The sequence below is a fragment of the Gossypium arboreum genome, chromosome 4 (assembly GCF_025698485.1).
Source record: "Gossypium arboreum isolate Shixiya-1 chromosome 4, ASM2569848v2, whole genome shotgun sequence".
Lineage (NCBI taxonomy): Eukaryota > Viridiplantae > Streptophyta > Magnoliopsida > Malvales > Malvaceae > Gossypium > Gossypium arboreum.
The window spans coordinates 116116775-116177722 of NC_069073.1; the positions used below are offsets into that span (position 1 = coordinate 116116775).

The 60948-nt window shown below is 31.3% G+C and overlaps 2 protein-coding genes and 2 long non-coding RNA genes across 4 annotated transcripts; 3 read left to right on the forward strand and 1 right to left on the reverse strand.

Moving 5' to 3' along the window:
- Positions 1-1519: 1519 nt before the first annotated feature.
- On the reverse strand, positions 1520-2731 carry LOC128291839 (uncharacterized). The gene is made up of 2 exons (XR_008281774.1): positions 2612-2731; positions 1520-2052 (listed from the first exon to the last, which is right to left on the reverse strand). It is a non-coding gene; the product is annotated as an uncharacterized LOC128291839 (long non-coding RNA).
- Positions 2732-6290: 3559 nt separating this feature from the next.
- On the forward strand, positions 6291-11486 carry LOC108460960 (serine carboxypeptidase-like 35). The gene is made up of 8 exons (XM_017760684.2): positions 6291-6636; positions 9368-9475; positions 9561-9749; positions 9836-9924; positions 10016-10303; positions 10377-10513; positions 10836-10928; positions 11014-11486. The coding sequence occupies exons 1-8, from the start codon at positions 6372-6374 to the stop codon at positions 11270-11272; spliced, it is 1428 nt and encodes a 475-aa protein (XP_017616173.1). The 5' UTR covers positions 6291-6371; the 3' UTR covers positions 11273-11486.
- Positions 11487-27337: 15851 nt separating this feature from the next.
- On the forward strand, positions 27338-29306 carry LOC128291656 (uncharacterized). The gene is made up of 3 exons (XR_008281466.1): positions 27338-27433; positions 28450-28523; positions 29122-29306. It is a non-coding gene; the product is annotated as an uncharacterized LOC128291656 (long non-coding RNA).
- Positions 29307-51177: 21871 nt separating this feature from the next.
- On the forward strand, positions 51178-60690 carry LOC108459552 (serine carboxypeptidase-like 34). The gene is made up of 10 exons (XM_017758940.2): positions 51178-51683; positions 55795-55902; positions 55982-56077; positions 56189-56281; positions 56545-56633; positions 58887-59180; positions 59268-59404; positions 59870-59962; positions 60062-60170; positions 60374-60690. The coding sequence occupies exons 1-10, from the start codon at positions 51401-51403 to the stop codon at positions 60521-60523; spliced, it is 1452 nt and encodes a 483-aa protein (XP_017614429.1). The 5' UTR covers positions 51178-51400; the 3' UTR covers positions 60524-60690.
- Positions 60691-60948: the final 258 nt, after the last annotated feature.

Here is a 60948-nt window from a genome sequence, read left to right on the forward strand (position 1 = left end):
TGCATTCTGCTTTAATATGCTTTATGTTTTCTACGTTTTAACCTTTTTTAAGGTCAACTTTATTAGCTTTTTCTTTATGTTATATACTAGCAGGTTAGGGCCCAATACCAAGGTAGGTTATAGCTCAATAAAGCTAAAGCCCACAAGGTCACAAGCATTACAAAGAATAATTTACTTGGTAGGAAGGATGTGCCATGCTATTGGTTCAGTGCTAAATTTGTATGGATTTCAAGTTAATCGGTATGAAATTTTAGACTTGATTTTCGTGTTTATAAATCTTTTTTATTTTCTTACCTACATTAAAAAAAATCAACTATTGTTTATAAAGTACCCTAAACAAAAGGTTATAGGGCAAACAAATTGGCCACCGGTCAAACTAGCACGCCAACAAAGCTAGTCCACTACCCCAATGAGCATTGATTGGGTCTAAGGAAAAATATCTTTCTCTTTGAACTTTAAATTCTTTGTTTTCTTCTCTACCTCATTTGGGTTGATTTTAGATTTGTTTGGAGTTTGAATTTAAGGTTTAAGATTTTGAATTTGGATCTGGGGTAAAAGGTTTATTAAAATTATATATCATTAACATGAAAAAAATTATTGAAATGTTATTAATTGTTTGAAAATTTTGTAATTTTTTGTAACTTTGAGACATATTTTCAATTAGTAAATGTAGAGAGTTAAATCATAAAATTATGGTTTTATATTCTACTCCACGAGACATTTATAACGTATATCATATGCTCAAGATGGTTGAGTGATGAATGAGAAATTAATACTCAAAGTAAGCTACTTGGAAATATTTGTTGAGGAAAATGAAAGCTTAGATCCCACATTGATTAAATACCAAGTGTGAGATGTGTATATATATGAGATCCAAACTTGTCAAAGTTGGGGTGCATTTGTATGATGTGAGTGACTCAAAATATTATGCTTAAAATAGGCTTGTGGATATTTTAGCCCAACACGAAAATTATTTTTTCTTCAGCTAGACATACAAAATCTATTTTTAAAAGGACATTTATCTTGTCCTATTTAATGGCTCCTTTAAGGGTAGATGTTGTGAAAATTTCTAGAATTCCTCTGTATTGAATGCCTATAAAAGGCTAAAGAATTCTTGACACTTATACTCTCGCACACTGAGTTTATTTTGCTCTCAAATTTCTTCTTTTCCTCTCCATATTTTTCAATGTTCTGGTGATAGAAAAAGATATCATTTGTTTGTTTGTTCTAGTGATTTTATCTCATCCATATTCCTTTCTAATAGAAAAATGATAAATCAGATGAATTTTTTTAGAAAAGAAAAAATTAAAAACCAGTAGGAAAAATCTAATTTATTATTTTCTATTGAAAAGGGATAGGAATAAAGCGAAATTGTAATCTTATGCAATCTCCTCTCTTTGTTAAACTGCTCAAATTTGAATGAGAAAATTAATATTGATTAATTTTATTGATGTGACATTCATAACAATTAATTAAAATTTTGTAAAAATTTAAAAATATATATTAAAAATAATAAAACTTATACTAATCATTTTCATTTTTTCCATTAATATACGAACTAAATAAAATTTTAAAAATGGGCAAAAACTTATATTAATAATTTTCATTTTCTTCTTTTTTGTTTAAAAATTGAGCAAAAACAAAAAAGTCTCCGTCAAGCTTTCCTCAGGCGGTCGCTGTTCACTTCTATTGCCCGTCTCCGATTAGTACCACCACCAAAATGAAGCTCTCCTCACCCTCTATACATCCAGCGATTGAGGTTTCTCCTAGGAAAAATCAAAATCTTTGAAACCCCAAGCACGATTTCGACTCCAAAGCCTCAATTTGTTGCCATCCGTCGTCATATTTACTCGGTTTCGTATTATATGTCTCCTCTTGTCGTCAGCCACCTTCTCATCGTCTAGATTTGCAGAAGGATACCTGGAACTCTGCTTTTCTTTTCAATTTCCGCTTCTTTGTTCTTCCATTTTTATTTTTCGATTTCTACCTTCTGATTTCTGTTTGGGTTGTTGCAGAGGCTATGCTGGGTGGCTAGCAGTGGCATTGGCCTCCCTAAAAATGAAAATTTTCAATTCAATCCCTCTAGAAATAATAAAATAACAAATTAATTATAGTAAAATTTCACTTTGATCTCTGAAATATGAAAAAAAATCTATTCAATCCCTTCTAAAGTAATGAAATTATATAATTACATTATGATCTTTCAAAAAAATTGTAATTTAATACCGGCCCCCTAAAATAATTCTTGGCTTTGCCCCATAGTTGTTAGGATCATGATTTAAGGGCTCGGGTATGGTAAAATGTTAGATTATTGGTAAAGGGTTATTGCAGTCGTAGATGGTGATGAGGGGTGCTAGCCGTCAGACTTGTTCATAATAAATACCCAGAGAGGCAAGAACAAAGTCACTTCAAAAATCAATTTTTTAAGTGAAAAAATAAATTCCCAGAGAGCCAAAAGAAACACATTTCAATTATAATCTAAAATAAACCCATTAATCTTAGGGACCAAATAAATCAACCGAGATCATGAAATTTGAAGCTAAAAGAAGAAAAAGTGTTGAGAAATTTTTCTAGCTTGAAGCTTCTTGTGAAGCTTGTTGATTTCCAGCACCTCTTCTTGTTCTTTGTTTAACTGATCGTCGATCGAGTTCACTTGAGTTCTTCAAGTTCGAAGCTTGGATTTTCTTTTTCTTTCTTTTTTTACTTTAATGAATCAACCCTTAATTTGATCAAAAGTTAATAATCAAGCTTATAATTTATAAATAATTTAATCGGTGAATAATTAAAAAAACTTTATAATTTATTTGAATTTTTTTATATATTTTAATTTTTAAAATTTTAAAGTTTTACAAAATTTTAAGGGTAATCTATAAAATAGTCACTTTTATTTGCTTCAGGTTACATTTTAGTCCACTTATGTTTGAAATGTTATATTTTAGTCACTTATGTTATTATCTTGTTACGAAGTGATTACTTTACCGTTAAGTTCTATTATCTCTCTAACGGTAATCTTACGTAGTAGTCCAACTAGATTTTAGGTGCCAACTTGAATTACTAAATGGGATAAAAATAGATTTTTAATTAAAAATTTTAATTAATTAAAATTTTTAAACTTAAACCTTAACTAAAAAAACTATTCATCTCCTCTTTTAATTTTTCTTCCATCTCTTCTCTTGTTCAATGAGTTTTTTTTTTCCATTTGACTGGAAAAACTATTATTAAGATTAAAATAGTTGAAATCAAATTGATTGCTTCATAAAGATTCAATGGAGGGTTCAAATATGTCTTATTTGCATTTCTCTATCTCTTTTATTCAATACTGAAAAATAAAAGATTAGATTTTTTATTGTTTAATGAAAACCCTAAATTAAAATTTTTGATATTTTATTCTACTTTTTGAAATTGTTTGTGAACATGAATTTTATGAACTTGAGGAAACAATTCAATGATATGAAATATCTACTTGACCATGATGGATTTACTTGGGATGAGAAGCAACAGATGATAATTACTGATGACCATCTCTGGGCTATTTATCTGAAGGTGCTACTTGACCAAATTTTCTTCCGCACAAAATTTGCAATGTCGCTAATCTTAGCTTACATTTGTCTTCTGCAGGAACACCCTGATGCTCGATCATAGCGGACCAAAAGATATACCTGAACCCTCCATTGAATCCATCTTTATGAAGTGGTCAATTTGATTTCAACTATTTTGATCTTAATAATAGTTTTTCTAGTCAAATGAAAAAAAAACCATTGAACAAAAGAAGAGACGGAAGAAAAATAAAGAAGAGGAGATAACAATTCTTTTAGTTAAGGTTTAGGTTTAAAAATTTTAATTAATTATTCACCAAAAAAATTTTAATTAATTAATTTTTTTAATTAAGAATCTATTTTCATCCCATTTAAAATCCAAGTTGGCACTTAAAATCTAGTTGGACTGCGACGTAGAATTACCGTTAGAGAGATAACGAAACTTAACGGTAGAGTGATCATTTCGTAACAAAAAAATAACATAAGTGACTAAAATGTAACATGAAGCAAACAAAAGTGACTATTTTTGTAGATTACCCAAATTTTAATTAATTGCTGAGGTGGCGTACATGTTGTAGTGTGAATGCAACAAATTTTTCATCCAAATTTGAATAATTTGATAGAAAAAACACAAATTCAAAAATTAAGAAACGAAGAAAAAAGAAAAAGGTTAAAATGATTTTCTTTTGTATAGTTGAAAGGAAAAAAAAATAAAAAACCAATATCTTAAGGAAAATCAAAGGTAAACTAAAAGAAAACCCCAACTCTCAATGATATTAAGAGTTTGTTAGTTACTTTTGGCTGAAATTTTTTATTTTTCAAAAACAATTTTAAAAAAATATTTCTGAAAAGGAGAAGCTAAAATTTTTAATTTTTCCTCTCCTAAAAGAACTTTTGATGCTTAATTACTTTTTCACCTCTCCAATAACATTGTACTTTCCCTTCTTTTTTCGTATTAATGCTTAATTGCAAATATGTTAAAATCATTAATTAAGAATAAAAAATTAAAATAATACAAATGTGTTAATATCTAATTACAAATATTTAATGGTTATATTTAAATATTTAAAATATAGTTTATATATTCTAATTAAATTTTATAAATAGTTAATATTTATTGCTTAAAATATTTAAAATTTATATTTTATATATTAAAATATTATCAAGTTATAATATTCTTTTTATATTCTTACTAAAATATAATAATATTAACTAATTTAAACATTATTTAAGGGCATATTTGTTACTTGATAATAACATGTTTAAAATGGATATTTTATTTTCAAAAGCACTTTTTAACAACAATACTAAATATTCAAATCTTAAACTAAACTTTTCAAATATATTTTTCCACGGCACTTTTCAAAAACATTTCTAAATTAGCCCTAAGATGATGTTAAAACTTTGAAATGAAAGGTGTTTAAGTCTTTTTGAGGAAGATGGGTTGAAGATAGTTATGGGGTTGATAAAGGTCTTAAGCCTATAAGATAAAGAAAGATTATGAGAGCGCGTAAATTAGTACTTTGAAAAGCTCTCTAATAGTTCAGTTAATAAAAAGAAAGTGATTATAGATTGAGAGAATAACTTTGTAGAGTCACAAGAATCATACCTTAGTTCACTATACCTAACTCTCCTTACATCTTGAAGATTATCATTGCTTAAAAGTGTGTTCAAAGTGCTCCTTGTAAACTTATGACAAATACTATTTATTAGTTTCATAATGACTCCCTATTTGTACATTATACCATAAAGGCAAACAAATAACTAGTGAGTGAGTTAAAAGGTCAAATTCTCTCATTTTAATCTTAGATTTTATCTATTTTACCATTAATTATTAAACTTTTACCCTAGTTGTAATAATAATTGTAACAAAAAAGCTAATTGCATGTTACTCAATGATTTAAAATAGAAAAAAAAAGGCCAATGTCTTTCACAAAAGAAAGGTCACAATGTTGAAATATATAAATATAGTAATATTAGCTTCAACCTTTAATGAAATACTAATTGAAGTCTATGTAATGATTTTATGGTAAAAATTTTCACCCTTCTAAATGTAGCATATGTTTGAGTTGAACTAATCATATTAGTTATTTGGGTTTTATTCTATTATTATAATTCACTAAAAAAATTAAATAGTAATTAAAGTTTTAATAGAGATGAAATTAACTATGCTCATGCTCATGCTCGTGAACCATTTAATGGTTATTTAATTTTAAGTTCAATTTTTATACTGAAATCGAAAAGAAAAATTAAAGTTAAAAAGACAAAAGAAGAAATAAAGACAAAAGTATAGTATTATTGTACCAAACCGAAGATAAAATAGCAAGTACGAGTCTCACGAGACTTTGGGCACCGCCATGGGCTTTTAATTTTCGTTTTTATCTTTTATTAATGGTTGATTAAAGGGAAGGTTTTTTTTTTTTTCAAAAAATTTCAATGAAATTGTGATAATTAGCTTGATTGAGGGTGGATGGATTTCGAATTTTCAATAAAGATATTATTCTCGAGGGTATGTATGCTTAGTTTTTAAATTTTTTTATCTCTCTTAATTCCACGAAGAGATATAGATGGATTGATAGAGATTTAGTCTACGTTAATTCAAGTGGTAGAATATTAAAAATATTTTTTTAAGAAATCATATTGCTATTTATCTAATTTTATAATAAAATTTAATTAAAGAAAACTCGATAAATAAAAATAAAAAATAAAAATAAAAATAAAAAATAATTGGACTCTTTGGATACTCCCATTATATATAAAACAGAACCCCACTCCTCTGTTTTCTACGGCCTCTCCCACTTCTTCATTACCCCCTTGGAGCTGTTGCCAATTTCAATGGCAAAGTTAAGCCCCTGTTTTCTCCTCTGCTGTTTTCTCTTCATTCATATCCCCACCTTCACTCAAAGCAGACAACCCTCCTACGCCGAACAGCAAGAGACCGACAGGGTGACTAACTTGCCTGGACAGCCGCCGGTGAAGTTCCGGCACTATGCTGGGTACGTCAAGCTCCGACCTCAAGACTCCAAAGCCTTGTTCTACTGGTTTTTCGAAGCCCAAGATGGAGTTTCCAACAAGCCCCTAGTTCTTTGGCTTAATGGAGGTTGGCATCTTCTTTACATAGTCTCTCTTTTCATAGCTTTACATACTTAATGCTTAAAGAAAACTTAAAATGAGAAAGAGTCAAAGATGAAACAGGTTTTCAAACATTTGTCCCTAAAGGACTTTGATTGGAGCAGAGCAGCTGATGAGTGCTGTGATTTATTATTATTTTCCCACAGTAAAAGAGGAGAATATTTGTTGTCATAACAAAATATTTTAGAGGTTGTAAGAAATTAAATTTTCAACTTTAGGGAAATTTAAAGGTTAACTATTATAAGTTTAATTTTTAATATTTATTTTTAATTTATTTTTAATTTAAATTTAAGTTTGATAATTTAAAAATTAAATGTTTAAAAATAAGTATTTAAAAGTTAAGTTATAAAATTATTACTTAAAATTAATTACATAAATATATATTTTAAGTTATAAAAATATATTCTACATTCTATCTTTAATTTTTAAACATTTTATCTTATTCTAAACAAAAACTAAAATTTAAATCTTAAAAATTTTGTAGGATAATATAATATTAAAATAAATAAAATTATATTAAAATAAATAAAATTAAATTAAAATTTCTCATTAACTGATAAATAGCTCTTATCTACTTATAATTTTCTATTTTTTATAAAAATATTTATTGAATTTTTTATTTTAAATTATCAAATATTATAAAAATATTAATTTTAGTTAATTTAATTTTTCAATGGTCAATCAAACAAGACAAATAACTTTTATGGGAATAACTTTTCTAAATTTTTAAAATAAATTATAAAATTGCATAAAAATATTTTAAATTTATTTGTGTGGTTTTTTTTTTGAGTTAATATTTTGATACAATTACCCTGTGTAATTTTATGATGTATAAAATTAAATGTAGTAAATGCATTAAACTTAATTTTTTATTTTTTATGTGCAAAATCAAATTCGTTTTTATCACATTAACCATCATCAAATATTTTTAATCTAAAATTAAATTAAAACTTAGAAAAGTTAATTTTCAATCTCAAAAACTAAATGTTTTGCTCTTCGCAAGAGACAAAAATCATCAACTAACCAGAAAAAAGCTGAGTTTTGGCCAAATGAGTTTTAGATATACGAAGAAAAAAAAGTATTTTTTAATTAGGTTTTCATATCTCTATTCCTTTTCACAAATTTAAAATTTAGTTACAATACTTTTATTTAAGAATTTAATATTTATTTTAAAATTTTAAAATTTAAATTTAATTGTTAACACTATTAAAAATGATTGTTATAATTAACCTAAATTTAAAAAATAATTTTAACAAAATTAACAAATTAACATGAATTTTAAAACTAATTGACTATGAATACATGAATTTATAATATATTTGAACTTTTAATTATAAAAACCTGTTTTCATAATTAAAAATGAATACTCTCGAAAACACAATAATTGTACAGTGTGCAGCAGCAGTGTTTCTTCCAAGAATAATCATTCATTCATTTGTCGGCCTATGAACTTGAAATTTTAAGTTTTCAACTATTTTTGGATTTTTTATCTTTTCTCTAATTTTTATGATTCTGATTGTATATATATTTTTAATACAATATGTAGAATTATTGGTAATTTTTAAATTTATAATTAAGAGAATGATGCATTATAACACGCTCGAACTCATATATTTTATGTTAATAATAATATTTATACTAATCGAATTAAGAATCAATTTATTTTTATATTTATTATTTAATTGTTTACGATAATGAATAACTTAGCTAATAAAAATCATATTGTCCTATCAGTCGCGGCACGAAAGTCAAATTTTGGAGTTCCTAAATTAATGCTAGTATATGAAAGTGTGAATCATTTTTCAAAATTGGCATGGCCATTGGACACATCCATCACTTACTTTGACCCTACCTGTTGGGTGGCCATTACCTTTGGGACTTTGACTCAATGTGTCCATCTCCTACAAAATTAATATCTTTTTTCTATCAATAAACATGAGCCGTCCGATCAATGCCCAACTTGTTCTATATTTTACTATATACTTTTATTGATTTTTTAAAAAATATTACTTCTTGTCTTTTATGGAATGGTGTAATTAATTATTATTGACTGTAATAATAAATTCGTTGGATTTTAGTAATATTAGAAAAGATTGGAGTTGAATTATATTTTATTTCTTCTATTAAAAATAGATAAATTTATTTATATATATTAGATTAAAGAGTTAATTAATTATTTTATTAAAAATTTTATTTATTTTTACTGTTTAAAATTGATCTATATACGTTAGAATAAAATATATGTGGCACATAACATATTATTATCTGGCTATTCCATTTGAAGTTTTTAAAAAAATTAACTTATTTTTTAATCTAATTTAAAAGGATTGATTTGCTTTTTTTTTTTAATAAAAAAATCAAAATACAATCTGATTTAATTATACAAAAGAAATAGTTGTGGGTCGAATGCTTGTGGCTACATGTGACTGACAAATTCTCATGTGTCGATATTTTGGGTTTGAGACCCAGCTGCTCCCCCAATTCTAGTGAATTAGTAGAATAGTTTCCCCTTTCTTGTCAAAACCATATATCTCTTTCTCCTTTTTTGGTTGGTAAGAAGCTTCTCTTTGTCTTTATACAAATTGTATTTTATTTTAAATTAATTAGGTTCAATTTGAACGATTAAATTTATGTTAAGACAGAATAACAAGAAAAAGAGATGAATTATGATGGCATTGACTGAAATGGCAATGTTTTAGGACCTGGTTGCTCATCAGTGGCCTACGGAGCAGCACAAGAACTTGGTCCTTTCCTTATTCGTAGCAATGGCACTCGCCTTACTTTTAACAAATTCTCTTGGAATAAAGGTACCCCCCCATTACTTCCATTCAAGTATATATACATATATCTTTCTTGATTTCCAATACTAACTTGTTATATATACATATGTAGTTGCAAATATACTGTTTTTGGAGGCACCAGTTGGAGTGGGGTTTTCATACACCAACAATTCCCAAGATTTACATAAACTGGGTGATCAAGTTACAGCAGCCGACTCTTATACTTTCTTAATTAATTGGTTCAAAAGGTTCCCTAACTTCAAATCCCATGACTTTTACATTGCTGGAGAGAGCTATGCTGGTATATGGTTACCCATCCATTATTATATATTAAATATATATGAACCATCATTCATGTTTTCCTTTTATTGCTTTTGTCTCCGTCAGGTCATTATGTTCCCCAGCTGGCTCAACTCATTTATGACAAAAACCAAGGGTCAAGTCCAGATTCCTACATTAATTTCAAGGGATTCATGGTATGTGTTGAGTCGAGTTGGAGCTGAATTGGAAAGTTGAGATAAACAATAGATACTTATGCTTGTTTGGGTGTTTTTGTAATGTATTCAGATCGGAAATGCTGCGATCAACGAACCGACAGACACGTTGGGGCTGTTCGATTATGCATGGAGCCACGCCATCATTTCGGACCAACTCTACGACAAAATAAACAAGGAATGTGACTTTAAACAAACTAATAATCTAACGGTTCAATGCGCCGATCATATGAAAGGTTTCATGGATGCTTATGCTAACATCGATATGTACAGCATCTACACTCCTGTTTGCATTAAAGCTCTTGGAACAAGACGAACCTTTCCCAAACTCCCTGTAGCTCCTCGTCTCCTCTCCCAACATGTAATTCCCCAAATAAACCCTATATGTATGTATGTGTATGCACTGGTTTGCTAAAATGCTTGATTTGGAATAGGGTATTTGGCATATGCTACCAAGGGGCTATGATCCATGCACAGAAGAGTATGTTGAGAAGTACTTCAACAGAGAAGATGTTCAAAGTGCATTGCATGCTAATCTCACAAAGCTTTCATATCCCTACACTACATGCAGGTATAAAAAAGCTTTCTAATTAATCTATGCTATGATTATGGTACGTAGGCAGAGGGCATCCTGGAGCTTTCGAGTATTTAATGACAGCATGTGTTTAATCATCGAAGTAGAGCTTTCTTTCTGTTTACATAACACATAAAATTTAATGAATGAATGAGACAAGAAGTGCCACTTTATTTGACCTTTCCTTTTCACTTCACTATGGCATCCAAACTGTTAAATACCCAACAACTATAGAAACAAGCTATCGTTCAAGCTTTTCTTTCTGTTTATCTCTTGATTTGAATGTTATTGACTTACTCGTCAACATAAATATTGGCAGTGGTGAAATCCAAGGTTGGAATGACTCGCCTGACTCTGTTTTGCCCATCATTCAAAAACACCTCAATGCTGGCCTACGTATTTGGATTTACAGGTACATACATACATACATACATACATACATACATACATTTACAAAACATTTTGATTTAATTGAATGAATGTTGTTGTTATGGCAGTGGGGATACAGATGGGAGGGTGCCAGTGACATCAACGAGGTACAGCATAAAGAAAATGGGACTAAAAGTAAAAGAAGAATGGAGGGCATGGTTCCACCAGAGCCAAGTGGGTGGATGGGTAGAGGTGTATGAAGGGGGACTGACGTTTGCCACCGTGCGTGGTGCTGGCCATCAAGTCCCCGTCTTTGCTCCTCGCCAGTCCCTTTCTCTCTTCACCCATTTTCTCTCTGCCAACACCTTGCCTTCTTCACGTTTCTAGCCGCTAGCTAGCTACTTGCTAATGCTATCCATTATGTTTCACCAACCAGAATTTGGACGTTTCCTTCATTACATTTTGCTATTTTAGTCTTTTTAGCTACCAATCACCTCCAAGTTCCTCATTGAATTTTTTTACCTCGTGATTTTGATACGCTTGTGTTTGTCATTATTGCATTGTTGCTATAATCATTTTTCGTTTATGATTTTTGAAATAATTGATTATTGAAGTTATATACTCCAAAATATATTTATTAAAATTTATATAAAATTCAATTATATTCAAATTTCACAATGGATAGATTTTAACTTTTTATTATAGTTTTTAAAATTAGTATTACAGTAACTTTAATTTTCAACATTTATATATTGTATTAATTTAATCTTACTTTAAAAAAATTAATACTCAACATTTACACATTGTATAATTTAGTCATTTTTGCAGTTTCTTTGTGATTTTTCATTTAAAAGCTAAAAAAAATTATCAACTAAATTTGATAGAAAATGTACAAAAGATTTAAGATAATAGATTTTATATTTTCTTATTCTTTTAAAATTAACTCTCAATGTCACAAAAAATTAATTTACACAATGCGTAAATGTTGAGTGTTAATTTTTTAAAAAAGTTAAGACTAAATTAACACAATGTATAAATATTGAATGTTAAAATTACTATTATATCTATTTTAAAAGTTTCTAAATAATCTTTTAACAATTAATGATAAAAATTCGATAATTAAATAATTATTTTGTAACTTTTATAATTAAATAATAAAAATATTAATAATTAAATAACTATATAATTTATCCAAATTCTTTGTAGAATCGAAATACGATTCGAGCTGACCTAATTCACTCGACCATTTTGATTGGACCAATAAAATTAAAAAATAAATATTTTTGGAAGTATAAACTATTTACTTTAATTTGCCATAAAGGATGGGTTTAGCAAGTAGTAGTGAAGCAATGATTAAAATTGAGAAATGTGTAACCTTATCCACCACATAACGAGAATGCTTCCTCAAAAGCCTAACTTTTATGACACAAATGGATGTATAATATTGTCACCATGCCTCCTATGCCTAAGCATACATCAATCTGTTTCTAGTCGTTATCAATTCCAAAGCAACGCGCTTATATACCTTATATTATATGTATTGGGAAAAATCACCGAAGACAGTTACGTTACTCGGCTGCAACCGTCGACCACGTTAGCTATTGGCCATCGGGTAGGGTTGAGTTAATAGTTCTTTTGTCTTCTTTTTTAACTTTTATGCATTTATTACGGACAAAAGTTTTATGAAACTAAAGTCCAACAACAATAAACTATTTGTATATATATTTTTTCTTTATCAAATAAGAAAATAATTTCTTCTTTTGTATCCCGATTATTTACTGATAGTTTATTAAATTGTATTATCGAAGCTTGGAAAATCAGTTAATCTATGATGATTTTTTGGATGCGATCTAGACATCTTTAGGTTGATATGTCTCATGGGGTTCAAAGACATATCTCTTAGCTTCGAAATGCACTTTGAATCACTTAATTTCGAGTTCAGGAGTTCAAGTTATGATCACTTTAGTTAAAATTGCGCCGAGCAGGATTTCTGGAGATGATTATTACGGAAATTACAAATTTTGGGCTTTTAATTTGAATTTAAATCATATTGGGCTAGATTTTTAGGCTTAATTTTTATTATATATAATCTCAATATTGTGTTTATTATTTATTTATTTCGAATTTTGCATATTTTTTTAAAGTATTTTAAGTCGTTAGGATTTTTATGTTTCTTAGTCAAATAAGGAAATTTAGTTTAAAACTACTCTTATTTAGATAAATCACAAGAAAGAAATCTTGCACAAAGAAATTAACTCCCAAAGTTGAAAACTTTATTAATGAAAACAGTTGTTTGCTTAATTAGCAATGAAGAAACCTTTATATAGGCTAGCTAAGTACATCTAAATGAAACTCTAATTTATCTAAATAAAAAGTAGTTTAAAACTAAACTTCCTTATTTGACTAAAAAACATAAATCTCCTAGACAACATTAAATACTTAAAAAAAATCCAAGATTCAGAATAAATAAATAAGAAAACCTAATAAATACAATATTGAGCTCCTATATAATAAAAATTAAGCCCTAAAAATCGAACCCAATATGATTTAAACTCGAATTAAAAGCCTGAAACTCATAATTTCTATAATAGTCCTGTCAAGAAATTCTGCTCATGCAATTTTCACTAAAGCGATCATAACTTGAGCTCTTGAACTCATAATTAAGTGATTCAAAGTGCGTTTCGAAGCTAAGAGATAGCTATTCAAATGCTATGCGACCTCTCAACCCAAAAATACCTAGATCCCATCCAAAATGTTGTCGTAAGTTGATTGATTTTCTAAACTTGAAAATTGGCAGCTTCGATGAAAGCAATCCGTGTATGTATTATTCCCCATTTCCTTGAAAAAATTCGTCCTCGAATCTTGTCTTTGGTGGAACAAGAAAGAATCTTTATCACAAGTGGAATGATTTAATAGAGCTTGTCATGCCCCAAAATATAGGGGGTTAATTGTAATGGATAAACCAAAATTTGAATAGCTAGGCTTGATGGTTAAGTGCTACTATGCTATCCTAGAGGTCCTAGGTTTGAGCTTCCTTTCTCACATTTCTTTTCATTTTATTTTCAGCAACCTAAAATAAAAACCACTCTAAAATATACTTAGTCAGAGATAAAACTTAATAAGTAATGGATGATAACCTAATGGTTAAACGTTATTTTATTCCCTTAAGTGACTTAGGTTCGAGCCACTCTATCCCTACATCCATTTTATTTTTTCGACAGCAATGCGAAAATTGCTATGCCGCCCCTAGGGTTCCTCAAACCCTAGGTATTTAACCCAACTTTTCCTAATTAAACTTGACTTCTTGTTTTATTTTCAATCCTTATTAGAAATTTTCTTTCATCTCTCTATTTCTTCCCTTTTACTTCTCTTTCTTCTTCTTTGTATCAAATTTTACATCTTTTTGCTGTTGAATATTTTGCTTTCCCAGATTAAAACATCCTTCAATCAATCGTTTTACAATTGATTTCGTAATTGCCATAAATAGTATCTCGATCTTTTCCAAGTAATGGTAAGTACACCTCATTCCAAAGTTTAGATCCTAAATTTCTGTAATTTTTTTATCTGGCACTAGTCCTACGTTCGATTAAACAATCCTTTTTCAATTCTTGCCAAATATATAGATAATCTTGATAAATCTTGAAATCAATCATTATCTCGTGTGTAAATATCGTTTGAAGGACCTAATTTAGGTGAATCAAACCAGAACCGAGCATAAGAAACATCGATCGGACCCTCGATGAAAGGTGTGTGTCTTTCCTAAGCAATCAGTGGTGATTATGTGTAGGATTAGGGCCACACAGTCTTTCACATGGGCATGTGGACCACACAGGTGGACCACATGGCCTTCCACACGATCATGTGCCTTGAAAGCCTTAGGCTAGTTTGTGAACCACACGACCACAACCCTTCTACACGACCATATCTCTCCTGTAGGTTAATTTTTACATTTGCCACATGACCACAATCTATTACATGGCTTGGCGACGTGGCCGTGTAACCCTTCCACACGGCCTGGACACATGATTGTGTGTTCCCTGTCTTACATTTTTGCCCTAAAATTTATGTTATGTGCAATTTAGTCCTTGTATATTCCCTGAATTATTTTTAGGGTTTTAGTTCACTCAATTGGGTCCTTGATAATATGAGTATTTTGGAATTCTTGATCTAATTGATTGCTTTATTACTGTTATATGCACGATATGTGAATAATAAACTAATAATGTTATTCATACCACTTTATTACTGATTACATGTTTAGCATGCCTACTACTACTGTTTAATGATTGCATGTTAAACATGTCTATTGCTAGTGATGAATTGAGTGTATGTTAAATATGTCTATTGCTAGTGATGAATTGAGTACATGTTAAATATGTCTATTTCTAGTGTTGAATTGTTCTATTACAAAGCATTACATATTGGATTGCATGGGGTGAGACGATATGTACGGAGAAGATGGAACGAGTAAACTGATGGACATGATTGATAGATTGATAAGTGTCAAATGAACCCTTTGAGATATAAATCCCAACAAAATCAATTAATGATTCTAATTAACCTTCCAAGAAATAATCATTGGCAAATTGAAGGATGAATAACAAATTTCCACGGCTCTTTGAAGAAAATCGAGAAGAAAACTATTTCTAAAAACCATAAGAAAGAAATCTTGCACAAAGAAACTAACTCCTAGAGTTGAAAAATTTATTAATGAATGTAATAGGCCCAATTCGCCCGGCCCATTATAAACCAAAAATAATAAATGGCCCAAAATTAGTCAAAGTCTAAGGTTTTTTTTTACAAATAATAAAATAACTCAATTAACCCAAATAAATCCTCAAACCCAATAAAAATATATAACCCAATTAGCCCAAATAACCCATTACCCCAAGCCCAAAACACTAAGGATTTTTTCGGCAGAAACCCTAGAAGTTTCAGCCACTGCAACCTCTAGTCGATTCTTCCACTCGTGCCATGCTCCACTAACGACTCCTCCACGCCATACACACTGCAACTGAAAATAACCACAAGCAATAGACAACAAATGACAGTGATGAAATTTATATTTTTTATTTTATTTATTTATTTTTGTTTTTCGGCTATAAAACCGAAGAAAAACGATGTAAATGGGGGTTTTTTTTTTCTTTTTTCTTTTGGTCACAAAGAGAATAGCAGAGATACTAAAAATCCATTCGAAATTAGCTTTAAGGTGATTTTAGATTGTATTCTTCTTGGATTTTCATTTCTGTTTCGTCATTCCTTATCTATTGCATGAAAATAAATTTATAAGAAAGAAAAGAAAGAAAGAAGACTTATTTGTTGTTGGAGGAGGCGTTGAACTCCTTGTTTGCTTCGTCGAAACTGAAATCAAGGCGAAGATTTTGAAGCCTATGAGCAAGGCTTTCAGATTTGTGGTTGAACGAGACTAAACTTGGCCCTTGCTTCATGGCCGTTGGCCGAATATGGAGGCAAAGCAACAGTGGAAAGGTCTCTTAGGTTCGGCCAAGTAAATAGGGAATAGGTTTTAGGGTTTTTCTTTTTTTTTTAATTGGCATTTAAATGGCTGCATATTGGATTTTAGTTTTTTAGAATTGATTATATGCAGAATTCAAAACGGTGCCATAAGCTGGATCCACGCTTTGGCGCTTCAGATGGTTAATTTGCGCATATAGTCCTTTTCTTTCGCACTGACTTTTTAATTAGTCCTTATTCACATTTTATTTGTTTTAAATTTCTCGTTAGAATTTGTGTGATATTTCAGTTCAGCCCGGATTTAAACATTGTGCTTTGAGACTCGGTATATTTCCAGTTTCGATCCCTGCACATTCTCGCACATTGCATTTTAGTTCTTTTTTGATTTCAATAGTTTAATTTATTAATTGTCCCTTTCATTTTAACTTTATTTTAATTGAGTTTCTTTATTTCTATGTAATTCATCATTATTTTTAAAAAAATTCACTTAGTATTCATTTTTAATTCTTATTTATTTATTTTTTTAACTACTTTGATAATTTTATTTTATTTTTAAAATCATTATTGTAAAATTTTTATATCATATCACTTAACATTTTGTATAATATTTTTCTTAATGTTTGTTTTATATTATTATATATATATATATATATATGATTCATGATAGAATGCTATGTATATTATTAATTTTATATTACTTTATACATGTGATTTCTTTTAAACTTACCCTTATATTTTGTTATATATATTTCTTTTATTATTTCAAGGAAAAATCCACATATTTTATGTATCATTTAAACGATTATTATTCACATAATTGGTGCATATATTTGATCATATTATTTTAAATATATATATATATATTTTAAAAAAAGGAAATCCATTTGTATATGTAATAATGTTGTTAAAATATATTACGTATATAGCTTATGATAAAGCTAATTCAATCTTATAGTTTATATTTTAATTCCATGATATTTTATATAATTTCTACTTGTATTTCTTTCCAAATTTATTATATGCATAATTTATTCTTTAAATATATATATATATATTAATATTTCTCTGTTAGTTAAGATTTTTCATGTACATATAATTTTATTATATATTGGTCTGTTCATCTTTCATGTATATTGTTCATTCCTTATTTTTATTGTATCTTCATTATATATTGTTTACATCAATTTTTTTATTATTGTATGTATATTATCACCTTTAAATAGATATGTATTGTTTTTATAATATTTTTGTATGATATTTGCTCAATTTCTTCTTTCACAATATTTTTATTTTAATACCCATTTACATATTTTTAAGTTTATTTTATATATGTAAACCATTGTCAAACCCTAGCATGCATTATTTATTTGTAAGTTTTTCATATAGTTTTTAAATTGTTGTGTATTATATTGTCTCTTAGTGTCCATATTGCTCTGTATATTATGTGTTGTGTTTTATTTTTCATGTCATTTTATATATTATTATTGTATATTGTCAATCAGTCTTTTGTACTATTACTTCAATTTCTGTTCATCTATGTTCAAAACTTGTTATATTTTATTCTAATTTATTTTTTGGATGTGAGCTCATTGCTATTGTGTGTATGTTAATTTGTTCTTTTTTGTCCACTTGTATAATATTTCATATATGTATATTGATTCATGTTTGTAACTTTGATTTTTTTTTATATTATTGCACTGTGGTTCAAGTTTCAATGTTTTGATTGATAATAATCGTTTTTTATTTTCAAGTCGAATAAAAGCGTTTTGAGCAAATTCTTAATTTTCTTTATCATTTAAAAATTCTGAAATAAGGCCATATCCAATATTTGGGGAGTTCGAAAAATCGTGCTCAATCGTATTGGGTATGATTTTTCCGGTGAACTAAATATTTGGATAACCTTTTTACGAGTTTTCAAAAGTCGAAAATCAATCGCATTTTAAATGTATAAGGGATCATATTCAATCGTACTGGGTATGAAACTACATATATTTAAAACGAGAGAATTTTGACTAGTAATTTAAACTATTCAAACATTTTAAAAAGGGTCATACTTTGGAAAATCTTTTATTTAAAAAATGTCTTTTGACATAAGGATAGCATCAAATCAAATTGGTACCAATTTTTGGGCGTAGTGAGGATGCTAATCCTTCCTCATGCGTAATTGACTCCCGAACCCGTTTTTTATTTTACAAGAACTAAATTTATTTGTCATTGAATAAAAACGTTTTAATAGGTGGTCCAATCACACCTAAATCAAGAGATTGGTGGCGACTCCACATTTTCGTTTTCAAAAGTCGATCCCCATTGTTTTCCGAATAAAAAGGGTTTCGACAGCTTGGTGACTCCATTGGGGATTGAATAAAGAGAGTCAGGCCATAAAATTGATTATTTGCTATCCTTTTGTCAAAGAATTGAAAATTTGTTTTGAAAATCATGATTCTTTTAATTGCATTTGTTTGCATGATTGTTGTGGTTCGAGTATTGTAGAATAATATAGCATTGCATTGCATGACCGCTGTGGTTATACCTGTTAAGTGAGAGTAAGAAACTATGCTTTCGTAAGGTTTTCACCTCCGTATGGGCTAGTGAATTGCTTCCGGGATACATCTGTACCTATGATTTCGGGAGATTTTCATCTCCGCATGGTCATAGGGAAATGTATTCCCCTGAACTGAACTCGATTCATATGAGCCTATAATGGGTGAGAATTGAGGAATCTGCTAGTTCAGGTACCCTTTCTTTAGAGGCGAACCACATATAGTGAATCTTGAGAAGCCACTTTACGTAGAACCTTGCCCAAATGTAGTGGTCACCTGAATAGGTACTTTATTTGATATTTATTTCACTTGTACTAACGTGTTTTGTTTTTTTTTTGTTTATAATTACATTGCATTACATCATCATAGAAAGGAGGTGTTGATTCATATTTGATTGCTAAATAGAACAGTTTGTCATAAGAAAACGAATTTCCTGATGAAGTGGATTATAATACGGTTGTCTGAATTGACGGAAGAAGGCTGACAGTTCATGGAGAAAAACAAGTCTTTACTTGAAGATTTAAGCCGATAAAGATTGTTTGAGAACCGTCGCGTCTCGATTTTCTTAACAGAGCTAATTAATGTCGTGAAGATAATGAGTCATGGCCTGGATCAAGTAAAGAAGGGCTAGTGGAGGCATTTATTGGAGGCTTGCGAGATCTGGATTTCACAAAGAAAAGGGATTGGTGTCTTCGCCTGGAATATGAAAGCAAGGCCGTATATGTAATCCGTTTTATGTAAAGGAATTTGTTTTCTAGAAAAGTTGTTCTAATGGAATTAAATTCAAAATCAACACCTCTTTCTTTTGCATTCATCCCATGCATTTGCATTGCATTGCATCATTTCATCATTTGCATTAAATTTTCATAAAAGGGGTCCCTAATTAGTTGAAATCATTTCAGTTAATCTGGGAACCAATAAAAACTTACCAACCAAACGTCGTTACGGTACCCGTGTTAAGACAAAAGATATGGATCAAAGATTGGAAAGACTTGAACAACTTCAAAGAGAGATGCAAGACCAGTTACAAATACAGATGCAAAAGCAACTGGCGAAGATTAGGCAAGATATGAGGGATCTGGTGCTAGAGTCTCAAAGGAATATGTTGAACCAGTTGTCTCAATTGCTGACAAAGGGGCTTGAAGAAAAGAAAAGTTTCATGATCAATACTTGGAAGGAGAATGAGGAGCCTCTCTACCCTCCGGGTTTCACCCCAACAAATGCTCAGCCACAAGGTGTACCTATTGTGAGAATTCAGCAATATCAGGCCGGTACCTCTGCACCGGTAGATTACCCGACAGGCTCAGGCTCTAAGCCGGGGGCCAACCCAACAAATATTGAAGTTCCTGATCTAGATGAAATGGAAAAAGCAGAGAGGGAATTGCCAAGACAACTTGAGGATCGGTATAGGTGGTTGGAGGAAAAATTGAAAGCAATGGAGAGTGTTGATTTCTACTCTGGGATTAACGCAAAGGATCTAAATTTGGTCCTCGATCTAGTACTTCCGCCAAAATTTAAGATTCCAGAATTTGAAAAATACAATGGGACTAATTATCCTGAAGCTCACATCACAATGTTCTGTCGAAGGATGATAGGGTATGTTAACAACGACCAATTATTAATTCATTGCTTCCTGGACAGTCTGATCGGGTCAGCAGCTAAATGGTACAATCAATTGAGTCGTGCTAAAATCCATTCATGGAAGGACTTAGCATAGGCTTTCATGAAGTAGTATAGCCATGTAACGACATGGAATCTGACAGAATTACCTTGCAAAGTATGGAAAAAAAACAAAATGAGAGCTTCAGGCAATATGCCCAAAGATGGAGAGAGGTAGCAACACAAGTCAAACCGCCTCTTTTAGAGAAGGAGACTGCGATACTTTTCATCAATACTCTAAAAGCCCCGTTCATTAATCATATGTTGGAAAGCGCTACTCTGAGCTTTTCAGATATAGTAATGTCTGGTGAGATGATTGAAGATGCGATAAAAAATGGGAAAATAGATATGGGAGAAAGTGCCAAAAGGTCAACCTCGGGAAACAAGGCAAATGAAGCGAACATCGTGAGCATGCCTTTCAAATTGGTCAACATAGGCCAGCCAAGGGTTATAACCACTAATCATCAAAGAGAATTTGAATGACATATCCAAAGAAAGGTCCAGGGAATAAAAGTTTCCAAACCCTTATGTACTTGGGGTGTTTTAAGTAATGGGATTGTGGAAGAAATCCTTGTATTTTTAGAGCTGATTTACAATAATATTCAAAACACGCTTGTTGTCTTAAGCCTAGGGGCAATAAGAATTCTTTTGTGAAATAGGCTTGTGTCTAAAAATTTTTATTTCAATAAAATGCATTCTTTTTGAATAAATATTCTTTCATTCTTTATATATTCTTTTGTTCTTTGGACTATTTTTTTTTTAAAAAAATAAGCTTTCATTCTTCATTCACGATTATACCATACAAATAACTATCCTTGGAATTTGCCTTTGTACCTACTATAGGTCCCCAGATATTAATGACATGAGCAACGCTGTAACTAACTCCCTTTTGGGGTGAGATAGGTGTTTAAGTGGATCTCAGGACTTTGAAGATGACAGAGATTGTGACTTATTTCCTGATTTGTCAAGGACGTTAGAACAAGATGAAAAAAGATCCTACTTTATGAAGGGTCAATGGACATTGTGATCAAGGGGCAAAGATTGAAACCTGAGTCACTATAAGGACAAAATGAATTGTCTTTGAGTTACTTCAAGAAATTCAAAGATGTTTTCACATGATCATGTCGAGATATATTTGAGATATTAAGATCTGTGGATGATACAAAATGTCTATACAGTGCCAGAAGGGCACATGTTAAAGGTTTCATGGTAGCCACGCTAATCATGAGGTTTGGGTATTGTTGATCCACCATGGAAGGGGATTGCATTGGTTAAAGCCATATTCATTTCTTCACAGATTTTCTCTATGTGGGATAAGGATGTTATTAGGCCATTCTCATCGATTCATCTTAGCAATCATTGGTTACTTCACGAAGGGGGTGAAGGTCGCTTCATATGTCAATATTACAAGATTGATAGTCATCAAATTCTATAAAAAAAAAAAAAGAAAAAAAAGGTTGCTGACGAAATAATGTCAGAAAGGATCACTTTCAAATACAACTACACAATGTCAAAAGTTTGCAGTCTATTCAAAGATCAAACACTATATCACAGTGCAGCAAAGGCATTCAAAAAGAAAAACAAAAGTACAAAAATAGAAAAAAGAAAAGGAAAAACAAACAACAGAACAAGGGTCATAGTGAAAAATGACTGAGTCTTGTAAGGATTGGCATAAAGAAGTTATCATTTACCCTCTATATTTGTCGAACATGGGCCTGGATCTTCACCGGGGTAACACATTGATTTAGAGGATTGAAACAGTTTTTGAGAACGAGATGTTTTGTTCTTTTTCTTCGAGTCTTGGCAGAACTAAAGTTGGATGAATCAGAATGGGTCAAATCCTGATATGATTAATCAAATTTAAAAGATATCCGTCGCAGTCAGATGATGCGAGCTTATGACAGAAAGGTCTATCCTCGAATTCCATGAGGGGAGCTTGAAATTGAAGAAGATCCTTCTTATACAAAAGGACTTCAAAAGAAGAAATATGCCGAACCAGGAGGGACCTTAGGTAGTAAAGAAGGCCTATTCTGGAGGAATATTGATATTGACCGGAAGGATTTGCCCAGTCCAGAAAATTCAAAATACAGTCAAAGAGTATTTTACCTAAAATGGGAGAGGCCAAGGTGAAAACCCGCAAAGGGCGCCTTGAGACCTTAAAAAAAATAAAAATCAAAAAAGAGAAATAAAAAGAAAAATAAAAATTTAAAAATGAAAATAAAAATAAATAAAAATAAAAAATAAGAAAGAAAAGAAGAGGCCAGGGCGAAAACCCGCAAAAGGCGCTTTGAGACCAAAGGGGATTTGAGTTGAAAACCCGAAAAGGGCAGCTCAAATTTTGAACAAAGCGGGGCGTACAATAGTCTTGCCGTGCCTGAATTAACAATGAAAGAAGTATGTTACGTCTTGGGGCATTGACAAAGTACTTCGGATCCCCTAAACACAGATTAAGCTCAAAATGGTCCTCAAGAAGTTGGTACAGAGAAGCTCAAGCTGCGATATTTGGGGCACCTAGTTTTCCATTTTTACCCATTTTTTGTTTGTTATCTTTGATTACCTTGTTATTTTCAGGTCACGTCCTAGTAGATTTCTTTCTTGGTTGCATTTGCTTGTTTATTTTGAGCTATGTTCTCAATTAATTCCTTTCTTGTCCACGGTTATGATCTCTTTCAAGCATTTTGATTAAAATAATAATTTTTGGGCTAATAATACTTTCATAAAGGGGGGTTTCGCATATTACTTTGGGAAGTTTTTAAATAATACAGGAACCTGAAACAGGACTATTGTTTAAAACTTACCAAGCTTAAGGATTTGAAATGTTTAAACCCAAATTGAGATTATCTCTTTGGATTTTCTGTCAAAGATATTAATTGGTGTTATAATCCCGGCAAAGAACAAGTAATGGGGTTATTCTTGAGAAAAAAATGGTATTCTATATTCATGCAGATATCATGCATATACATTTGTTCACTATACCCAGGGAATGGTATAACAGATCAAATTGATTGAAAATCCTATACTTCTGAGTTGTCACGGGATAGATTGAGGAAATCAAATGATTATTCCCCTGAGGTTGCAGTGGGAAGTTCAAACTTTATGTCCTAGGAGTTACAATGTAAGGGACTTTGAAATTACAGCGGGGCAAGCTTGTTGAGCAGAATGTGATTGTTTCTTTGAGTTTTCTGTCAAGAATACCAGTCGAACAAGATGGCAGCATAACAAATCAGTGATAGTACCCTGGTGAATAACGAGCGATGATCTTTTTAAAAAAAATCATTTAAAAAGACCATTCTCATTTTTGCATTCATTCATAACACATCTAGTTAGGAGCATTTGATTCATTTCGATCATAGCATCCTAATTATTTGACATCAGCATCACATCTAGTTAGGAGCATTCGATTCATTTTGATCCTAGCATCCTAATTATTTGACATCACTCATATCTCATTTAGTTAGGAGCGTTGGATTCATTTCAATCATAGCATCCTAATTATTTGGCACAAACACGCGCATATAACATCAAGTCTACAGGACATGTTCCCTAGAGGATAGTGTAGCGACATTGGTGAAGTCAGATCTTGTCTTCCTGAAGTTGCAGCAGAAAAGATCGAAGACTACAAACCTTACCTCCCTGAGGTTGCAGTGGAGCAGGTGGAAGTAACGGGTCCTATATCCCTGAAGTTACAGTGGAGCAGACCACAGATGGTGAATCTTATCTCCATGTATCGGCAATGGAGCGGATTTAAGCAACGAGCCTTATCTTCCTGAGGTTGCAGTGGGGCAGGCTCAATATACAGGTCTTATCTCCCTGAGGTTGCAGTGGAGCAGACAGAAGATTGAAGATAGGAAGAGGCAAATCTTATCTCCATGTATCGGTAATGGAGCGGATTTAAGCCCCAAGCCTTATCTCTCTAAGGTAGCAAGAGAGCAGGTTGAAGATGATAGTCTTATCTTCCTGAGGTAGCAAGGAAGCAGACTGAAGATTGAAGATCTTATCTTCCTAAGCAGTAGTGGAGCAGATCGAGGATGGCGAATATTATCTCCATGTATCGACAATGGGGTAGATTTTAGCTATTGACCTTATGTCTCTGAGGTAGCAAGAGAGCAGGTTGGTGACTGTAGTCTTATCTTCCTGAGGTAGCTAGGAAGCAGACTAAAGATTGAAGATCTTATTTCTCTAAATATAAGCGGAGTAGATTGAAAGAGGTGAATCTTATCTTCATGTATCGGCAATGGAGCAGATTTAAGCCCTAGATTTATTTCCTTGAAGTTGCAGCAGAACAAATTATAGATGGTGAATCTTATCTCCATGTATCAGCAATGGAGCAGATTTAAACCATTAGCCTTATCTCTATGTAGTAACAAGAGAGCATGTTGATGATTGAGTCTTATCTTTCTAAGGTAGCAAGAAAGTAGACTGAAGATTTAAGATCCTATCTCCCTAGACAGTAGTGGAGCAGATCGAAGATGACGAATTTTATCTCCATGTATCGGCAATGGAGCAGATTATAGTCATTGACCTTATCTCTCTGAGGTAGCAAGAGAGCAAGTTGAAGATGATAGTCTTATCTTCCTGAGGTAGCAAGGAAGCAGACTGAAGATTAAAGATCTTATCTCCCAAAGCAGTAGCAGAGCAGATCGAAGATGGTGAATCTTATCTCCATGTATCGGCAATGGAGCAGATTTAATCCACCAGCCTTATCTCTCTGAGGTAGTAGGAGAGCCGGTTGGTGATTGTTGTCTTATCTTCCTAAGGTAGCACGGAAGCAGAACAAAGATTGAAGATCTTATCTCCCAAAGCAGTAATGGGACAGATCAAAAGATGGCGAATCTTATATCCATGTATCAGCAATGGAGCAGATTTTAGCTACTGGCCTTATTTCTCTGAGGTAGCAAGAGAGTAGGTTGAAGATGATAGTCTTATCTTCCTGAAGTAGCAAGGAAGCAAACTGAAGATTGAAGATCTATTTCCCTAAAGTAGTTGCAGAGCAGATTGAGGACGACGAATCTTATCTCCATGTAATGGCAATGGAGCAGATTTAAGTCACCAGTCCTATTTTCCTAGAGTTACAATCAAGATTTAGCAAAACCGGGCAAACTTGGCCCTATTTTAGGTCTTTGCTTCATTTCGTTACACGACAATGAGCAAAGAGGGGCAGCTGTAATAGGCCCAATTCGCCCAGCCCATTATAAACCAAAAATAATAAATGGCCCAAAATTAGTCAAAGTCCAGGGTTTTTTTTTTACAAATAATAAAATAACCCAATTAACCCAAATAAATCCTCAAACCCAATAAAAATATATAACCCAATTAGCCCAAATAACCCATTACCCCAAGCCCAAAACACTAAGGATTTTTTCGGCAGAAACCCTAGAAGTTTCAGCCACTGCAGCCTCTAGTCGATTCTTCCACTCGTGCCATGCTCCACGAATGAGTCCTCCACGCTATACACACCTGCAACAGAAAATAACCACAAGCAATAGACAGCAAATGACAGTGATGAAATTTGTATTTTTTATTTTATTTATTTACTTTCGTTTTTCAGTTATAAAACCGAAGAAAAACGATGTAAATGGGTTTTTTTTTCTTTTTTCTTCTGGTCACAAAGAGAATAGCGGAGAAATATATGCAGATACTAAAAATCCATTTGAAATTAGCTTCGAAATGCACTTTGAATCACTTGATTTCGAGTTCAGGAGCTCAAGTTATGATCACTTTAGTTAAAATTGCGCGAGCAGGATTTCTGGAGATGATTATTACGGAAATTACAAATTTTGGGCTTTTAATTTGAATTTAAATCATATTGGGCTAGATTTTTAGGCTTAGTTTTTATTATATATAATCTCAATATTGTGTTTATTATTTATTTATTTGAATTTTGCATATTTTTTAAAGTATTTTAAGTCGTTAGGATTTTTATGTTTCTTAGTCAAATAAGGAAATTTAGTTTAAAACTACTCTTATTTAGATAAATCACAAGAAAGAAATCTTGCACAAAGAAATTAACTCCCAAAGTTGAAAACTTTATTAATGAAAACAGTTGTTTGCTTAATTAGCAATGAAGAAACCTTTATATAGGCTAGCTAAGTACATCTAAATGAAACTCTAATTTATCTAAATAAAAAGTAGTTTAAAACTAAACTTCCTTATTTGACTAAAAACATAAATCTCTAGACAACATTAAATACTTAAAAAATCCAAGATTCAGAATAAATAAATAAGAAAACCTAATAAATACAATATTGAGCTCCTATATAATAAAAATTAAGCCCTAAAAATCGAACCCAATATGATTTAAACTCAATTAAAAGCCTGAAACTTATAATTTCTATAATAGTCCTGTCAAGAAATTCTACTCATGCAATTTTCACTAAAGCGATCATAACTTGAGCTCTTGTGTAACGACCCAAAATCCGTGGGCACCAGAAAAGTGTGTTATCGGGCCTCCGTCTTAGTGAAATAAGTTCGAAAATAATTATTAAAAATATTTATAAGTCTAGTAGTGTGTTTAATTAGGTTTTAATTAAGTAAATTTAGCTTAATTTAGAGTAATTAGTAAAAAGGATTAAATTGAATAAGGGTAAAAGTTTAATTATAGATTAAAGAAAAATTAGAAGGACTTAAGAGGAAATTAAACCATTTCCTATAGCTGAGGTGGTTTAACGTGGAAAATATCAAAGATTTTATTGATTAAAAAAATATATATATTTATTTAATAATTAAGTATATTATATTATATTATATTATATTATTACATATATAAAAGAAACAAATAAGTTAAAAGAAAAGGAAATGAAAACGAAAACAGAGAAGAAACAGGGGAGAAAGAAGAAAGAAAAGGGGAAATAGGGTTTATGAAGCTTGGAGTTAATTGGTAAGCTCAATCAAGTCCTTTTCTCATAATTTTGATATTTTAGAAGTCTCAAAACTAGTTTTTGATGAAATTAAATTGTTAGTTTGGAAGTTCTTAGGTTTTTAAACAAAGTTCTTGTTGAATAAAATGATGAAATAGGGGTTTAATTGAATGAAATTCAAGTTAGAATAGATATAAGGATTGAATTGCAAAGTAAGCTATAAGTTTTGTGTTTTAGGGACTAAATTGAGGAAAATTCGGAATTAAGAAAATATGTTGAAAATTTAATAGTTAAATTTGAGTTTAAATGAAATTTGAATAGGAATAAGGTGTGAATTGGTGTTATAAATTTGGTTATTAACATTTTACATCAAAACAGTTTTGGGAAGTAGCAATGGTCTGACTTTGAAAATTCACTAAAAATTTTATAAATTGAACTAGAGGATGAAAAAAATATGGAATTAAAGCTTATTGAGTCTAGTTTCTTATAGTAGAAACAGTGTAAGCAATTAATTGATGAATCAAGAGATATTTGAAATTTTGTAATACTGGTTCGGGGTGATTTCGAGATGCCCTGTTTTAACTTTGGAAAATCATTAAAAATTGTACAAAAATTATTGTGGAGTGTAGTTTATATATGTGAACTCCTTAATGAATCTAGTTTCAAAATAAATAAACAAGAACCTTATTCGAATTCTGTACAATGAGATAATTTATTTTTAGTAGAGAGAGGTCAGAACTGTCAAATGAAATAACAGGGGAGTATTTAACGAATAAACTGTACTAAATGGCTAGACCAAAAATTCTGGAAATTTTATGGTTAGAATATATATGAGTCTAGTTTTAATGAAAATTTACGGATATTAATTTGGGGTTTCGTAGCTCAAGATATAAATAATTTAGTAACAATGACTCAAGTAGACAGCTTAATGGTGAAATTATATATATACATTAAAAATGGTTAAATTTGCATGTTTAGGCTCATGAATTAAATTGAATCATGTTGTATTGATGATTATAAATTATTATTTTCATAGCCAACAAAGAACCTGAAGCATCAGCATCGAAAGGAAAGGAGAAAGTCATCGAGGACTAAAACGGGAGAATTACGGTGTGTATTACTATAATTAGAATTTTAATTATTATTAATTGCTGAAATTTTAATTGTTATGTATGGTAAATAAGACTTGAGGTAAGTATGTGAAATTGAAATTAGAAAAAGTAAAATAATACCCTATTAACTCGTCGGACTAGATTCGATACAAATGGCATGCCATTGGATTTGTGATGTGATAAAGAGATTGTAGGTCGGCCGAGAAGATGTTTATGTTATTATATACTTCGGTTTATCCGAATAGGCATTTAATGCCTTATTGGTGTGTTTGGGAGGATATATTATATCGGTGTGTTATGGAGGATTTACAATATTCCGGGTGTGTTTGGGTTGGATATTCTGGTGTGTTTGGGTGGAAATCCGCGTATCTGTCATAGTCCGAGCTTTGTTAATAGGGTAAATAATTGAAATGAAATTTTGAAAATGAGATTATTTGTTAATAGGGTAAATAATTGAAATGAAATTTTGAAAATGAGATTATTTGTTAATAGGGTAAATAATTGATGTTTGTAATTTATTAATGTTAAATAGTCTTGGATTATAGTAATACCACTGAGTATATCCATACTCAGCGTACGGTTGTTTCCGTGCGCAGGTTAGTAGAAGTCAAGTGTCCCGGCTCAGTATCCAGAACAATCTCGACTCCAACACAAACTTGGTGATGTATATTTTTCTTTTGGGTAAAGGTGGCATGTACATAGGTGTTATTTAGTCACTTGAATATGTATATTACTTTGGGTAGTGAAGGATGAATTATAAAATTTAGATGGTTAAATGAAATGGTAAGGAAAATACATGATATTTAGATACATGAACATCAAGTTGTTAAATGAATGAAGTTTTTAATCAATTTTGAATGATGCTATAATAGTTATTAAATTAAAATTTTGTTAATAATATAAATATTAGTATATGAATGTGAAATATTGGTGTTGGTTGTTTTGGTTTGAATTTGCAGGAGGTTTAGGTAAAAATAAGCAGAAATGTTGCCGAAATTTTTATAAAAAAATTTGGAATACTCGAACAAGTCCCGTTCTACTTTTAATACGTGTTTGAACTTCGAGAGTTCAAGATAGGGACTTAATTATTATATTATACTATGAAAGTTATATTAATTGTAAATTATTCGTAAGTTGTCTGATATGTCCGGTAATACCTCATAACCTCGTTCCGGTAACGGTTTGGGGTTAGGGGGTGTTACATCTTGAACTCATAATTAAGTGATTCAAAGTGCGTTTACATAACGACCGAATTTTCTTTATTACCGAAAAAGTGTATTTTGGTCTCCGTTTCGAAAATGGATTCTTAAATATTTATTAAAAATATTTACGAAGTCAATTGAGTGGTTAATTAGAGTTTAATTAAGTAAATTTAGTTTAATTAAGAGTAATTAGGAAAAATGACTAAATTGAATAAAGGATGAAAGTTGAATTGTAGATTAAAAGAAAATGAAGAGGACCAAAATGGCAATTATGCTATTTGTCCTAAGTGAGGCAACATAAACATAAAAATCTGAGATTTTTTTATGTGTTAAAATATATATATTAAATTATTATTATATTATAGTATATTATATTATATATTATATTATATAAATAAGTAAAGAAACATAAGAAACAGAATGAAAGCAAACGAAACAGAGAAGAAACAGGGAGAAAGAAAGAAAGAAAAGAAAAAGGAAAATTTGGGTTTCAAGGCTCAAAGTTTAATTTGGTAAGTCAATTAAGTCATTTCTTCTTAAATTTTGATGTTTTAGAAGCTTTGGAACAAGACTTTGATGAAATTAAGTTGATATTTTGAGAGTTTATAGATTTTCAAGTATAGTTCATGTTGAATAAAATAGTGAATTAAGGGTTTAATTGAGTAAATTTCAAGCTAGAATTGATAATAGGATCAAATTGTAAAGTAAGTTATAAGTTTTATGTTGTAGGGACTAAATTGATGAAATTTTGAAATTAGGAAAGTATGCTGGAAATTTAATATTTAAATGAGAGTATGGATGAAATTTGAATAGAAATAAAGTATGAATTAAGATAGAAAAGTAAGTGAATTTAGTTAGAATTAAATTGAAATTAAAGTAAATCAACATTTTGTACTAAGACTATTTTGGACAGCAGCAGTAGTCTAAGTTTGAAAAATCACCAAAAATTGTAGAAATTGAATTATAGGATGAATAAAATATGAAATTAAATATTATTGAGTCTAGTTTCTTATAGAAGAAACGATATAAGCAATTGAATTGTAAATTATGAGATATAATGAATTTTGTGAGACAAGGTCAGAATGAATTCAGGTTCCCTATTCTGACTTTGGAAAATCACCAAAATTGAATAAAAATAATTAGAGGCTTAAACTTATATTTTTAGAATCCCTAATGAGTCTATTTTCATTAGAAATCAATGAGAATGTTATCCGAGTTCTGTACTGTGAGATAATTAATTTTTAGTGAAGAAGGGACGAAACTGTCAGACGGCAGAATAGGGGTGAATTTAAAGAATAAACTGTACTTAATGGCTAAACCAAAAATTCTGAAAATTTTATTGTAAGAAGATTTGTGAGTCTAGTTTCAGGAAAAATTAGCGGATCTTAATTTAGAATTCTATAACTCAAGATATGAATTAGTAATGTATTAATGATTATGAATTGTATTAATTTCGTAGTCAATGTGGTACCAGAAATCTTTGCTAAGAAAGGACAAGACAAAGTCAACGGGAGTTAGCTCGAAAATTACGGTTTGTATTTCTATAATCCGAACCTAATACTTAATTGTTGAATTTATTTCTTAATATGTATATTAAGTGTTTTGAAGTAAGAATTATTGTGTTTTGCAAATGAAATGGATTGATATAGTATGTGATGAAATTATTGAATTTATATTGATTGAATTGGCGTATATATATATAGATATATATATTGAATATTGAATATATATTGATTATTTGAATTGAATTGAAATATAAATTGTTTGAAAATTTTAAATATGAGATTTGTGATATTTGGATATTTGTTATTGAAAAGTGAATTGAATTGTATTGGATTACGAATTTATGTGATTAATTAAAATGTGTATTGATTGAAAAAAATTGAAAGTGAATTGAATACCCTATTAAAAGTATCGGGCTGAGTCGGATATAGTTGGCATGCCATAGGATTGGAAGTGTTTAGGGATTCTTCGACCTCGAGTCGATGAGACCTTTGGGTGTCACTATATTTCTTGGATAGATTCGATGAGGTCTTGGTACCAACTTTACTTGGTGGGCCGATGAGACCTGGGTGTCAAATATTGCTTGAACTATCCGATGAGGCTTTGGGTGCCATATTGGTGTGTTTGGTTGGATCCGTGTATCCGCCAAGGTCCGAGTCTTGTTAATAGGGGTAAATAAGTGAAAAGATAAGTCGAGTGAATTTGATTGATTGAGCTATTGGAATGAAATGAGAAATTGAATTGAGAATTGAAATTGAGATATGAGATTGAAAACATGAACCAAAAGGTTCATGAAATGAGTGAAGTTCAAATGGATGATGATTGATGTTAGAATGAATTAAGATGGTATCTTGTTAAGAAATAAAGTGTGAAAACAAGTGAATTGTGAATATATTGTATAGAATTTATACGGTAAGTAAATGAAAAGAATTGAACAAATATGCTATTGTGTTTGTTATATGACTTGTATAGAATTTATATGGTAAGTAATTGAAAATTTATCTATAAAACAAACAAATGAATACTTATAATTGTTATTGTGATTTTAAGTTTAATTGTTATATTATTAAGTGTTCGGATTATGGAAATACCACTTGAGTATACCATACTCGTGTGACGGTTTGTTTCGTCTTGAGTTTAGTAAAGATAGAACGTTGAATCAGCATCGATTCGATCCGAATTCATTAAGGTAAAGTGTGTTAATTATTGGTAATGGCATGTACCTAGGATGTTTTATGAGAGTCATTTAGGTTGTAGATGTACTCATGAAATGAGTAAATTATGGTTGGCAACGGTATGTAGTATGAATTTTGAAATTTACTAAAAATTCGTAGTGATTCTAAATTAGTCCCGAATTGAATTTACTGTTCATATTGGACCGCGAGGGCCCATTAAAGGGACGACATCTTAAAACTAGGATGTGTGTAAATATTTACTTTAATTAATGACCGAAATTAGACCGTACTGACTGGTAATGTCTCGTAACCCTGTTCCGATGACGGTATAGGGTTAGAGGGCGTTACAGTTTCGAAGCTAAGAGATAGCTATTCAAATGCTATGCGACCTCTCAACCCAAAAATACCTAGATCCCATCCAAAATGTTGTCGTAAGTTGGTTGATTTTCTAAACTTGAAAATTGGCTGCTTCGATGAAAGCAATTTAATAAGTTTTACCTTATCCGTGTATGTATTATTCCCCATTTCCTTGAAAAAATTCGTCCTCAAATCTTGTCTTTGGTGGAACAAGAAAGAATTTTTATCACAAGTGGAATGATTTAATAGAGCTTGTCATGCCCCAAAATATAGGGGGTTAATTGTAATGGATAAACCAAAATTTGAACAGCTAGGCTTGATGGTTAAGTGCTACTATGCTATCCTAGAGGTCCTAGGTTTGAGCTTCCTTTCTCACATTTCTTTTCATTTTATTTTCAGCAACCTAAAATAAAAACCACTCTAAAATATACTTAGTCAGAGATAAAACTTAATAAGAAATGGATGATAACCTAATGGTTAAACGTTATTTTATTCCCTTAAGTGACTTAGGCTCGAGCCACTCTATCCCCACATCCATTTTATTTTTTCGACAGCAATGCGAAAATTGCTATGCCGCCCCTAGGGTTCCTCAAACCCTAGGTATTTAACCCAACTTTTCCTAATTAAACTTGACTTCTTGTTTTATTTTCAATCCTTATTAGAAATTTTCTTTCATCTCTCTATTTCTTCCCTTTTACTTCTCTTTCTTCTTTTTTGTATCAAAATTTACATCTTTTTGCTGTTGAATATTTTGCTTTCCCAGATTAAAACATCCTTCAATCAATCGTTTTACAATTGATTTCGTAATTTCCATAAATAGTATCTCGATCTTTTCCAAGTAATGGTAAGTACACCTCATTCCAAAGTTTAGATCCTAAATTTCTGTAATTTTTTTATCTGGCACTAGTCCTACGTTCGATTAAACAATCCTTTTTCAATTCTTGACAAATATATAGATAATCTTGATAAATCTTGAAATCAATCATTATCTCGTGTGTAAATATCGTTTGAAGAACCTAATTTAGGTGAATCAAACCAGAACTGAGCATAAGAAACATCGATCGGACCCTCGATGAAAGGTGTGTGTCTTTCCTAAGCAATCAGTGGTGATTATGTGTACGATTAGGGCCACACAGTCTTTCACACGGGCATGTGGACCACACAGGTGGACCACATTGCCTTCCACACGATCATGTGCCTTGAAAGCCTTAGGCTAGTTTGTGAACCACACGACCACAACCCTTCTACACGACCATATCTCTCTTGTAGGTTAATTTTTGCATTTGCCACATGACCACAATCTGTTACATGGCTTGGCGACGTGGCCGTGTAACCCTTCCACACGGCCTGGACACATGATTGTGTGTTCCCTGTCTTACATTTTTACCCTAAAATTTATGTTATGTGTAATTTAGTCCTTGTATATTCCCTGAATTATTTTTAGGGTTTTAGTTCACTCAATTGGGTCCTTGATAATATGAGTATTTTGAAATTCTTGATCTAATTGATTGCTTTATTACTGTTATATGCACGATATGTGAATAATAAACTAATAATGTTATTCATACCACTTTATTACTGATTACATGTTCAGCATGTCTACTACTACTGTTTAATGATTACATGTTAAACATGTCTATTGCTAGTGATGAATTGAGTGTATGTTAAATATGTCTATTGCTAGTGATGAATTGAGTACCTGTTAAATATGTCTATTTCTAGTGTTGAATTGTTCTATTACAAAGCATTACATATTGCATTGCATGGGGTGAGACGATATGTACGGAGAAGATGGAACGAGTAAACTGATGGACATGATTGATAGATTGATAAGTGTCAAATGAACCCTTTGAGATATAAATCCCAACAAAATCAATTAATGATTCTAATTAACCTTCCAAGAAATAATCATTGGCAAATTGAAGGATGAAGAACAAATTTCCACGGCTCTTTGAAGAAAATCAAGAAGAAAACTACTTCTAAAAACCATAAGAAAGAAATCTTGCACAAAGAAACTAACTCCTAGAGTTGAAAAATTTATTAATGAATGTAATAGGCCCAATTCGCCCGGCCCATTATAAACCAAAAATAATAAATGGCCCAAAATTAGTCAAAGTCCAAGTTTTTTTTTTACAAATAATAAAATAACTCAATTAACCCAAATAAATCCTCAAACCCAATAAAAATATATAACCCAATTAGCCCAAATAACCCATTACCCCAAGCCCAAAACACTAAGGATTTTTTCGGCAGAAACCCTAGAAGTTTCAGCCACTGCAGCCTCTAGCCGATTCTTCCACTCGTGCCATGCTCCACGAACGACTCCTCCACGCCATACACACCTGCAACTGAAAATAACCACAAGCAATAGACAGCAAATGACAGTGATGAAATTTATATTTTTTATTTTATTTATTTATTTTTGTTTTTCGGCTATAAAACCGAAGAAAAACGATGTAAATGGGGGGTTTTTTTTTCTTTTTTCTTTTAGTCACAAAGAGAATAGCAGAGATACTAAAAATCCATTCGAAATTAGCTTTAAGGTGATTTTAGATTGTAGTCTTCTTGGATTTTCATTTCTGTTTCGTCATTCCTTATCTATTGCATGAAAATAAATTTATAAGAAAGAAAAGAAAGAAAGAAGACTTATTTGTTGTTGGAGGAGGCGTTGAACTCCTTGTTTGCTTCGTCGAAACTGAAATCAAGGCGAAGATTTTGAAGCCTATGAGCAAGGCTTTCAGATTTGTGGTCGAACGGGACTAAACTTGGCCCTTGCTTCATGGCCATTAGCCGAATATGGAGGCAAAGCAGTAGTGGAAAGGTCTCTTAGGTTCGACCAAGTAAATAGGGAATAGGTTTTAGAATTTTTCTTTTTTTTTAATTGGCATTTAAATGGCTGCATATTGGATTTTAGTTTTTTAGAATTGATTGTATGCAGAATTCAAAACGGTGCCATAAGCTGGATCCACACTTTGGCGCTTCAGATGGTTAATTTGCGAATATAGTCATTTTCTTTCGCAATGACTTTTTAATTAGTCGTTATTCACATTTTATTTGTTTTAAATTTCTCGTTAGAATTTGCGCGATATTTCAGTTCAGCCCGGATTTAAACATTGTGCTTTGAGACTCGGTATATTTCCAGTTTCGATCCCTGCACATTCTCGCACATTGCATTCTAGTTCTTTTTTGATTTCAATAGTTTAATTTATTAATTATCCCTTTCATTTTAACTTTATTTTAATTGAGTTTCTTTATTTCTATGTAATTCATCTTTATTTTTTTAAAAAAATTCACTTAGTATTCATTTTTTAATTCTTATTTATTTATTTATTTATTTATTTTAGCTACTTTGATAATTTTATTTTATTTTTAAAATCATTATTGTAAAATTTTATATCATATCAATTAACATTTTGTATAATATTTTTCTTAATGTTTTTAAATTGTTGTGTATTATATTGGCTCTTAGTGTCCATATTGCTCTGTATATTATGTGTTGTGTTTTATTTTTCATGTTATTTTATATATTATTATTGTATATTGTCAATCAGTCTTTTGTACTATTACTTCAATTTCTGTTCATCTATGTTCAAAACTTGTTATATTTTATTCTAATTTATTTTTGGATGTGAGCTCATTGCTATTGTGTGTATGTTAATTTGTTCTTTTTGTCCACTTGTATAATATTTCATTTATGTATATTGATTCATGTTTGTAACTTTGATTTTTTTTTTTATATTATTGCACTGTGGTTCAAGTTTCAATGTTTTGATTGATAATAATCGTTTTTTATTTTCAAGTCGAATAAAGGCGTTTTGAGCGAATTCTTAATTTCCTTTATCATTCAAAAATTCTGAAATAAGGCCATATCCAATATTTGGGGAGTTCGAAAAATCGTGCTCAATCGTATTGGGTATGATTTTTCCGGTGAACTAAATATTTGGATAACCTTTTTACGAGTTTTCAAAAGTCGAAAATCAATCGCATTTTAAAGGTATAAGGGATCATATTCAATCGTACTGGGTATGAAACTGCATATCTTTGAAACGAGAGAATTTTGACTACTAATTTAAACTATTCAAACATTTTAAAAAGGGTTATACTTTGGAAAATCTTTTATTTAAAAAATGTCCTTTGACATAAGGATAGCATCAAATCAATTTGGTACCAATTTTTGGGCGTAGTGAGGATGCTAATCCTTCCTCATGCGTAATTGACTCCCGAACCCGTTTTTTATTTTACAAGAACTAAATTTATTTGTCATTGAATAAAAACGTTTTAATAGGTGGTCCAATCACACCTAAATCAAGAGATTGGTGGCGACTCCACATTTTCGTTTTCAAAAGTCGATCCCCATTGTTTTCCAAATAAAAAGGGTTTCGACAGCTTGGCGACTCCATTGGGGATTGAATAAAGAGAGTCAGGCCATAAAATTGATTATTTGCTATCCTTTTGTCAAAGAATTGAAAATTTGTTTTGAAAATCATGATTCTTTTAATTGCATTTGTTTGCATGATTGTTGTGGTTCGAGTATTGTAGAATAATATGGCATTGCATTGCATGACCGCTGTGGTTATACCTGTTAAGTGAGAGTAAGAAACTATGCTTTCGTGAGGTTTTCACCTCCGTATGGGCTAGTGGATTGCTTTCGGGATATATCTGTACCTATGATTTCGGGAGATTTTCATCTCCGCATGGTCATAGGGAAATGTATTCCCCTGAACTGAACTCGATTCATATGAGCCTATAATGGGTGAGAATTGAGGAATCTGCTGGTTCAGGTACCCTTTCTTTAGAGCCGAACCACATATAGTGAATCTTGAGAAGCCACCTTACGTAGAACCTTGCCCAAATGTAGTGGTCACCTGAATAGGTACTTTATTTGATATTTATTTCACTTGTACTAACGTGTTTTGTTTTTGTTTTGTTTATAATTACATTGCATTACATCATCATAGAAAGGAGGTGTTGATTCATATTTGATTGCTAAATAGAACAGTTTGTCATAAGAAAACGAATTTCCTGATGAAGTGGATTATAATACGGTTGTCTGAATTGACGGAAGAAGGCTGACAGTTCGTGGAGAAAATCAAGTCTTTACTTGAAGATTTAAGCCGATAAAGATTGTTTGAGAACCATCGCGTCTCGATTTTCTTAACAGAGCTAATTAATGTCTTGAAGATAATGAGTCATGGCCTGGATCAAGTAAAGAAGGGCTAGTGGAGGCATTTATTGGAGGCTTGCGAGATCTGGATTTCAAGAAGAAAAGGGATTGGTGTCTTCGCCTAGAATATGAAAGCAAGGCCTTATATGTAATCCGTTTTATGTAAAGGAATTTGTTTTCTAGAAAAGTTGTTCTAATGGAATTAAATTCAAAATCAACACCTCTCTTTCTTTTGCATTCATCCCATGCATTTGCATTGCATTGCATCATTTCAACATTTGCATTAAATTTTCATAAAAAGGGTCCCTAATTAGTTGAAATCATTTCAGTTAATCTGGGAACCAATAAAAACTTACCAACCAAACATTGTTACGGTACCCGTGTTAAGACAAAAGATATGGATCAAAGATTGGAAAGACTTGAACAACTTCAAAGAGAGATGCAAGAACAGTTACATATACAGATGCAAGAGCAACTGGCGAAGATTAGGCAAGATATGAGAGATCTGGTGCTAGAGTCTCAAAGGAATATGTTGAACCAGTTGTCTCAATTGCTGACAAAGGGGCTTGAAGAAAAGAAAAGTTTCATGATCAATACTTGGAAGGAGAATGAGGAGCCTCTCTACCCTCCTGGTTTCACCCCAACAAATACTCAGCCACAAGGTGTACCTATTGTGAGAATTCAGCAATATCAGGCCGGTACCTCTGCACCGGTAGATTACCCGACAGGCTCAGGCTCTAAGCCGGGGGCCAACCCAACAAATATTGAAGTTCTTGATCTAGATGAAATGGAAAAAGCAGAGAGGGAATTGCCAAGACAACTTGAGGATCGGTATAGGTGGTTGGAGGAAAAATTGAAAGCAATGGAGAGTGTTGATTTCTACTCTGGGATTGACACAAAGGATCTAAGTTTGGTCCCCGATCTAGTACTCCCGCCAAAATTTAAGATTCCAGAATTTGAAAAATACAATGGGACTAGTTGTCCTGAAGCTCACATCACAATGTTCTGTCGAAGGATGATAGGGTATGTTAACAACGACCAATTATTAATTCATTGCTTCCTGGACAGTCTGATCGGGTCAGCAGCTAAATGGTACAATCAATTGAGTTGTGCTAAAATCCATTCATGGAAGGACTTAGCATAGGCTTTCATGAAGCAGTATAGCCATGTAACGACATGGCATCTGACAGAATTACCTTGCAAAGTATGGAAAAAAAACAAAATGAGAGCTTCAGGCAATATGCCCAAAGATGGAGAGAGGTAGCAACACAAGTCAAACCGCCTCTTTTGGAGAAGGAGACTGCGATGCTTTTCATCAATACTCTAAAAGCCCCGTTCATTAATCATATGTTAGAAAGCGCTACTCTGAGCTTTTCAGATATAGTAATGTCTGGTAAGATGATTGAAGATGCGATAAAAAATGGGAAAATAGATATGGGAGAAAGTGCCAAAAGGTCAACCTCGGGAAACAAGGCAAATGAAGCGAACATCGTGAGCATGCCTTTCAAATTGGTCAACATAGGCCAGCCAAGGGTTATAACCACTAATCATCAAAGAGAATTTGAATGACATATCCAAAGAGAGGTCCAGGGAATAAAAGTTTACAAACTTTTATGTACTTGGGGTGTTTTAAGCAATGGGATTGTGGAAGAAATCCTTATATTTTTAGAGCTGATTTACAGTAATATTCAAAACACGCTTGTTGTCTTAAGCCTAGGGGCAATAAGAATTCTTTTGTGAAATAGGCTTGTGTCCAAAAATTTTTATTTCAATAAAATGCATTCTTTTTGAATAAATATTCTTTCATTCTTTATATATTCTTTTGTTCTTTGGACTATTTTTTTTTTTAAAAATATGCTTTCATTCTTCATTCACGATCATACCATACAAATAACTATCCTTGGAATTTGCCTTTATACCTACTATAGGTCCCCAGATATCAATGACATGAGCAACAGCAGCAGAATCGACTCCTTTTGGGGTGAGAAAGTCATTTAAGTGGATCTCGGGACTTTGAAGATGGCGAGATTGTGACTTATTTCCGATTTGTCAAGGACGTTAGAACAAGATGAAAAAGCAGATCCTACTTTATGAAGGGTCAATGGACATTGTGATCAAGGGGCAAAGATTGAAACCTGAGTCACTATAAGGACAAAATGAATTGTCTTTGAGTTACTTCAAGAAATTCAAAGATGTTTTCACATGATCATGTCGAGATATATTTGAGATATTAAGATCTGTGGATGATACAAAATGTCTATACAGTGCCAAAAGGACACATGTTAAAGGTTTCATGGTAGCCACGCTAATCATGAGGTTTGGGTATTGTTGATCCACCATGGAAGGGGATTGCATTGGTTAAAGCCACATTCATTTCTTCACAGATTTTCTCCATGTGGGATAAGGATGTTATTAGGCCATTCTCATCGATTCATCTTAGTAATCATTGATTACTTCACGAAGGGGGCGAAGGTCGCTTCATATGTCAATATTACAAGATCGATAGTCATCAAATTCTAAAAAAAAAAAGAAAAAAAAGGTTGCTGACGAAATAATGTCAGAAAGGATCACTTTTAAATACAACTACACAATGTCAAAATTTTGCAGTCTATTCAAAGATCAAACTCTATATCACAGTGCAGCAAAGGCATTCAAAAAGAAAAACAAAAGTACAAAAATAAAAAAAAAGAAAAGGAAAAACAAACAACAGAACAAGGGTCATAGTGAAAAATGACCGAGTCTTGTAAGGATTGGCATAAAGAAGTTATCATTTACCCTCTATATTTGTCGAACATGGGCCTGGATCTTCACCGGGGCAACACATTGATTTATAGGACTGAAACAGTTTTTGAGAACGAGATGTTTTGTTCTTTTTCTTCGAGTCTTGGCAGAACTAAAGTTGGATGAATCAGAATGGGTCAAATCCTGATATGATTAATCAAATTTAAAAGATATCATCGCGATCGGATGATGCGAGCTTATGATGAAAGGTCTATCTTCGAATTCCATGAGGGGAGCTTGAAATTGAAGAAGATCCTTCTTATACAAAAGGACTTCAAAGGAAGAAATATGCCGAACCAGGAGGGACCCTAGGTAGTAAAGAAGGCCTATTCTGGAGGAACATTGATATTGACCGGAAGGATTTGCCCAATCCAGAAAATTCAAAATACAGTCAAAGAGTATTTTACCTAAAATGGGAGAGGCCAAGGTGAAAACCCGCAAAGGGCGCCTTGAGACCTTAAAAAAAATAAAAATCAAAAAAGAGAAATAAAAAGAAAAATAAAAATTTAAAAATGAAAATAAAAATAAAAAAATAAGAAAGAAAAGGAGAGGCCAGGGCGAAAACCCGCAAAGGGCGCTTTGAGACCAAAGGGGATTTGAGTTGAAAACCCGAAAAATGCGGCTCAAATTTTGAAGAAAGTGGGGCATACAATAGTCTTGTCGTGCCTGAATTAACAATGAAAGAAGTATTTTACGTCTTGGGGCATTGACAAAGTACTTCGAATCCCCTAAACACAGATTGAGCTCAGAATGGTCCTCAAGAAGTTGGTACAGAGAAGCTCAAGCTGCGATATTTGGGGCACCTAGCTTTCCATTTTTACCCATTTTTTTTTTGTTATCTTTGATTACCTTGTTATTTTCAGGTCACATCCAAATAGATTTCTTTCTTGGTTGCATTTACTTGTTTGTTTTGAGCTATGTTCTCAATTAATTCCTTTCTTGTCCACGGTTATGATCTCTTTCAAGCATTTTGATTAAAATAATGATTTTGGGGCTAATAATACTTTCATAAAGGGGGGTTTCGCATATTACTTTGGGAAGTTTTTAAATAATACAGGAACCTGAAATAGGACTATTGTTTAAAACTTACCAAGCTTAAGGATTTGAAATGTTTAAACCCAAATTGAGATTATCTCTTTGGATTTTCTGTCAAAGATATTAATTGGTGTTATAATCCCGGAAAAGAACAAGTAATGGGGTTATTCTTGAGAAAAGAAAAATGGTATTCTGTATTCATGCAGATATCATGCATATACATCTTTTCACTATACCCAGGGAATGGTATAACAGATCAAATTGATTGAAAATCCTATACTTCTGAGTTGTCACGGGATAGATTGAGGAAATCAAATGATTATTCCCCTGAGGTTGCAGTGGGAAGTTCAAACTTTATGTCCTAGGAGTTACAATGTAAGGGACTTTAAAATTACAGTGGGGCAAGCTTGTTGAGCAGAATGTGATTGTTTCTTTGAGTTTTCTGTCAAGAATACCAGTCGAACAAGATGGCAGCATAACAAATCAGTGATAGTACCCTGGTGAATAAAGAGCGATGATCTTTTTAAAAAAAATCATTTAAAAAGACCATTCTCATTTTTGCATTCATTCATAACACATCTAGTCAGGAGCATTTGATTCATTTCGATCATAGCATCCTAATTATTTGAAATCAGTATCACATCTAGTTAGGATCATTCGATTCATTTTGATCGTAGCATCCTAATTATTTGACATCACTCATATCTCATTTAGTTAGGAGCGTTGGATTCATTTCAATCATAACATCCTAATTATTTGGCACAAACACGCGCATATAACATCAAGTCTACAGGACATGTTTCCTAGAGGATAGTGTAGCGACAGTGGTGAAGTCAGATCTTGTCTTCCTGAAGTTGCAATGAAAAGATCGAAGGCGCAAACCTTACCTCCCCGAGGTTGCGATGGAGCGGTGGAAAACGGGTCCTATATCCACGAGTTACTGATGGAGCGGACCACGATGGTGAATCTTATCTCCATGTATCGGCAATGGAGCGGATTTAAGCCACGAGCCTTATCTTCCTGAGGTTGCAGTGGGGCAGGCTCAATATACAGGTCTTATCTCCCTGAGGTTGCAGTGGAGCAGAATGAAGATTGAAGATAGGAAGAGGCAAATCTTATCTCCATGTATCGGTAATGGAGCGGATTTAAGCCCCAAGCCTTATCTCTCTAAGGTAGCAAGAGAGCAGGTTGAAGATGGTAGTCTTATCTTCCTGAGGTAGCAAGGAAGCAGACTGAAGATTGAAGATCTTATCTCCCTAAGCAGTAGTGGAGCAGATCGAGGATGGCGAATATTATCTCCATGTATCGGCAATGGGGTAGATTTTAGCTATTGACCTTATGTCTCTGAGGTAGCAAGAGAGCAGGTTGGTGACTGTAGTCTTATCTTCCTGAGGTAGCAAGGAAGCAGACTAAAGATTGAAGATCTTATTTCTCTAAATATAGGCGGAATAGATTGAAAGAGGCGAATCTTATCTCCATGTATCGGTAATGGAGCAGATTTAAGCCCTAGATTTATTTCCTTGAAGTTGCAGCAGAACAAATTGTAGATGGTGAATCTTATCTCCATGTATCAGCAATGGAGCAGATTTAAACCATCAGCCTTATCTCTATGTAGTAACAAGAGAGCATGTTGATGATTGAGTCTTATCTTTCTAAGGTAGCAAGAAAGTAGACTGAAGATTTACGATCTTATCTCCCTAGACAGTAGTGGAGCAGATCGAAGATGACGAATTTTATCTCCATGTATCGGCAATGGAGCAGATTATAGTCACTGACCTTATCTCTCTGAGGTAGCAAAAGAGCAGGTTGAAGATGATTGTCTTATCTTCCTGAGGTAGCAAGGAAGCAGACTAAAGATTAAAGATCTTATCTCCCAAAGCAGTAGCTGAGCAGATCAAAGATGGTTAATCTTATCTCCATGTATCGGCAATGGAGCAGATTTAATCCACCAGCCTTATCTCTCTGAGGTAGTAGGAGAGTCGGTTGGTGATTGTTGTCTTATCTTCCTAAGGTAGCACGGAAGCAGAACAAAGATTGAAGATCTTATCTCCCAAAGCAGTAATGGAACAGATCAAAAGATGGCGAATCTTATATCCATGTATCGGTAATGGAGCAGATTTTAGCTACTGGCCTTATTTCTCTGAGGTAGCAAGAGAGTAGGTTGAAGATGATAGTCTTATCTTCCTGAAGTAGCAAGGAAGCAAACTGAAGATTGAAGATCTATTTCCCTAAAGTAGTTGCAGAGCAAATTGAGGACGGCGAATCTTATCTCCATGTAATGGCAATGGAGCAGATTTAAGTCACCAGTCCTATTTTCCTAGAGTTACAATCAAGATTCAGCAAAACCGGGCAAACTTGGCCCTATTTTAGGTCTTTGCTTCATTTCGTTACACGACAATGAGCAAAGAGGGGCAGCTGTAATAGGCCCAATTCGCCCGGCCCATTATAAACCAAAAATAATAAATGACCCAAAATTAGTCAAAGTCCAGGTTTTTTTTTTTACAAATAATAAAATAAACCAATTAACCCAAATAAATCCTCAAACCCAATAAAAATATATAACCCAATTAGCCCAAATAACCCATTACCCCAAGCCCAAAACATTAAGGATTTTTTCGGCAGAAACCCTAGAAGTTTCAGCCACTGCATCCTCTAGTCGATTCTTCCACTCCTGCCATGCTCCACGAATGACTCCTCCACGCTATACACACCTGTAACAGAAAATAACCACAAGCAATAGACAGCACATGACAGTGATGAAATTTGTATTTTTTATTTTATTTATTTACTTTTGTTTTTCGGTTATAAAACCGAAGAAAAACGATGTAAATGGGTTCTTTTTTCTTTTTTCTTCTGGTCACAAAGAGAATAGCGGAGAAATATATGCAGATACTAAAAATCCATTTGAAATTAGCTTTAAGGTGATTTTAGATTGTATTCTTCTTAGATTTTCATTTCTGTTTCGTCATTCCTTATCTATTGCATGAAAATAAATTTATAAGAAAGAAAAGAAAGAAAGAAGACTTATCTGTTGTTGGAGGAGGCTTTGAACTCCTTGTTTGCTTCGTCGAAACTGAAATCAAGGCGAAGATTTTGAAGCCTATGAGCAAGGCTTTCAAATTTGTGGTCGAACGGGACTAAACTTGGCCCTTGCTTCATGGCCGTTGGCCGAATATGGAGTCAAAACAGCAGTGGAAAGGTCTCTTAGGTTCGGCCAAGTAAATAGGGAATAGATTTTAGGGTTTTTCTTTTTTATTATTATTTTAATTGGCATTTAAATGGCTGCATATTGGATTTTAGTTTTTTAGAATTGATTGTATGCAGAATTCAAAACAGTGCCATAAGCTGGATCCACGCTTTGGCGCTTCAGATGGTTAATTTGCACATATAGTCCTTTTCTTTCATGCTTGACTTTTTAATTAGTCCTTATTCACATTTTATTTGTTTTAAATTTCTCCTTAGAATTTTTGCGGCATTTCAGTTTAGCCGGATTTAAACATTGTGCTTTGAGACTCGGTATATTTCAGGTTCGATACTGCACATTCTCGCACATTGCATTTTAGTTCTTTTTATTTCAATAGTTTAATTTATTAATTATCCCTTTCATTTTAACTTTATTTTAATTGAGTTTCTTTATTTCTATGTAATTCATCATTATTTTTTAAAAATCCACTTAGTATTCATTTTTAATTCTTATTTATTTATTTTTTTAGCTACTTTGATAATTTTTTTTAAAATCATTATTGTAAAATTTTATATCATATCACTTAACATTTTGTAAAATATTTTTCTTAATTATGTTTTTTATATTATTCTATATATATATGATTCATGATAGAATGCTATGTATATTATTAATTTTATATTACTTTATACATGTGATTTCTTTTAAACTTACCCTTATATTTTGTTATATATATATTTTTATTATTTCAAGGAAAAATCCACATATTTTATGTATCATTTAAACGATTATTATTCACATAATTGGTGCATATATTTGATCATATTATTTTAAATATATATATATTTAAAAAAAGGAAATCCATTTGTATATGTAATAATGTTGTTAAAATATATTACATATATAGCTTATGATAAAGTTAATTCAATCTTATAGTTTATATTTTAATTCCATGATATTTTATAGAATTTCTACTTGTATTTCTTTCCAAATTTATTATATGCATAATTTATTCTTTAAATATATATATATATATATTATTTCTCTGTTAGTTAAGATTTTTCATTTTCATATAATTTTATTATATATTGGTCATTCATCTTTCATGTATATTGTTCATTCCTTATTTTTATTGTGTCTTCATTATATATTGTTTACATCGATTTTTTTTATTGTATGTATATTATCACCTTTAAATAGATATGTATTGTTTTTAAAATATTTTTGTATGATATTTGCTCCAAATCTCTTCTTTCACAATATTTTTATTTTAATACCCATTTACTTATTTTTAAGTTTATTTTATATATGTAAACCATTGTCAAACCCTAGCATGCATTATTTATTTGTAAGTTTTTCATATAGTTTTTAAATTGTTGTGTATTATATTGGCTCTTAGTGTCCATATTGCTCTGTATATTATGTGTTGTGTTTTATTTTAATGTTATTTTATATATTATTATTGTATATTGTCAATCAGTCTTTTGTACTATTACTTCAACTTCATTTATCTATGTTCAAAACTTGTTATATTTTATTCTAATTTATTTTTTGGATGTGAGCTCATTGCTATTGTGTGTATGTTAATTTGTTCTTTTTGTCCACTTGTATAATATTTCATATATGTATATTGATTCATGTTTGTAACTTTGATTTTTTTTATATTATTGCACTGTGGTTCAAGTTTCAATGTTTTGATTGATAATAATCATTTTTTATTTTCAAGTCGAATAAAAGCGTTTTGAGCAAATTCTTAATTTTCTTTATCATTCAAAAATTCTGAAATAAGGCCATATCCAATATTTAGGGAGTTTGGAAAATCGTGCTCAATCGTATTGGGTATGATTTTTCCGGTGAACTAAATATTTGGATAACCTTTTTACGAGTTTTCAAAAGTAGAAAATCAATCGCATTTTAAAGGTATAAGGGATCATATTCAATCGTACTAAGTATGAAACTGCATATCTTTGAAACGAGAGAATTTTGACTACTAATTTAAACTATTCAAACATTTTAAAAAGGGTCATACTTTGGAAAATCTTTTCTTTAAAAAAGGTCTTTTGACATAAGGATAGCATCAAATCTATTTGGTACCAATTTTTGGGCGTAGTGAGGGTGCTAATCCTTCCTCATGCGTAATCGACTCCCAAACCCGTTTTTTATTTTACAAGAACTAAATTTATTTGTCATTAAATAAAAACGTTTTAATAGGTGGTCCAAGCACACCTAAATCAAGAGATTGGTGGCGACTCTACATTTTCGTTTTCAAAAGCCATTTTTTTCCAAATAAAAAGGGTTTTGACAATGAAAATAATTATATTCTTAATGAAAAATGAAGAAGCGTTTATGTAACAACCCGATTTTTAGTGGTGACGGAACAGTGGTTTAGGACCACAAATTTATGTCGAATCAACACATAAATATTATTTTTAGAATATTTATAGAGTCATTAGAGTCATATTAAAATTTGGTTTAGAAATATTAATGTTTAGATAGTTAATTAAGAGAAAAGGACTAAATTGAAAAAAGTGCAAAACTTGTTAATTAATTCATTTAGGTGATTAAATGGTTTAATTAATAATTAAGGAAAGACTTAAGTGATAATCAAGCCCTAATTAATATAGTGGGATGGAAAATTAATGGAAAATGACAAACTAATGTGATTTGGATGGCAATTTTGTAAATTAATGAAAGTTTAATCAAAATTAAACAAAATTAAAGAATGAATAAACAAATTCATTTTTCATTTTCTTATTAAAATGGCCGAAATCCATAGATAGGTTGAGGAAAAGTTTCAGTTGTCTAATTTCTTTGCATGTAAGTTCATTTTTTATTCTGTTTCTTATAATTTTTATGTTTTTGATATCATTACAACTAGGTCTAGCTAGCTCGTACATTCGTTTTTGATTCTGTTAAAATTTTTTAAAGTTTAAATTGATTAATTTTGAATTTATATGATGAATAACATGTATCTGGAGCTTTGATTGTATTGTTTGATGATTTTGTATAGTGATTTTTGTTAGCTTTTGATTTTAGGATTAAATTGTGAAAATGTTAAAATTTTAGGGTTTGATAGTGAGTTTAATGTTTATTAAGGACTGTTTAAGGGCCTATTATATTTTTATGGACTATTGAATTGATAAAAATGGTTAATTTGATGAATTTAGGGTTAAAGGACTAAATTGCATAAATTGTAAAAGTTTTGAAAATTAAAAGGGTATTAATTGCAAAGTGGATTGAAATGTGAAATGTAAGCTGATAATTGAGAAATTTTATATTTTAGATCAAGATCCAGTAGATATTCGTGGAAAAGGAAAAATTATGGAATAGTCCCTAAACTTCAGCAACTACTACAATTCAATCCAGGTAAGTTCGTATGGTTTAAAATTTAACATCTATATGAATTATTTAATAGTATAACATGATACAATATATATTCAATTATTGATAATGAATGATTATTTGAGATATGTTATTGAATTTGATGTTCGGATTGGATTGAACGCGAGATAGAGTATAGTCGTAATATGGTGTGTTGTGGGGGATTGGAGTGGAGATGGTTTTGGAGGGATGGATATATATTTTTTGAGTAAACTGAGGTTTAGAATTTTTTGCGAACTCTCGTGTTATAATACTCTTTGTTTGGCGTGTTTCGGTTGGACTATCTCTTATGAGCATTGGCTTGTTTCGGTTGGACTAGCTCTTGTGAGCATTTGGTGTGTTTTGGAGGGATTGACTCGTATGAGCATATGGCATGTTATGGTTAGACTGATGATGTGCTCCTATCCGTAATTCGCTCCTCAAATTGAAAATCTCGGTAAGGTAATTTGTTTAATAAATTTGATGGATTTGCTATACATTTGAGTATTAAATTGAATGTATATGATTTATTGGTTGAGATTGTGGATGAAAGGAAACCTTTGTGGTTGAATAGTTAATGTTTGAATTGTTGTAATTATTTCGGTAAGATTTATCGTTTAAAAATGTCGAACTTACTAAGCTTCATTGAGCTTACTTGTGTTATTTAATGTTTTTGAAGATACTCAGAAGGTTGGACAATTGGATTGGTGCTCAAGTCACACTATACAACTTAATTTCGATAGTTTTGGGGACGTTTTTTCTGGTTTATATGACATGTATTAGGTGTATATGTCATTATAAATGTTTTGGATGTGTATAATGTTAAGTATGACTTATTTACATAATGTTAAACTATAAGATATATGTGAATGAGTTAGATATTTGAATGCAAATAGAAATGGTATGTGTTAATGATATGTGTATTTGAGATACCTGTGATAAGTACATTGGTTAGGTGTTGATTTGATGAATTGATAAGTTGTATTTAAGGTTTTATTTTGATGTACAATTGTTATGAATGAGGGTACATTGGTTAGGCACTTAATAGGTTGATTTGGTATGTTTTTGGCTTGATTAATGTCACTTTGAATAGGTGTTTTGGTTGGTAAATGGTTTACTTAGGATCCAAGCAAGCTTGAAATGGTAAACTTGTTGTTTAAGGTTCATTTCAGGTCCACACGGCCTGAGACATAGGCGTGTGACCTCTACAGTCCAAATTTTCTAATTTTTTCTTAAACTTTCTATATGTTTCCAATTTAGTCTCAGATTGTTTCTAATGTATTTTTAGGGCTTTGAAGGCTCGATTAAGGGACGTTATGAATGTAATTGAATGTAATTAGATTATGTTTGCATTGATGTATGAATTGAATGATTTAATGTTCTGTTTGCACGGTAATGCTCCGTAACTCTATTTCGGTGACGGATATGAATTATGGGTGCTACACTTTATATAGTTCTAAACTAAACTTCCTTATTTATTTAAATAAGAAGTAGTTTTAAACTAAACTAAACTTATTTGATTAAGAAGCACAAAACTCTTTAACAACTTAAAATATTTAAAATATATCCGAATTCAGAATAAATAAATAAGAAAATAATAAAACCTAATAAATAAAATATTTGGCTCATATATAATAAAATTTAAGCCTAAAAATTGAACCGATTTAAACTTGAATTAAAAGCTCGAAACTCCTAATTTCCGTAATAATCTCATCTAGAAATTTTGCTCGTGTAGTCTTCACTAAAACAATCATAACTTGAGTTCTCGAACTCGAAATTGAGTGATTCAAAGTGCGTTTCAAAGCTAAGAGATAGGGCTTCGAATGCTATGAGACATCTCAACCAAAAAATGTCTGGATCCTATCCAAAAAGTCATCATAAGTTGACTGATTTTCCCAACGTAAAATTTGACAACTTCGATGAATGCAAATTAATAAGTTTTACCCCATCCATGCATGTATCATTTACTTTTTGATTTTAAAATTAGTATGTTTACTTCTAGTTTATTTTTAGTTTGTGTTTTATGTATTATCCTGATTGAAAGATAACATATTTAGGATGCCTCAAAATAAGTAAGGATAGTATTGCTTTAATTTACTTTCTGAGAGCTTAATTCAAAGAACATAGAGGATATTTATTTTTATGAGCAAAAATATGAATGAGTTTGTTAGGTACATCTTGGTAGAAGAAATAGCGAGGAAAAAGAACAAAATCATACATGTTCTTATTTCTTTTGCGATTCATTGTAAAAAAAAAATCTGAGAAGAAGAAATATGAATAGAAGATTGAAAGTTTAATTCACTTAATCCAAGATTTAACACCTATAGATATGTAAAAGAGATTTTTACAAAAGGGGATTGGAAAAATAAATATGGGAAATCCTTCTTCAAAGAAGAGATTTTTGAGGATTTTATTTAGATCATATACATATATTTTATTTTTTTAAATAATATTAGATTTGGTTTACAGACCATAACCCAATCATCCGTCTCTTACTTCCTTTGTTCATTAAATAAAATTCAATAGAAGCTAGCTTTACATGCCTCCAATCCAGCCATTATTAAATATGTTCTTATCCTATGAATTTCTGGTTTTATCGTTAATAATTAGGCTTTGATGTTACATTTTACTTTGTTATTAACAAGGCCGGCATGAAATATGTAGAAATTTTTTATTAATTTGTTTTTGAGATGATAAAGTTGATTAAATTAGATTTTCTTAAATTATTAGTGATAATTTAATTCAAATTCTTAAATTTTTATAATAATTTTAAATTTTAAATATTTATAATTGAGTGACTAATAACGTGATTTACCTTTTTTAAATGATCACGTATCTCATGCAACTGGCAAGATAAAAACCAAAAGAGCCTGTCTCTAAAAAATATCTTAATCTCTAGCTAGGCTGTTTGTTTATATATATATATATATATATATACACTTCAGCACCTGAAAATAATACAAATTAAACCTTATTTAAATACAGAATTTTCAGTTTTCTATCCATTAAAAATCTATGACCAATTATAGAAATTCTTATCTGTCGTTGATTATATGAATATTTTTTTCTCTATATATTTGTGCTCGGAGAGAACGGGGAGGCCGGGGGTCTCTAATGGCTTCCAATGCTGTAGTTTGTGTGGGTTATTTTGTTTTGGTTTTGCTTAGTGTGAGCAGTGAAGGGTCAAGGCACGACGGTGAGCTGAGCCACGGGGATATTTTGCAGCGGCAAGAAGCAGACAGGGTGGTGGAGCTTCCGGGACAGCCCGCGGTGGACTTCAAGCAATATGCAGGGTACGTTACGGTGAACGAGAGTCATGGTCGAGCCCTGTTTTATTGGTTTTTTGAAGCCACCAGCAAACCTGAGAAAAAGCCTCTCCTCCTTTGGCTCAATGGAGGTAAAATTTAACTCTAGAAATTCCCGTTGTTTTTATTTGAATTGCGCCTTTGGATATTTATAATCAATAACTACACTAGCCTATTAAACCCCAATTGTGGCCTATTGATAGTGTTTTCACCTTCCTCAATAATATTCTGAATTCAAATTTTAATTGTACAAAAGAATATTTATTTGACACCTATCTATACATATATTTGATTTTTTTTTTCTTTTTGGTTTATAGTTTAAAAAATTCCATTAATAGGGTTTTTTTATACCTCACTAAACATATTTTTGATATAAGTGTTTAATAAGAAGGAGATAAGGAAGAACGGGTGGTGATAACTGGAGTGTCAGTTCACCTGCGATAGGCGGAGAGTCGGAGGCTGAGGGAAGAGGAAAGGAAATGATGGGAGAGGAAGAAGCAAATCTCTGGTAGGGTACTTAGGTTTCTTGAGGAGGAGAGGACCCCTTGTCTCTCGTTCTTTAGGAGTATATATAGGAGAATACCCTTTATCTGGTAGTGCCATGTAGATAATCAATATAATTGGTAGGCTTGCCCTTGTTAGTCAAGTAGTAGGGTCATTACAGGTCAATTGTCTCCATGTACAATAATGTGTGGTCTTGTTCTAACATTCTCCTTATTGAAGTTGTATGAGGTTATAGACTAATAGTTCGTTAGTGGTTCCCACGAAGGGTCTATAGTGGATGGTCTTTAAGAAAGCCCTAATGGGATTTGTGAAGGGTTGATCACAAGTGACTCTGAATGGATGGTCATTATAATGGTTATTAAGAGGAAGGTTGTTCATGGGCTGCATTCGACAGAGGGTCTTTAGTGGCTTGTCCCATTTTTTTGCCATGTGTGCTCAGAAGGTCTTGAAGCAGGCCACTTTGTAACCTTCTTTTCGATCTAGGGGTAATTGTTATACTCTTACTCTAGTAATGACATCTGGCAGAAGATGGGACAGCTTGCTAAGGACCTTTCACTGGGTGCGACCCATGAACAACTCTTCTAAAGTTGAACAAGACTTTCATATAAAGAGCTAGATTTGACCTTCACAAAGTAAACTCTAATCTATTCATAACATCCTACACTTGACCCGAAAGCCATCACATCCGTTGCCAAAGCAATTCAAACAAACACTTACTTCGAGGCTAAAAACAAAATCAAGCTAGGAAAATACAATTAAAGAGTTTTAAGAGTTTTAAATGCACATAAATGAAATCAATTACAAAAAAAAAATAAAAAAATGAGCTAGGTTGCAAATCTTAGGTCAAACTAGCAAAATGCGTAGTAATGTCTCGTGATAGTGAAGTCATGTCTTGAGACATGCCTTCCGTGTTCCATAATTTTAGCTTCGAAGTTTGAAATCTCGAGACAATGAAGTCATGTCTCAAGTCAAAGACCCTAATGTCTTGAGACACAGTCACATGTCTGAAACCTTGAATTGAATAATCATTTATTTAACTTCGATGTTTTATATCTTGAGGCTTGGTACCCTATGTCTTGAGATGTATATCTAGAAATACAAGAAATTATATTTTTTGTTCTTGAGATCTCAAGACACTAGCCTAGAAATGTATAAAACAAGCAAAGCATGTCATGCAATTAGACCTCTAAAACACCTGAACACATGCAACGTGTAACCAAACCAAACCAATTCAAACATGATTGTCATGCTAAGACATTACTACAACATATAATCTCACGTCATCTAATACAATAGATCATAATCTCACTAAGCAAGTAAAGTATAACCAAATACCATTTATTCAACACATAGAAATGCATAAGAAATTCAATTTAAAAGTAACCAAAGGTCCTCTACCATACCATACCATTTGTATCAAATGTACCACAACATACCAACTTAAAACTAATTAACTTTATAATTACAACAAAGCACTCTTAAATTCTCAAAAATCCACCTACAAACTTAAGCTCACTCACTTTCTCTATAACACCTTAAGCTCTAATCAATACCAAAACTCAAGAGCTCCATCCAATCCTTAATCAAACTTAGAACTAACATAACTCCAACTCAAGAACATCATAAAAACTACTATTCAAAGCTTTTTCTTAAAATTGCTCAAAATGGTAGAAAATGCAAGAAAAATAATTATAAAAAATCAATTTCCAGCTTTTAAAAATCATAGATTAAGGTTAGAAAACACTTATCTTGCTGGAAAAAACTAAAAGTAAAAAAAACAAATCAAGATTAAACTCTTTCTTCTTCCCCTCCAAACCAACGTGAGCCGGGAAAATGAAAAGAGAAAATATTGAGATTTTTTTATCTAATCTTGTTTTAATGAAAACCGATAAATATCAAAATTATACATGCAACGTTGCATACATCAAACTTTAATTTTGGTTCAAATTTTACATTTTACTAAACTTGTTATCTATGTGACACAATTTTCCATTAAGACGTGTAAATTTCTAACATGACATTTTATTAGTTTAAAAACAAAAAAATAAATTTAATTTTCACCTAGATTTAAAAAAAAATACATTTGGAAAAATGATTTCTTATTTCCCCACAATTTTTTTTAATCTTAGGTGGAAATAATTTAAATTTGTTTGTTTGTTTGTTTGTTTTAAACTAATAAGATGTCAGATAAATAATTTACACATGACTTAATGGAAAATTGTACCACAAAGGTAATAGGGTTGTTCTGGGTCAAGTACTCATTTTCCTTCCCCTTCTTTAAACTCAGATTTTTCTGATCAACGATAAAACAAGATCCATTTTGCATTTTTTATTCAATTCTGGTCAGAATCTTTAGATTGTGCTGAAGGCTTAAAATCTATTGGATTACAAATTTCAATAAATCAATTTTGAAATGCTTTTTCTATGAAATGTGAAAATTGAATCAAAATTAAAGTTTAAAGTATACAAACGCACCAAATTAAAATCGATGTATAACATTATAAATTATATCAAAATTGATATATAATTTAAAAATCTTTGATAAAATCTATTGGATTACAAATTTCAATAAATCAATTTTGAAATGCTTTTTCTATGAAATGTGAAAATTGAATCAAAATTAAAGTTTAAAGTATACAAACGCACCAAATTAAAATCGATGTATAACATTATAAATTATATCAAAATTGATATATAATTTAAAATCTTTGATAAAGACATGCTTACACTTTGATTTGAATAAATGAAAACCAAGGTTTGATTATGAAAATACAACGAAAATTGAGAGAATTTTGGTGGTTTTTGAAGAAACTCTCGTGCAAATGGGAGAGGAATAATCGTTCCCTCATAACCCATTTTCATAATAGGCAATTTGCTTAAAGGTGATTGGGCATTTTGTCAAATAAGGACATCTCTTTAACCCAATACTATTTTCTAATAATCACACATTGATCCACTAACTTTACTAACCTTACAATTTAATACATTGATTAATAAAACGCTAACTCATTACTGAAAACCTTTCGGTTTGACTTCCAAGAATGGCTTGGTTCAAGGAATCCAACCCAAAAATAAACATCTCAAAATTCGAGGTGATACATATTTTAATCTATTCAAGCCTCGTCAAATCAATTATGCTTAAAATAAAGATAAAAAAATATTGAGATATATCTTGATAAAGTTCACCCACATCTTCTTGTGATTACATCTCTCTCTCAATATATAAGTTAAGTAGATCATAATAAGACGCTTGAAAAACTTGCCTTATTTGATCTAATCTCTTCTCCAATTACAACTTTGAGATTGATTGCTCAAAATCGTTTTATTGATTACTCAAAATCCTAAAAACGATTTAAGTATAACCAAGACACATAATTCAAACATGGCAGCACATAAGGCAAGTTACACAACGTCAACATGCAACTGAAGTTGCAACCAGCATTGTATTTCGGACATGCAACTGGCACTAACAATTAATGATTTTCAAATTTTGACGTCCACGATACAAAAAAAATGATGACGAATTTGGCAATATCCATCTCTGCCCTTAAGTTAGATTCAAACAACTCTATTTTAACTTGTACCAAAATTTAAACCACCTTTTATTTTCATTATCATCTTTTAGCACACACAAGTTTATCATTTCCTTTTTCTTTATCAGTGTAGTTTATAATTTTTGAAACTTAATTAAAATTGCAGGCCCTGGATGTTCATCCGTTGGAATTGGAGAAGCAGAGGAGGTGGGGCCTTTCTTCCCTCAGAAAGATGAACAAACCCTGAAGCTTAACCCACATAGATGGAACAAAGGTTTGGTTTACAAGTTTGATTTACTAGCAATTTTAGCCTATTAATTTTATTGTTTATTTATTTATTTTTTGTGAACCAGCTGCCAACTTATTGTTTATTGAATCTCCTGTTGGTGTTGGGTTTTCTTATACCAACACAAGCAGTGATCTTTATCAACTTGGCGATGAAATTACAGGTGAAAATGAATCATTGATTTTATTTTTATTGCAACAAAATTTCTAAATCTTCTATAAATATTATAATTTCCTCATCATTAATTCTTTTGTTGTTTTCTTTGGAAGATTAGCCAACGACTCCTACACATTTCTTGTCAACTGGTTCAAAAGGTTCCCACAATTCAAGTCCCATGACTTTTACATTGCTGGTGAAAGCTATGCTGGTATATATATATATATATATATATATATATATGACAAATTTCTCATTATAAGTTTTGATCATATTTATTTTTTTTTAATACAATGCCTAGAATTACCCATAGTCTATTTCCAACCTATAAGTAAAAAAATAATGCGCTTCAGCGCACTTGAACCCATGTCCTCCTATATTGATAATAATACTCATTCTAATCGAATTAAGACTCAATGAACTTAGTACTTTCTTGATTATACATGATTATTGGGTTTTAAATTAATTTTTCAGGTCACTATGTTCCTCAACTAGCTGAGGTTATTTTCGACAACAACAAGCATGTTCCTGAGTTTAACTACATTAATCTAAAAGGGTGTATGGTAAGGATTTAACTGCACTAGATTTGTTTTCTATAATTATCCTTTTTTTTAATACATTCACCTTGTATTTTACTGAAATATTTTTATATAATATCTGACAAATTCAAATATAAATATACTATTTAAGATATATAGAAAAAATGAAAACTTATAGAATTTCATATTATAAACTTATAATAGTTACAATAACATAAATCCTCCAAATCCCAAAACAAGTTCCCAAAGTTTGTTGGCTTAAAACGAGGTTGTTCGAGTTTAGAAAAGTGCGAATATTATCATAATTTAAAACTTTAAACAATTTAAATAAACTCATAAAAATAATATAAAAACATTTTGAAGGCTTTAAAATTACCTTAAAAGTATTTAGAAACATTTTCCAAATGATTGGCGGTGGCCAGGGTCAAATACCAGCCTCGGAGGGCTTAAAACAATTGAAACAATGTAAGGGCATTGTCCAAGGGCCAAGTTATCGGTACATAGGTCCCGTACTATAGTTTTGACATTCTGCCAACTTGGCTACTGATATCCAAGGAAAGGATATTGGACCTTAGGCCCTTGAAGTTGAAAAACAGTCCAAAATACTTAAAATCAAGTCTAAACATGCCCAAATCATTTCCATATGTTCCAAAGCATTTTAAACCAAATTCAAATTTCATTTCAACTCATGATACAAGCCTTACACATATTTAAAGCAAACCATGGAATAAAGCTTGATTAAAAACATAAAAATAACTTGAATTTCAACTCAAATTTTACAAATACCATATTCAAAAATTAAGTCCTTATGTATATGTCAAAATCCTTATACACTAACAACTAAAATAGATACATTACAATCCTCAAGTGAAGGGTGGTGCGAATCTCTCAAGCCGAAACAACTACTTTTTGATGAATCCATTACGTACGTCTTTAAACAATTAATGTGTGAGTTTGAAAAGCTCATTAAGTACTTAAGGATAAATTTACTTATCTTATCCTAATATAAAATTTGAGCACATTATCAAGAATTATTCAAGGTTTATTTCCACAATACTAATTATTTTAACGTGTTCAAATTTAATTATCGAATTATGGAGCTTAGCTTACCAATTATTGGTTTTTTAACAATTCATACTGAGAATTCATATTCAAAATGATCACGTTACCAGTATTCTCTAATCCAAAGTGTATAGCCCTTTTTAACTTAACTTTCTAACTTATTTGCATGTAAGTTCCACTTATAGCTATGAGTTCATTTCGCAAGTCATACCTTCCCTTGTTTGTTTCCCCATTAGGGGCATTTCAAACCATAAGTTTAATCACAACTTCATATCTTATTGCCTATAATTAACCTTATTGTAAACACATAGTCTTTTAACTTGTTTATCCTGTATCATATTCCACTTTAGAGTGCATTTTGAAATTTATAGTCATAGGCACATTTTATTGACAATATTTTGGTTCAATTACCCCGTAGTAAACATTAGAGAAATGACTCAAATAGACAAGAATTTCTCCAAAACACATCAAGGAGCACATAGTGGTAGATACGAAATCACATCCCTCCTAAACACATCAAGGGGTACAAATTGCTAAGCCACCGAAGTGCACCAAAGTATTGAGAAATGACCAAAATACCTTTTTATGAAAAAATTACCATTTTGCCATTATTTAACTTTTTGTACAAATTCTTCACAATGATAGGAAATTATCAAATCCAAATCTCAAAATTTCAATATAAAATTTAATACGGATTTGTAGATGGTGAAAAATTACATCTTTTCGCTTTTCTCTATAAAATTGGGAATTTTACAATTTAGCTATTGTACTTTTGAATTTCTTCAAATTTGGTCCCGAATGTAATTCTCATCATAGCAACACATATTCTAACTTATTCTTATGTCAATTTATCAAAAATAACTCACTGTTCTTATTTTCTTAAATTTACACTTTAATCCTTAAAGTTTTCAAAATTTGTGATTTAGTCCTTTCACCACATCTTCACTTCTAACATTTTTTTCATTAATTCCAATATCCAAAATCTCTTTACTTTCATATGAATCTCTTTATTTGACAAATTTTCCAATTTTCTCAAAAAGCTACTATATGAGATACTGAAATATTGTCACTTATGTAATCGAAATGTTTAGAATGTTACAAAATCAATTGATACAATTTTACATTCTTAAAAGTTTCAATCTAACAAGTCAATCTTTTCCTCTATTAAAATATAATAACAATAGTAGCTCATTTACTAATATAAGCTTTATGAAGGTAGGGAATGCATTAATGGACGATGAAACGGATCAAACAGGAATGGTGGATTATGCATGGGATCATGCAGTGATATCCGATAGGGTTTACAATAACATCAAAATTAAATGTAATTTCAGCCGTCCAAACCCAACTCAGGATTGCAAAAAAGCCCTTAATGCCTATTTTGATGTCTACTACATCATCGACATGTATAATTTGTACATTCCCACTTGTGTTAGCAACTCTAGCATCAGCAGTAATCGACAACACCCTGTGATTCAAGGCGTCGCACCTCAAATATTTTCTAAATTCGTAAGCTCCTCCTATCCAGATCCTAGTAACATAAGTAAAATGTTCCAGTTCAAATCTAAATCCATTAGCTAATATGATTTTCTCTAGGATGGATGGCAGAAAAGACTGGCAGGATATGACCCTTGTGCACCAAACTACACTAAAGTTTATTTAAATAGGCCAGATGTTCAAAAAGCACTTCATGCCAACGTTACCAACGTATCTTACCCATGGACTCAATGCAGGTATTGTTTAAATTTATATTGACTATTGTTGTTTGTTTTCAACATAGTAAATAACCATGAGAAAATAGGCTAAAAATTCTTATCGGGGTCTAAATTTTTAAGAGTTGTTCAGTACGTAAGAACTTACTTTTTTAAAATGGTCAAATAAGAGTCAAAACTTTTTAAAAATGCTCAAATAAAGACTTCTCGAATGCTATATATTAAGTTTCTAATTATGTTTTTATTGCTTTAATTTCTTTTAAGCAATATCGGATTCAACTGTTGTGTGTTTTATTCATAATACTTTTTTTTTTTACTACAAACTGAGTTGAAATGTGTGAATTTGAGTACTTTTTTAAATATTAAATCCTTCTATGACTAGTTTAAAAAATTTATCCCTTACATAGACAATCTCTAAAAAATTATGTTGTAATTTGAGCATTTAGCAAAATACAATAAATTTGAGTCCATCTTTTTGGTGTATAGTGAAATTGTCCCAGTTTGGTGGGATTCACCAGCTTCTTTGCTTCCTACCCTTAAAAAGCTCATAGCCGGAGGCATTCGCATATGGGTTTTAAGGTAAACACCTATTAAACACAAATTAGGACATGAAATACTAACATGGACATGACATGATTATTGAGCACAAAATATTAGTTCTTTTTATCTAATTTGCAGTGGAGATACAGACGGGAGAATTCCAGTTACTTCAACTAGACTAACCTTGAATAAACTAGGGTTAAAAATAAATAAAGAAAGGACACCTTGGTACACCCACCACAAACAGGTTATGCTTTCTCCTTTATCTTTATTTCTCTTCTCTCCGTTTTCTGATTTAATATTTGAAAAAAATTACTTACGAATTTTAAAATTTTCAGATTTTTTATCCAAATAAATAAATTCCCTCCTCCAAGTATTGGAATCTATAAAAAAAATTTAACTTCAAAAAGAAATATATAAAATAAATTTATTGCAATCCAATATTCACAGGTTGGCGGGTGGACGATTGAATATGAAGGGCTTATGTTTGTAAGCATTAGAGGAGCTGGTCATCAAGTTCCATCTTTTAAACCAAGACAAGCTCTTCAAATAGTTAGGCATTTCTTGGCCAATAAGAAATTGTCATCTACACCATTTTAGGAAAACATTCTTCATCCCTTCTTTAAACAAATATTACTATGGTTTCCACCCATGATTCTCGAGCTTCATTAAATTATAGTATGTAATTTTAAAGGTTATAATTTACTCAAAGTTTTTGTACTCTTCGTATATTTAAAATTTAATTTTCATACTTTTATTTTTAAGAATTTAGTTTTTTATTTTTAAATTTAAAATTCAAGCCTATTTGTTAATCTTGTTAGAATTCTTTTACATTAGTGTGATATTCTAAAAAAAAAACTAAATTTCATACATGTAACAAAAAGAAATAATATTGTAACGAACCAAAATTTAATAAAAAATTTAACGGTGCTAACATTTCTTAAAAATTCATATAATCATCTAATTTTTAAATATAAATTATAAAATTCATAAAATTTTATTAGAAATTTATAAATAATTATAAA

What these genes read in the sequence shown, in the direction of transcription:
- LOC108460960 (XM_017760684.2), top strand. Translation starts at nt 6,372, where the DNA reads ATGGCAAAGTTAAGCCCCTGTTTTCTCCTCTGCTGTTTTCTCTTCATT. An exon ending in TGCTGGAGAGAGCTATGCTG is followed by an intron (nt 9,750 to 9,835) that starts GTATATGGTTAC and finishes TGTCTCCGTCAG; the next exon opens with GTCATTATGTTCCCCAGCTG. An exon ending in TTAATTTCAAGGGATTCATG is followed by an intron (nt 9,925 to 10,015) that starts GTATGTGTTGAG and finishes TAATGTATTCAG; the next exon opens with ATCGGAAATGCTGCGATCAA.
- LOC108459552 (XM_017758940.2), top strand. Translation starts at nt 51,401, where the DNA reads ATGGCTTCCAATGCTGTAGTTTGTGTGGGTTATTTTGTTTTGGTTTTG. An exon ending in CCCACATAGATGGAACAAAG is followed by an intron (nt 55,903 to 55,981) that starts GTTTGGTTTACA and finishes TTTGTGAACCAG; the next exon opens with CTGCCAACTTATTGTTTATT. An exon ending in ACTTGGCGATGAAATTACAG is followed by an intron (nt 56,078 to 56,188) that starts GTGAAAATGAAT and finishes TTGGAAGATTAG; the next exon opens with CCAACGACTCCTACACATTT.